We start from the raw sequence: 52,394 nt of genomic DNA, 5'->3' as shown, positions 1-52,394 counted from the left end.
TAAATACAATTAGGGAAGTTTAAACATTGTCTAATTGAATTTGATTTGTGGAAAATAAATGTTTCTCACCTTCTATTATTATTTAACCATGTATAGGAAGGCAGCCAATACATTCTGGGCTGAAAAGTCTCTTTTTAAAAAGGGAAAATGTATTCTCTCAAAAAGGGTACCAAATTACAAGTTTGCACTGCACGTTGCTGAACACATTGTCTTTTTTCAAGCTTAAACTTTCTAAAATGTTAGCAGTGTTCCCTCTGAAACACAGAGCTGCTCACATTACAGCCCTGCTCCAAAACATTTGATGGCTCATAACAGCCTACACAGCTGAGCCCCCCATCCATTTTCCTAAGGCCAGTATCTCTCATCATGCCAACTCTACACAACACTCCCAAACTATATTCTCTTGTCACACTCTACTTCTTGTCCTACCCTGTCCTCAAATAAGCCTTATATTTTAATACTTCAAGTCCTGTACTTAAACTACTTTTTTGCCTAAATTTACATTTCTTCTTTCCCACACTCTTCCTCTACACATGGAAAACATGTACATTTGAGGGTATCACCTTTTCTTTGCACTGCAACTTTTCACTTGCCAGTTCTCCACTTGTTCTTGCTGGTTGTGAGTCACTGGTGAATTTTAGAACTAGAACCATATTATATCAATCTTTATAGTTCCGCAGCCTGGTACCAGGTGTGGGCATCAAAAAATGGTTCCCAATCCAAGCTTGCTGAAAGTGATATTCAACAGATGACAAAAGAAAGGAGCCAGAATGCTGGTCTGCTAATCCACATTGCTTTCCACTATTGCTTTGCTGAAACTCTCCCAATGTCATGAGAAATATAACAATGATAATAATAATACTAGCAGTAAATACAGAAGACAAGTCAGTTAAAATTGAGCTGGTAGCATGCATGACTTCATTTCTCTATTTATTCCTAGTTTCAAAATAGTCCTTATCCACAGATAGGAAGAAACAGGAAACAGACCCTCAAGTGCTTATCACAATGCAAGATTTGCCAATTTCATAACTTGTTCAGGCACCCTCATAAAAGAATCTAGGCACACTGGTGACCCCATCTCAAACACACTCAAAACACAGAAGGTCTTCCTCTCACTGTCCTCCAGTACATGTGGCTCCTCCTGCTTAAAAAGCAAAACAACAAAGAAATAATACCTCCCAGAGGCTATCACAGTTGAGCTTGGACAAATCTTTAGATTAGATTAGTAGTCAAGCCAATTCAATTGTTGCCTTTACTTGGCTCATATCACGTTATGAACTTTTTAGGATCACCCCAATGCAAATTCTGAGGCAAAACCTTGAGTTTCTATAATATGTAAAGTAACAATAACCTATTATAACAAACCAATAGACCTGTTCTCAAGGCGTTGGGCCTGCCCAAAGCAAAACTAAATTTCCCAAACACTTACGAGTGTACAGTTTGAAATCTCTTCAAAAGGAGGTTTCATATGGGTCCTTGAACAGGGCTCAGCACTTCCAGTGAGGTTAAAAGTGGGTGTCCACAAAAAAGGTTTCAAAAGATAAGAGAGTCCCCCATGATCCACCACACAGAGGACCAGCAGAATCGCAGAGTCCATGCCCACCATTTTTCACTTCTGGAATATTTCCCACCATGTGAAAGACCACCTCTTTTTCACACATTATCCTTTGCAATGAGAACATGGTAAAAATTTGATCCTTGACAGGCTTTGTTCAGGGTTTCACTCTTCTTTCCCACTGGGTCTCAGCCTGCTAGTATTCTGCTTTAGTGTCTTGTTGAACCTCCCCTCTTTAAGGGCACACACATCCAAGTCAGTCAGTTCATGTAGTAACACGACCTATGCAAGCCCCTCAGTCCACAGAATACCAATCTCCATTCCTGATCATCACAGAAGGGAAGGTCCCACTTATGTCGTCAAATATTAGCTAAAATGAGGTGTTGACTAGGTAAGCTGTGATTTATTTCTGGAAATCAGGACCCTGTCCTGGCACACTTATACTTTTTCCTTGGGGTGCCCATCTTTTCGCTTGATGTGCCTAACAGGGAGAACTCTGCACACAGGAGATTTTCAGTTAGTATTTGTTTGGTGAACGAATCGTGTCTCTATGGTAGGTAGTCTGGCAGGGGTCAGAAGCACAGCCCTGGAGACAAACTTAACAGTTTGAGTTCTAATAGCTGGCTGCCTCCCTGGGTCTCTGTTTTCTCACGTGAATCCTGAGGATAATAATTACATCTACATCCCTCTGTCATGTAATGAATGAAAAAGATGATGTGTTAAAAAAAAAATTAGGATGCTGGTAGCTAGTGGTCAGTAATTGTTAGATCTTATGACTTCTGCTCTTACTGCCATCATGGTGAGTGTGTTTCTATGTAAAAAAGCTAACAACCAACAAAGGGTGAAAATTAAAGTTCAACTTTTGATTATTGACTTACAGACTGGATTCCTATCGATTAATAATAGGTCTAGCACAGGTAGAAGAGAAACAGAAAGATTTAACTTCTGGTTTATATGATTTAATGCAAATACAAACAAACCTGGCTAAGAAATGGTTTTCACCAAAGTTTGTCTGCAACTTGAATATTGTAGGTTAAACTTACTTAAAAGTACTCTAGACAGATTTGTTTATAATAGAAGCATGTCATAGTTTCTGGTGTTTAGGACTGGATTTCTGTTTATTTAATTTTCTGAAGAGACACCAGAGACAGCCCTAGCTACTATCAGACTTCTTAGAGACAAGCTGGGCAAATGAGCCCTTACAAAATTCCATTTACTGTAAAGATAATAATGAAATAAATAATAATCTCTAAACATAAGAATTTGACCAGTGTTAACCACTCCACTTCTCCAATACACTGATACTTCTCCCTTTCTCTTAGCATAACACAAAACAAACACATAACCACACACTATCCACTCTCCAGTGCAGAACAGAGTAACAAAGGCGCACAGCAAGCTTCAGAACACACAGACCACCATGTTCACCACATCTACATCTAGAGCTGCTTAAAAAAAGCCAAATCTATGAGAAACTGAGAAGATGAGTGACCACCCTGTTTTCAGCACTTACTGTCACAAGAAGACCAAACATGCACACACACTCATTCTGAGGCACAGCATCCACTTTCCTGAAGAAAGAGTAATTTTACAGCATATATCCTGATCTCACATTTTTAGCAACATGACACTGGCTTTGGGCATGCAAAGAATAGGCATATTACGGACAACCCTAAGACACATCACATGGCCTGTATTACCAGATATAATTTTTAATTTCTCTGAAGTAAACTCAAATTACTTCTCTGAAGTAAACTCAAATTTCAAACTTGTATTTCTTTATTAACTTATTTAATTAATTTCCTCAGGGACTTCACAGAAAATATATTCAACTTTCATTCACTTAGTCTTACCACAATAGAAGGTCTAACATATACAGAAGACAGCCATATGTAAGACATGCCAATACCCCAAAGCATAGAAAATGTAACACACCAGGGCCTTGAGGAAGCAGCACTATAACAGTGCAAATACACAAATATTTAGGAAAACTTACATCACCCAACAGACAGCATGTATGGTCACCATTATCCAGCACTCTCCAAAATAAGTAGCTATGAGTGGCTTATCCAAAAGTTGCCTTATATATACTTGTCACCACAAATTGTTTCTGAACATACTATTGATTCCAATTTTGGGTGTTCACAACATGGTAATTATCTGGTAAGATATATTTATGACTAACTTGTGATTAGACTTCTAAATGCATACATACGCTTGGGTCACAGTGAGGCAAAAAACTCTGAGTTATTTGTAGAGTACCTTAAGATTTAACTTCTCAAAAACCATATTTAAGCTTAGCTTTAGAAGTATTCTTCCCAGCATCCCTTCACCAAGCTATTTCAATTTTTTAAAGTGAGTAGGGAGGGCTTTTTAAAGTATTATTCCTTTATATTCAGTTTCTCTTATCCCATATAGAAATGGAATAAAGCATGGTGTCCATCCTAATGATATTTATAGGTGTGGTGATGCAGAAATATCCATGGGCTCAAGCAAGAGGTGAAAAATCATATTCTCCCCAAAATGGGAAAATCAGTGCTACCAGGGGCCCAAAGGGATGTTCAGGTTACATCTGTCAGGATTAATACCATAACAGAGGACCATCTTTGGAGCACAGTGGGGCTCACCTCCGATTCTGGTGAGTCATGTGGATGACATCAGAGACAAGCATTACCCAAAATGAGCATCCCAATAAGACTTTCATGTGAGATGGTATTAGAAGACTTTTTTTTTTTTTTTCTTTTGAGACGAAGTCTGGCTCTGCTGCCAAGGCTGGAGTGCAGTGGCACAATCTCGGCTCACTGCAACCTCCACCTCCCAGGTTCCAGTGATTCTCCCGCCTCGGCCTCCCGAGTAGCTGGGATTACAGGCGCCCGCCCCAACACCCGGCTGATTTTTATATATTTAGTAGAGGCGAGTTTTCACCATGTTGACAAAGCTGGTCTCGAACTCCTGACATCAGGTGATCCGCCTCAGCCTCCAGAAGTGCTGGGATTACAGGCATGAGCCACCATGCCTGGCCGCGAGTCCCAGTAAAACTTTTATGTGAGATGGTCTTAGAAGATGGTGGCCCAATTCACACAGAAGAGGATGGCTGTGCAGCCAAGTGAGACAGATATTTTTTCTCAGGAGCAGAAATCTTAAGGTAGAAGATGGTCACTCGCTGAGTAGTTGAGGCATGCCTTGATGGAACTCTCTGGGGGTCAGATTGCACGCTGTCTCCCTGAGTTGCATAAAGCACAGGACAGCCTGCCTGCACTCCAGCTTCTAGCATGTACCAACTCAGCAGACAACATCACTATTTTGTTTGCCATTAAAAAATATAGTACAATCTCAAGGACTGCTTAGGGGTAGGTAGAAAGTCTGTCATCACCAGAAGTATTTAAATGCTGGCTAGACAAACACTCTGTGGAAATAAGTTTCACTCTTTGTGAAAGGGGTAAAATGAATCATTTTCTTTGGCACTGACAGAGCTAGTGAAGATCTTAGCATCCAGTAGATAAACAGCAACTTCCGTTTACTACATAAACTTTATTTTCACAGATTACTGCTGAAGCAAAATATTGATATATCTCTAAGACATTAAGCATATCACAAGACCACTTATGTTCTTTATGGGCTTTCAATTAAGAAATGACTTGAAAAATCAGGCCTTGAAAGGAGTTCTGATGCTCCTAATTAGCATCAGAACTGCTCTGATGGGCTTAAGCCATCCTGAGAGTCCTAGCTTGCTTCCTACCCGAAGTCTCTTCTCATGAATCCTATACTTCCAAGTCAAACAGATAAGGCATCACTAAATCAAATACAAACTTCAACACTCTTAACATTTAGGTGTACATCTCATCTGAAAATCATTCAAAAGCTCAGGTCATCTACAAGAAATCTTTTCTTTGCATTTTAGTATCAAAAAATTGAAAGAAGGAAAAGAATAGGAGAAAGCCATTTATTTTCATAGGTAAGAATGTAACATTGGTTTATCAGTTACATAAGTATATTTAATGCGTCATCCATGCCAGGTACATAATTTTTAACCAAATAAAACACATTACAAGTGGAGAAATAGCTAAAAACATGGAAAACATATACATAACTCTTTAAAGGGTAGGGAACATGCCCTGTTCATATACATTGCTTAATCCAGCATTCCAGTCTCAGTGAGGCACCACCATCCACCCAGCTATAAAATCCAAGATCAGGAAGTTATCTATCCCTTCCCCACACCATCCAATCAGCAAGCCTCTCTTACCTCTTAAACCTTTATCAAATCCATTTGAGCTCCCATCTTTACTGTCACGATGCTGCAAGCCATCACTGCTTTTCAAAGTTTTCATAAACTAGCCTTCTAACTGATCTTCCAAACAGAAGGCCAATCATTATTTCCTTCTACCAGGTCTATTTACTACTTGGGTAAAAATAGTCCTTAGCATGCAAATTTCCTCATACTACTTTTTGATGAAATCATACTACTTTGAAAACTATAGTTTTCAAAGCTTTCCAGAGTTCTTACAATCTGCTCTAGCCCCTATCTACTTCATCATTCCTGTCATTCACCTCATTCAGTGTCTTTTCTTCTTCCAGACACTGTACTTCCCCCATTTCCCTGACACATCCACCTTTTCAACCTGAGGGCTTTTGTACCAGCTGTTCTCTGAAGCATTCTTTTTCCTTCTATCACACATCCTTCAGATATTAGCTCAAATGTTACTTCCACAGGATGCCTTCCTTGACCTGCATCCTGGCATCCTCCATTGCTCTCCCATACACAAAGGCCAAACTTTACTTCATAGCTTCTTGTCATACTTAACTTTGAGCAGTTAACACTGATAGAAGTGACCTGTTCATGGCTAGATGAGTCTCTCTCAATGTGATCTATCTTTAATGAGATTAGCAACTGTATGTCTTTGCCATACCAGTAGGCTTGGTGGTAAAGACAGAACCTTCACAAGCAGATATTTGGATATTTATGGACTAAATACAGATCTGTAAAAGTAAAAAAAAAAAATGGGAATGGTAAATTTGGTAGTAAAAAACTGTCTTCTAAAAGGAGGCTAAGTCTGATAGAAAAAAATTGTACTTAGGAAAATTAAGTTGTGAAACCTTAATAAGCTTTTGAACACAAAAATCGTTCTTTGAAAACTTAATTTCATAATTTAAATACAAATCAAATTCAGAGAAACACAAGTTAAGACTCCTTTAAGTTACTCTTGGTTTAAAACTTTGAAGTAGAATATTTTAACCAAATACATATAGATTTAACCAACCAAATCACAGAAAACCTGTTCGGGTTGTTAATTAAACCATTATAAACCACTTAACAAACAATTAAAACTCTAAAGTAAAAGATAAAATGGCTTTAAAAATCTATTTTCTGTATCACAGAGGAAAATACACAAGCCTCCTCAGAAATGAAACTAAGTTAGAATATTATGTCTAAATGTATCTGCCAGGTATGAGTCTAAATACTAGTTAGCATGTAAGCACTTATTAAAAGACATTTAAAGTTAGTAACGTATCTTTAATCAATCAGGATTTCATCTTGTATAAAGATACTAAGGATATTTCACCCACAATGCAAACTTTTTCTTTGTTAAAAATATATTGTTTGACAAAAAAAACCCATTCAAATGTTTCACCTCGTGTTTCAGAACACCTACCTTATCTTCTGGGTATCCCTTTTATTTCTGAAGATACATGTACCTCTTTTAAAAGAAAGTTAAATTTTTGATTTTTAGTAGTTAGAACAATGCTTTGTTGTTTTTAACAATAAAGTATCAGGGTAAAGTATGTTCTCCTAAAACAGTATGCATGATTCTTTTTATAAATATGATATATAATCAATTATTATCAAGTATGTACATTGCACACACATCAAGCAAGATTTATACCCTGTAGGTTTCTGGTATTGCATTCAATTTTTAAAACCAAGAATTATGGAATAAAGAGAATGTATGTACAAAGCAACACTCCTATTAACTCATGCCACTAGTGAAACAAAACTCTAAATAAGTAGAGAAAACGGGTTCACACATTGGAGCTCTAAAATGATCTGGGTCCTTTATCTGTGCATTTATTTTTCCTATTGAATTTGAAGTTCAAACCAAAATCCATTAAAAATGTTTAGAATTATTAAAGGCCACAGTGTGACAGCTTTTAGTGCAAGCAGGCATTAGCAAGCATTTTCTTTTCTCTTTAAGCTGAGCCAACTTTTGTTTTAGAATTTCTGTAATTCAACAGTATTTCCCACCAAAGCACCAAAATCTTTTCCACCTTGCGGCAAACTACGGCATGACAGATGTGCCAAAGTTGTTAGTTTATACCCACTTCCTTTGCTGAATGTGTAGTAATAGTTAGGCCTTAGCTTCCAATTTACATGATGGTATTCTCCAAAATCTTCAAAAATTTCATTTTTATATCAGAAATCAGCATGCAAGTCCAGGCATGGTGTCTTATGCCTGTAATCCCAGCATTTTGCCAGGCCGAGGCAGGCGGCTCACCTGAGGTCAGGAGTTCAAAACCAGCCTGACCAATGTGGTGAAACCTGTCTCTACTGAAAATACAAAAATTAGCTGGACGTGGTGGTGGGTGCCTGTAATCGGAGCTACTTGGGAGGCTGAGGCAGGAGAATTGCTTGAAACCGGGAGGCAGAGCCTGCAGTGAGCCAAGATTGTATCACTGCACACCAGCCTGGATAACAGAGCAAGACTCCACCTCTCAAACAAGTAAAATAAATAAATCAACATGTAGTAGTCAGTGAGCACCAACCATGCAATTGTGCTAGGTACAGAAGATGGAAAAAATATTCTTGAGGTGGGAGAAACATGTTAACAGATAAATTACAGCAGACAGACTTGATAGACGAGGGTAAAAGTTATTAGGAACAGAAGGCCTAATTCTCCCTAGAAAAGGTACTATTTGAGATGGGTCTCAACAGAAGAGTAAAGAGTAAATACTCTTTGCTGGGGGAAGGGGATGGAGACACAACAAAAAGAACAACCCATGCAACAGCAGGGGCAGTAAAGAATTATTCAGTGTGTCAGTGATGTGGAAGACAGAGACAAGAGCCAAGACTAGCAATTTGGTTTGGAAGCAGATGAGGGTCTTTGTAAAACAAGTGAAGGAGTTTGGATTTTTCTTTTTGTAGACAACAGGGAGGGAAGAGATGTTATTAGGCAGGCAAACAATGAGAGCAGCTTTCATTTTTGAGGATGATGACTCTGGCAGCAGGGTGGAAGATAAACAGCAGTAGAGAGAAACTGGAGGCCGAAAATTAACTCAAGAGGTACTTATGACTCAATGAGGACCTTAGGTCAGAAGTGATTAAACAGCCAAAGTCAGTGACTGGAGCATGGTTTTGGGGAGAGCCTGGTGACTGATTGGACATGGGGGTGAGAGAGACATGCATCAGGACAGCCAGCAGTAATGTTCCTGGCCTAGTAGGTTGTGTACATGGCAATCACCTTCCAGAAGGAATGGACATTACTTTCATTTTTACAAGTACTTGCAGGGTGAGCGACTTGTAGTGTGATCAAGATGACAAAAGATCACTGCTTCAGAAAAATTGTAAGTGAAAATATAGAGTTAGAGTTGTCAGTTTATAGGTTAGAGGAGAGGGCACAAAAGCACCAGAATGCACAGGGCACTCTGCAGGAACAGAACTCACTCCCAGGTATGGGACCACAAAGGTTGCTGCAGAGAACAGGCATTGGGCACCTGGCAACTGACACCAATGGGATGCTTACAGTCTGTCCACTGATTTAAGAATTGTAAAACAACTATTCACAAGTGTTGCACATGTCTCTAAGGTAAGTGGGAGCCCAGACCACTTTGGGGGCAACTGTCTGCTTACTGCACGCAGCCCTTTTCTGGAATTTAGTCTCCTCATCATCCTGCCTTCTCCCTTGCATATCTCCTGCTTGTGTAATAAAGTGGAAAGTGGAAGGGCAGAACAAGGCTCAGATCAGTGGCACTTGTTTGCTAAAAGTATACTAGACAGTTCTGGTGTGAGGCCTGGGGTCCCAGATCATATAAATTATCACTGTCTCCTTTATTGCATCCCTGTATTATCCCCATCCCTCTCAGCCAGGGTAGCTGGCTGACATCCACTCTCTCAAGAGGCCATGTATGGACGGAAGACCTGGCTCAAGAAACAGCGCTCTATGAAAAGGGCAGATAGTTACGTAAGAATTTTGCAAAAACTTGAGAAATTAAAATAAGGGAGACTATGAATGCAAAAACATTAGAGAGCTTGCGCCCAGAAGTTTCAGACCAGACTAGGCAACGTGTTGAGACCCCGTCACTAAAAAAGAATTTAGTCAGGTGTGATGGGCCACGCCTGTAGTCCCAGCTACTCGGGAGGGTGAGGTGAGAGGATCTCTTGAGGCTACAGTGAGTCATAATCTTGTGCCACTGCACTGCAGCCTAGGTGACAGAGCAAGATTATTTCTCATAGAATATATCTATAAATTATAAATATATATGTGTATATATATATACATACGTATATACATACATATGTATATACGTATATATATATACTTGGCCGCCTGAGTTAGGCCGGATTAGTACTATCCTCCAAAAGCTAATATAAATGCACGTCAGTTCTTTCTAGCGCAGCGCTGAAGAGGGTGCCACTACTTGTGCTGGGTGTTGTTTGGCATGGCCAGTGGCACAGTAAGAGAAGGAGTAGGAGTGGAGGAGTGAAGAAAGAGGAGGAGGAGAAGAGAAGGAGGAGGAAAGAGAAGAACTAGAAGAGAAAATGAGAAGAAGATAGTAAGAAGAGAGGAAGTGGAGAAAAAAAGGAGAGGGGGACAACAGGACCAGGAGAGGAGAGGAGAAAAGGGAAGCTAGGAGGAAGTAGGGAGAAAAAAAGAGAAGGAGGAGGAGAAGAAGAAAAGAATGAGGAAAAGAGAAGAGGACGAGAGGAGGAGGAGAGGATGAGAAAAAGAGGAAAGGAGGAAAGGAAGAGAAGGAGGAGGAGGAGAAGGAGGAGTAGAGGAGATGGAGAAGGAGGAGGAGGGGACAAGAAGGAAGAGGAGAAGACGAAGAGAAAGGAGAGGAGGAGAATCGGGAGCAGAAGAAGGAGAAGGAGATGAGGTGAAGGAGAGGAGGAGGAAAGGAGAAGAGAAGGAGGAGGAGAAAAAGGAGTGGAGAAAGAGGAGAGGAGGAGAAAAAATAGGAATAGGAAACGAAGAGGAGAAGAATAGGAGGAGGAAAAGGATGGGAGAAAAGAAAAAGGAAAAGTAGGAGGAGTAGAAAAAGGAGGAGAAGGAGGAAGAAGACGAAAGAGAAGGAGGAGACGAAAAGAATGAGAAAAAGAGGAGAGGAGAATGAGGAGGAGGAGAAGGCGTAGAAGAAAAGAGAAGGAGGAGAGGATGAAGAAGTAGAGGAGGAGAGAAGAGGAAAGGAGGAGAGGAGAAGAGGAGGAGGAGAAAGGAGAAGAGAAAAGGAGGATGGGAGGAAGAGGAGAGGAAAAGGAAAAAGGAAGAGGAGAGAAAAAGGAAAAGGAGAAGAGTAGAGGAGAAGAAAAGGAGGATGATAGGAAGAAGACGGAGGAGAAGAGGACAGAGAAGTAGAGGAGAAAAAAGGAAAAGAATGGGGAGAAGGAGGAAAGTAGGAACAAAGAAAAGGAGGGGGAAGAGAGTAGGAGGAAGAGGAAGGGAAGAGGAGGAAAGGAGGGGGAGAGGAGGAGGAGGACAAGGAGAAGATGGAGAAAAGGAAGATGAGGAAGAGAAGGAGGGGAGGAGGAGAGAAGAAAGAAGAAAAGAGGAACAGGAGGAGAGGAGAAAGGAGGAGGAGAGGAGAAGAAGGAGAGAAAGGAAAAGTAAGAGGAAGAGGAGAATGTGGATAGGAGAAGGAGGAAGAGAAAGGTGGAGAGGAGGAGGGGAGGAGAAGAGGAGGAGAGGCGAAGGAAAAGGAGGAAGAAGTGAAAAGGAGGAGAGGAAAAGGAGACAAGGGGAGGGGAGGAGGAAAAGAGAAGGAAGAGGAGAGGAGGAGGAAGAAAAAAAACGAGAGGATGAGGAAAGGAGGAGGAAACAAAAAGGAGAAAGGACGAGGAGAAAAAGAAGAGGAAAAGGAGGAGGAGAGGAGATGGAAGAGGAGAGGTGGTGGAGGGGAGTAAAAAGGAGAGGAGGAGGAAGGGAAAAGAAAAGGGAGAATGAGAAGGAGCAAGAGGAGAGGAGGAGGAGAAGAAGAAAAGGAGGTGGAGGAAAATGAGTAGGAGAGGAGAAAAACGAGGCGGAGGAGGAGAGGAGAAGGAGGAAGAGGAAAAGAGGAGAAGGACAAGAGAGGAGGAAGAGGAGGACAGGAGAGGAGAAATGGAAGAGGAGGAGAGAAGAAGGAGGGGAAAATAAGAAAAAGGGGAGGAGGAGAGGAGAAGGTGCAGGAGGAAAAAAGGAGTAAAAGTGGAGGAGAGGAGCAGAAGGAGTAGGAGGAGAGCAGAGAAAGGTGAGGAGAAGAAAGAAGAGAGGAGGAGGAATGCAGAATTACTAAAGAGAAGAAAAAGGAGTGGAGAAGGAGGAGAGTAGAATAAGGAGTAGAAGGAAGAGGAGAAGAGAAGGAGGAAGAGTGAGAAGGAAGAGGAGAAGGAGGAAAAGAGAAGAGGGAGGAAGAGGAGTAGAAAGGAATAAAGAGGAGTGGAGAAGGAGAGAAGGAGCAGAGGAGGAAGAAGAGAGAAAAAAGGAGAGAACAAGGAGGAGGAGAGGAAAATAGCAGTGAAGGAGGAGAAGAGAAGACAGGAGGAATGAAGGAGGAAGAGGCGAGGAGGAGAGGAGAAAGAGGAGGAGGAAGGAGAAGCTGGAGAAGAGGGGAAGGAGGAGGAGTAGGGAAGGAGGAGGAGAAGAGGGAAAGAAGAAAGAGGAGAAGGAAGAGGAGAGAAGAAAAGAGGAGAAGAAAGAAGGAGAGAAGATGGAGATGAGTAGGAGTAAAAGATCAGTAGGAGTAGAAGAAGTGGTGGAGGACAAGGAGAGGAGAATGAGAAGAGAAGGAAGAAAGGAGAAGTAGAGGGGAAGGAGGAGGAGAAGAGAAAAAGGAGAGGAGGAGGAGAGGAGAAGGAGCAGGACAGGAGGAGGAGAAAGGAAGGATAAAAGGAGGAGAGTAGAAGCAAGAGGAGAAAAGGAGAGAAGAAGGAGGAGGAGTGGATGAGGAAGAGGAAACGAGAGTAGAAAAAGAACAAAAGGAGGAGGAGGATAGGCGGAGGAGAGGAAAAAGGGAAGGAGAGGAGGAGGAGAGAAGTGAAGAGGAGACAAGAAGGAAGAGGATAAAAGGAGGAGGAGGAAAAAAGGAGAGGAGGAGGAGTAAAAGATGAATAGGAGGAGGAGAAGATGTTTAGGAGGAAAAGCAGGAGAGCAGAATGAGGAGAAGAGGAAAAAAGGAAAGGAGAAGAAGCAGATGAGGAGGACAAAAGGAGAGGAGAAAATGGAGGAGAGGAGGAGGAGGAGGAAAATTATAAAGAGGAAAAGGAGGAGAGGGGGAAGAGTAAAAGATTAGTAGTAGGAGAGGTGGAGGAGGAGGAGGGGGGAAGAGTAAAAGTAGTAGGAGAGGTGGAGGAGGAGGAGAGGAGAATGAGGCAGAGAAGGAGAAGAGAGGAGAAGGAGGAGCAGAGGAGGAGAGGAAAAGAAGAGGAAAAGAAGGAGGAGAAGGAGATGAGAGGAGAAAAAGAAGAGTAGGAGGAGAGAAGGAGGAAATTGAGAGGCTGAGTGGAGGAGGAGAAGAGAAATAGAAGAAGGAGGAGGAGAGGAGGAGAAGGATAGGAGGAGGGGGAGAAAAAAGGAGAAGGGGAGGAGAAAGGGAGAAGGAAAAGGAGGACTAGGAAGAGAAGTGGAGGAGGAGGAGAGGAAAAGGAGGAGAAGAGGAAAAATGTAGGAGTGGAGGAGGAGAAGAGAGGAGGAAGAGGTGAGGAGAAGAGATGGAGGAGGAGGAAGAGGAAAAGGAGAGGAGAAGAGAGGAGAAAAGGAGTGGAGGAGGAAGAAGAGATGAGAGGAAGAGGAGAGGAAGAGAAGAGAGGGTGAGGACGAGGGGAGGAGGAGAAGACAAGGAGGAAAGAGAAGGAGGAAGGAAGAAGGAGAAGAGGAGAGGATTAGGAGGAGGAAGAGAGGAGAAGGTGGAGGAGGAGAGGGAGAGGAGAAAAAAGCAGAAAGAAGAGAGGAGAAGGAGGAACAGGAGAAAGAAAAAGGAGGAGAGGAGAAGAAGAGGAAGAGGAGTAAAAGGAGAAGAAGTGGAGGAGAGGAGAAGGCAGAGGAGGAGAGGAGAAGGAAAGGAGGAAAAAATGAGAAAGGACAGAAGAAAGGAGAGGAGAAGAAGAGAAAGAGAAAAAGATGAGAAGGAAGAAGAGAAGAGGCGAAGGAAGGGGAGAGAATAAAGAGAGGAGAAGGAGGAGATTAAAAGAACAAGAAGGAAAGGAGAAAAGGGGAGAGCGGAAGGAGGAGGAGGAGAGAAGGAGGAGGAGTTGAGGAGAAGGAGGAGAGGAAGAGGAGGAAAAAGGAGGAGGAAGAGACGAGAAGGAGGAGAGTAGAAGACGGAGTAGAAGGAGGAATAATGAAAAAAGCAGGAGTGGAGGAGCAAGAGGAGAGGAGGAGGAAGGAGGAGAGGAGGAGGAGGAGGAAGGAGAAGAGGAGGAAGAAGAAGGAGGAGGAGAAAAGAATGAGGAGAGGAGAAGTAAAAAGAGAAAGGGGAGAGAAGGAAGAGGACAGGAGAAGAAGGAAAATAGGAGGAGGAGAGAAGAAGGAGAGAATGAGTAAAAGATGAGTAGTAGGAGGAGTGGAGACGGAGGAGGAGAGGTTTCGGGAAGGAGGAGGAGAGGAGGAATAGGACAGGAGAAGGAGTAATAGGAGGAAAGGAGAAGGAGAGGAGGAGGAGGAGAGGAAAAGGAGGAGAAAAGGAGAAGAGGAGTAGGAGGAGGAGAGGAGAAGGAGGAGGAGAAAAGTAGAGCAGGGGAGAGGAGAAAAAGGAGAGGAAGAGGAGGAAAAGGAGAGGAAGAGAGGAGGAGGAGAGGAGAAATAGGAGAAAAAGGAGTGGAGGAGGAGGAGAATGAGAGGAGGAGGAGGAGAAAAATAAGAGGAAAGGAGAAGAGAAGGCAGAGGAGGAGGAGAGGGAAAGGAAGAGAAAATGGAGAGGAAGAGAAAAGGAGAGGAGGAAGAGGGTAGAGGAGGAGAAGAGGAGAGAAGGAGGAGAGGGAGGAAAGGAGAAGGAGGAGAGAAGGAGAGCAGAAAGGAGGAGGAGGGGAGAAAGATGAGAGGAAGAAAAGGAGAGGAGGAGGAAGAAAGGGGAGAAGTGGAGGAGGAGGTGGGGGAGAAGTGGAGAAGGAGGTGGGGGAGAAGTGGAGGAGGAGGTGGGGGAGAAGTGGAGGAGGAGGTGGGGGAGAAGTGGAGGAGGAGGTGGGGGAGAAGTGGAGGAGGAGGTGGGGGAGAAGTGGAGGAGGAGGTGGGGGAGAAGTGGAGAAGGAGGTGGGGGAGAAGTGGAGGAGGAGGTGGGGGAGAAGTGGAGGAGGAGGTGGGGGAGAAGTGGAGGAGGAGGTGGGGGAGAAGTGGAGGAGGAGGTGGGGGAGAAGTGGAGGAGGAGGTGGGGGAGAAGTGGAGGAGGAGGTGAGGAAGAAGAGGAGGGGAGAAAGGAGAAAAAGAGCAGGAGAATGTGAATGGGGAGGAAGAAGAGATGAGGAGGAGAGGAGGAGAAAAGTGAGGAGGAGAAGACGAAAAGGAATGGAGGAGATGGAAAGGAGGAAAAAGGAGGAGGAGGAGAAAAAAGTTATCACTTTGTGACAGTAATTATGACTCTTTTCATGGCTTTTGGATTAAAGTTCAAACTCAACAGGAGAGACACACAGATAAAAAATCCAGATTATTTCAGAGCTCAATTTTAGAGCTAAAGGAAAAGGTATGTGGTAATACACCTGTGGACGTTGCCAATGCAAAACAGTTGCATTATTTTGGTTTTGGATCCAGACATATGTCACCATAGGCAATGTATGCAGTGCCTAGGAGAAAGTAGAGAGCCACAACAGTTAGGTGCTGGGCCTAGTGATACATCACAGTCCCTTTTTGGTCAGAGCCCAAACAGTAGAGGAGAGCCATATCACCTAGGTTCTAGGTCCAGCAATACATCACAATACTTTCTGAGAGGAAGACGAAAGCAGGAGCGCCACATCACCTAGGTGAGAGCCCCAGAGATATGGCACAATGCCTTCTGTGGGTAGGGCTCAGGAAGAAGAGGAAAGTTACGTAACCTAGGGGCTACAGCCAGCTATATGTCACAATCACCCCCAAGGGGCAGGGACGATGCATGAGAGGAGAGTCACATCAAGTAGGTGGTGAGCAAAGCAATATGTAACAATCAGAGGAGAGTGTCATCTCCTACATGCTGGGCCATATGTTACAACATCCCCTATGGGCAAAGCCCAGGTAAGAGAAGAGATACACATCAAATAGTTGATGGGCTAAGAGATACTTCTCAATGCCCCCTGTAGAAAGAGATTAGGAGAAATAAATCAGATTGCCTGTGTTCTGGGCCCAGGGATAAGTCACTATTTCATCTATGGACGTGGCCCAGGCAGGTGAGGAGAGTTACATCACTTAGATGCTGGGAACAGAGAGATGTAACAATCTCTTCTATAAGCAAGACCCTGGTAAGAAAAGAAAGATACATCAAATATTTATGGACCCACAGATGCCCCCTTTTTGACAGAGTCAAGGCAAGAAAGTCACATCACCTTGGTCCTGGGCCCAGCAATAGGTCACAATACCTTCTGAAGACAGGGCCAAGGCAAATGAGTAACATCTTGGAGCTGGGCCCAGGATATATGTAACAATCTCCCCTGTGGGCAGAACCTAGGAAGAAGAGAAGTGTCACATTAGCTAGGTGCTGAGCCCAGGGATATGTCACCATCCCTCCAAGCAAGAGATGAGAGTACATTACCTGGGTGAGGAGTGCAGGGAGATATCACAATCCCCTTTTTAGGCTGGGCCCAGGCCGAAGAGTCACATCGCCTAAGTGTTAGAATGAGCGATGTGTCACAATGTCCCTTCTGTGCAGCACCAAGGTAGGAGAGAAAACTTACGTCACCTGAGTGCAAGTCCCAGCGATATGCCACAATGCCTCCTGTAAGAGGCACCAAGGCTTGAGAATAGAGTCATCTCGCCTAGGTTCTGGGTCCAGCAATATATCACCATTCTATTTGTGAACCAAGCCAAGGCAGGAGAGTCAAATCAGGTGTTTGGCAGAGGCGTATGTCACAATCACACCTTCAAAAAATCCACGGATGAGATTATCAATCCCTCACATGTTCTGGTTCTAGGTATGAGAGTCAACATGTCTTGTATGTTGTGTGAAGTACATGAGTCACAATCTCAACTGTGAACTGGATCTGTGCAGCAGCTTCTCAATGTTTTCTGGGCATTGTGTCCCCTTAGATAAGTCACAGCCTGACACGTGTGCTAAATTATGGTTTGAAGGTCAACAAATCCATGCATAACAAAAATCCATGTATGAGAGTCAACATTGCAACTTTTGACTGCCTCTAGATATAAGATTCAAAACCTCAACAGTGGGCCATGCTCATGTGAGAGGACAACAATCTTTACCCTTGACTGTGTCTGCTTACTAGTATTACAATCTCACCTTTGAGCTGGGCTCTGTTAGTACACTCTCTGTACCGCCCAAAGAATTTATGAGATACATGGTTTGGCTCTATGTCCTCACCCAAATCTCATCTACAATTGTAATCTCCATGTGTCAAGGCAGGAAGGTCATTGGATCATGGGACAGTTTCCCCCATACTGTTTTTGTGATAGTGAGTGAGTTCTCAGAGATCTGATGGTTTTATAAGTGTTGGAAGTTCCTTCTTTATTCACTTTCTCCCTCCTGCCACCTTGTGAAGAAGGTTCCTGATTCTCCTTCTGCCATGATTATAAATTTCCTGAGGTCTCCCCAGCTATGTGGAACTGTGAGTCAATTAAATCCCTTTTCTACCTAAATTACCTGGTCTTGGGCAGTTCTTTATAGCAGTGTGAAAATGAACTAATACAATATGATATGCATGAGAATTGCAATCTGCATTAAGACCTTCATGCTGATATGAGCCCATGATTGTACGTGTCACTCTAAGCTCAGATATGAGAGTCAACACCTCCCCATTTGGCGGTGTGTAAATAGAAGAGTACTCATTTGCCTATGAGCTGGGTTTAGAAATGGGTCACTATCACATAAGTGTCCAGATGTTCACATATGACTGACACAATTCCATCTGTAGACTGTGTCTATGTGTGAGATTCAGGATCTCACCAGTGGGTTGTGTCCATGTGTGAGGATGACTATTTTAAGGATTGGCAGGGTGTGCATACCAGAAATACAGTATTTCTTGTGTCCTTGGACCTGTGATGACACTCTCTGTACCACTTGAGGGCTTTATACAACATGCAAGAGAGTGGTAAACCTCTGTGACCTTTGTACAAAGAGGACACCCAGGATCTTACCTTTTTCCCTGAGCCTTGCTATGAGAGACAGTATCTCTCTCATTGGCTAGTTCAAGGTATGAGAGTCATCATCACCTGTGAGCTGGGCCAAGATATATGTCACAATCACTCATGGATTGGGAGTAAGCAGGAGAGTAACATTACATTGGTTTAGGGCCAGATGTATGTCACAATCTTCTGTGAGGGCTCAGCAATATGTCACAATGATCTACGTATTCAAGACTCAGTCAAAAGAGCCTCACCACCTTGTCGCGGGGTCCAGTGATGTGTCATAATCTTTTCTGTTAGGAGGGTGCAGGCAGAAAAGAAGAGTCACATGTCCTAGGTAGTGTATGCAGATATATGTCACAAGGCCCACTGGGCAGGGCCCAGGCAGGAGCCTCTTATTTTCTAGGTGTTGGACCCAGTGTTATTTCACAATACACCAAATATTTGGGGCCTGGGAGAAAGGACAGTCACATCACATAGGTGCTGGGCCAAAAGATATGTTATAATAACCCTCTTTAGCAGAGCCCAGGCAGAAAAATAAATGTGTCACATCACCCAGGTGATAAACAAAAAGGTATGGCATAATACCCCTATGGGCAGGGCTCATGCAGAAGAGTTGCACCACATAGTTGTTAAGATAGGCCATATGTCACAATACACAATTTATGCTGAGCTCAGGCAGGAGAAAAGAGTAACATTACCTATGTGCTGGGCTCGGCGATACATCACAATACCTCCTTGGTCAGAGCCCAAGAAGTAGAAGAGAGTTACCTCACCTAGGTGCTGAGTCCATCAATATGTCACAGTACTCACTGAGTGAAGGGCCCAAGAATGAGGATTGCATCATTTAGGTGAGGGGCCCAGAGCTATGTACCCATGCTCCCTGTAGGTAGGGCTTAGGAAGAAAGAAGAGAGTCACATAACCTGTCACATAACCTAGACAGATGAGCCCAGCCCTATGTCAAAATTACAACAGTGATCAGAGTCCAGACATGAGAGGAGAATCACATCACATAAATGTTGGGTGAAGGAATATGTCACCATCCCTACTGGGGACAGAAGCAGAAAAATAAGGAGAATTACACCATCTAGGTAATGGGCCCAGAGATACATTGCAGTGACCCCTGTGGGCAATGACCAGGCAGTAGAATCACATCACCTGTGTGTTGGGCTTAGGGATAATTCACTCTACCTTCTGTGGGCATAGCACAGGCAAACAAGGAGAGTCACAACACCTAGGTACTGGAATCAGAGACATGTGATAATCTCTTCTAATGGCAAAGACCAAGTAAGCAAGAAGAGTCACATCAAATAGTTCATGAACTTAGAGATATGTCACAATGCCCCCTGTGGGCAGGGTCCAGGCAAGAGACTCACATCATCTTGGTGCTGAGCCCAGCAATATGTCAGAAAGCTTTCTGAGGTCAGAACCAAGGCAAAAGTGTAACATCACCTTACCGTTGGGTCCAGAGACACATCACAACCTTTCCTGCAGGCAGAACCTAAAAAGAATAGAAGAGTCACATCAACTCAATGCTGGGCCCAGTGATGAGTCACAATATCCCCTGTGAGCAGAGATCAGGCAGAAGTGAGTCACATCACCTAGGTAATGGATGCAGAGATGTCACAATGCCTCCTGTAGGCAGGGACCAGGCAGGAGAGTTATATCATCTGAGTTTTGGACCCAGTAATATATCACAATGGGCCATGTGGGCAGGGTACAGACAGGAGAATCACATAACTTGGGTGTCACAATGCCTTCTGTGCACAGTGACAAAACAGAAGGGTAGACTCATATTAACTGAATATAAGGCCTAGTGACAGTGATATGTCACAGTACTGTCTGTGGGCGGTGCCAAGGCAGTGGACTAGAGTCCCATCATGAAGGTACTGGGTTTAGCAAGATGTCAAAATTCCATCTGTGGGATGGGCTCAGGCAGAAGGGTCAAATCACTTAGTTGCTGGACAGAGGTGTATGTCACACAATCTCACGTGCAGAAAGATACAGGGATAAAATTAAAATTCTTGCACATGACCCAATTCTAAGTATGGGAGTCAACATCTCCTCTATGTTGGGTCTAAATACATGAGTCACAATCTTAATGGTGGACTAGGTCTGTGCGTGGGAACCTCGCTTTCTTCTATGCACTATGCCTCCTTAGTAGAGTCACAGCCTCACAGGTGTGCTGAATCTTGGATGGAGAGTCACCAGCCTACCTGTGGACTGGATCCACATATAAGAGTCACTTTTTCAAGTTTCGACTGCCTCCAAATGTGACGTTCAGAACCTCAAAATTTGGCCGTGTTCACGTGGCAGTATGACAATCTTTATTGTCAACTGGATGTGCATACAAGAGTCAAAATCTCACCTGTGCTGTGCCTTGTCAGGAAACTCATTGTAGCACCAGAGGGCTTTATGCATGAGAGTCTCAATATGCTCTGAGATCTCCCTGCTGGTGTGGACCCATGGTTATAATTTTTACCCTAAGCTCTTGTCTGGGTCAACTTCTCTCCAATTGGCTAGGTCCAAATAGGAGCATCCTCACCTACCTATGAACTAGGTTTAGAAATGAGTCACCTGGCCGGGCGCGGTGGCTCACACCTGTAATCTCAGCACTTTGGGAGGCCGAGGCGGGCAGATCATGAGGTCAGGAGATCGAGACCATCCTAGCTAACACGGTGAAACCCCGTCTCTACTAAAAATACAAAAATAGTTAGCCAGCCATGGTGGCGGGTGCCTGTAGTCCCAGCTACATGGGAGGCTGAGGCAGGAGAATGGCATGAACCCGGGAGGCGGAGCTTGCAGTGAGCCAAGATCGCGCCACTGCACTCCAGCCTGGGCGACAGAGCGAGACTCCGCCTCAAAAAAAAAGAAAAGAAAAGAAATGAGTCACCATCCCAACTGTAGCATATGACGGAAACAATTCCAGCTGTGGTCTGTGTCGACCTGTGAGATTCAGGACCTCACCTGTGGGCTCTGTCCACGTGTAAGGGTGAAAATCCCAATGGATGGTAGTGTAAGAATATGAGAAACCCAATCTCATTTGGATGCTGGGCTCTGTGATGGCATTCTGTTCCACACTAGGGATTTACACCATGTATGAGAAAGTGGTAATTTTCTATAACCTTCATACAAAGAGGAGACATGGGATCTTACCCTTTTCTCTAATCCCAGCTAAAACTGACAGTATCCTTTCTATTGGCTGATGTGTGGCATGAGAGTCGTTATTGCAACTGTTAGTTGGACCAAGATATATGTCACAGTCTTACCTGTGGGTAGGGAGCAAACAGGAGAGTCACAACCTCTGTATTCTGGGCCAGGAATATGTCACAATCTTCCCTGACACAAGGGACCAGGCAGAAGAGTCACATCACCTGGGTACTCAGCCAGGAATACGTTACAACCCCTGCAGGGTGCAGGCTGCAGAGTCACCTCACCTCAGTAATAAGCCCAGCAATATGTCAAAATGCTTTCTGTGGGCAAGGCCCAATTACGAGAGACACATCGTCTGTTTGCTGATGCCAGCAATATGTCACAATCTTCCCTGTAAGCAGGGTTCAGGGAGAAGAAGACAGCCACATCTCTTAGGTGATTAATGCAGAGATATGTCACCAGATCCACTGTGGACAGGCCCCAGGCGGAGCCTTCCATTTTCTAGGTATTGGGCCCAGCAATATGTCACAAAACCCAAAACTTGTGGGGACCAGGCAAAAAAAAAAAAAAAAAAAATCACCTCACCTAGATGCTGGGTCAAGTGATATGTCACAATCTTCTTATTTGGCAGGTCCCAGGCAACAAAAATGTGTCACATCTCCTAGGTGATGAATAAATTGTATCATATAATACCCCTGTCTTCAGGGCTCATGCAGAAGAGTCGCATCACCTACTTGTTGAGTCCAGCCATTTATTACAATACACAATGTATGTTGGGCAAAGGCAGGAGAGGAGAGTAACATCCCCTAGGTGCTGCATCCAGGGATACACACAATGCCTCCTTGAGCAGAGCCCAAGAAGTAGAGAAGAGTCACATTACTTAGGTTCTGGGTACAAAAATTTCCTACAATACTTCCTGAGAGAAAGGCCTAGCCAGAAGTGTCACATGACCTTGGTGAGGGGACAAGAAATATGTAGCAATGTCTCTGGTAGGTAGGGCTAGAAAAAAAGAGAGGCCTCATATAACATAGAGTCAGTGCTCACTTATCTGCCACAATCACACCCATGAGCAGGGCTCAGACAAAAGTGGAGAGTAATATTATGTAGGTGCTGCACCAGGCAATATGTCACAATTTCCACTGTGGACAGGTCCAAGAAAGAAAACGAGAATCACATCACCTAGGTCAGGTCTTGGGCCCAGAGATATGTTGCAGTGGCCCTTGTGGACAATAACCAGGCAGAGAAATGACATTGCTTGTGTGCTGGGCCTAGTGGTAATTCATTATCCCTTCTGTGGGCCTGACACAAGCAAAAGAGAAGAGTCACAACACCTAGCTGCTTGGCCCAGAGATATGTCACTATCTCTTCTATGGGCAAAGTCCAGGTAAAACAGCAGAGTCACATCAAATAATTGGTGTGCCCAGAGATATGTCATAATGCCTTCTGTTGGCAGGGCCCATGCAAGAGAGTCACATCACCTAGGTGTTGGACCCAGCCATATGTCACAATACCTCAGGCAAGAGATGATAGTCACACCATTTAGGTCTTGAATCCATTGAAACATTACAATTTTTCCTTGAACAAAGGCTAAGCAGTCAAGGAGAGTTACACCACCTGCTTTAGGTCCAGCAATACCTGACCCCTGAGAGGAGGGCCCATGTAAAACGGTAACATCATCTAGGTGAGAGGCCTAGAAATATGTCACAATTTTCTGTGTGGGTAAAGATCAGAATGAAGAGGGAAGTTGCATAACCTAATAGGTGGGCTGACCTATATGTCGCAATCACTCCAGTGAAAAGAGTTCAAACATGAGAGAAGAGTCACACCACATAGGTGCTGCATATTTTGCAATACAGAATATATGCAGAGCCCAGAAAGGAGAGAACAGTCACATCACCTAGGTGCTGTACCCAGCAATAAATTGCAATCTCTTTTAGGGCAAAGCCCAAGCAGTAGAGGTAATCCTTGCTGCTGGACCCAAAAATATGGCACAATACACCCTGAAAAAAGAGCCCAGGAAGAAGAGTTACATCATCTGGGGAGGGTTCCAAAAATATGTAAACATGCCTTCTGTGGGTAAGCCTCAGGATGAAGAGAAGAGAAAAATAACCTAGGGGCTGGGGCCAGCTGCAGTTACAACCTCAGTGAGCAGGGCCCAGGCATGAGAGGAGAGTCACATAACACAGATGCTGTGCCAAGTGATATGTCACAACTCGCACTGTGGACAGGTCTCTGGAAATAAAGGAGAGTCACATAATCTAGTTTATGGTCGCAGAGCTACATCACAATGTGTGTATCTCTTGTCTTTATGGACAGGAACCAGCAAGAACAATCACATCTCCTGTGGGCTGCATCCAGGGACAAGTTACCCTCCCTTCTGTGATCAGAGCCCAGGACGAAAAGAAGAGTCACATTACCTAGGTGGGCCCAGAGATATGTCACAATGTCACCTGTTGGCAAATACCAAGTAAGAGAGGAGAATAACATCAAATAGATAATGGGTCCAGAAATATGTCACAATTCCCCCTGTTGGCAGAATCTAGGCAGGAGACTCACATCACCTGGGTTTTAGACCTAGGAATATGTCACAAGATGCAATGTGGGCAATGCCAAGACAAAAGAATAAAAAACATACACCCTAGGTGCTAGGGGCAGGAATATATGTCACAATTCCATGTGACATTCATGGACCTACACCTAGGGTATTTGCCTGTATTGTGACATTCTCACTCAGGTACTTGGCAGAAGTGTATGTGATAATCAGAGCTGCAGGTAGGTTCAAGGATAAGATTAAAGATCCTACACGTGTCCCTGTTCTGGCTATGAGAGCAAACACCTCTTGTATGTTGGGTCTAAGTACAAAATTCACAATATTAACAGTGGACTGAATTTGTGCATGAGAACTTCAATCCCTTCTGTGGACTGTGTCTTATTCATGGAATCATAGTCTGAGATTCACCAACCCACCTGTGAATTACATCCATGTATGAGAGTCAATTATCCAACTTTTAACTTCCTCCTAATGTGAGATTCAGAACCTAAGCAGTAAACTGAATTCATGGGCAAGAATGAAAATCTTTACTATGAGTTTTGTGTGCATAAGAGTGTCACAATCTCACCTGGGCCAGAGATATGTTACAATCCCCTCCTGAAAGCAGGACACGGGCAGCAAAGTCACCTCACCTGGATGCCAAGCCCAGCAGTAAATTACAATGTTCTCTGTTAGCAAGGAACATGAAGGAGAGACACATCACCTGGCTTCCGGGCCCACTGATACATCACAGTCTCCCCTGAGGGAAGAACATAAAAAGAAGAGGAGTCACATCAGCTAGGTGCTGGGTTAGTCACAGGTCACAATCCCCCCTGTGAGCAGGAACCAGGCAGGAGAAGTGAGTTCCAACAATGTGCCCTGTGGGCAGCACCAAGGCAGGATAATAGAGTCACATCACCTAGGTGCTGGGTCCAAAAATAAGTCACAATCCTGTATGTGGGCTGGTCCCAGACTGTAGGTCAAATCACTCAGGTGCTGGCCAGAGGCATATATCACATTTACACCTGTAGGAAGGTCATAAAATGATATTTACAATCCAGCACATGTCCTGTTTCTAAGTATGTGAGTTAACACCTCATATATGTTGGGTCTAAGTACATGAGTTCATCTCAGCAATAAACTGGATCTGTGCATGAGAGGCACAATCTTTCCTGTGTGCTGTTTTATCTGGGTGAAGTTACAGCCTCACAGGTGTGCTGAATATTGGTCTTAGAATCACCTACCTACCTGTGAACCAGATTCACATATAAGAGTCAATTTTCCAACATTCGACTGCTTTTGGTTGTGAAATCCAGAGCCTTAACAATGGGCTGTGTTCATGTGGGAAGATGACAATCTTTTCTGTCGACTTGGTAAGTGTCACAATCTCACCTATGTATCACCCTAGGGCTTTATACCTGATGCATGAGATTCTCAATCTGCTCTGAGACATTTGTGCTGGTATGAATCATGATTGTACCTGTGGCCTTAAGCCCAAGTATGAGAGTCAACATCTCTCCAATTAGCTGAGTCCAGAATGAAGAATATTCACCTTCCTATGAGCTGACCTTAAAATGAGTCATCATCCCAACTGTGCTTACATGTTTATGTATGACAGTCACGATCTCAACTCTAGACTGTGTCCACCTATAAGATTCAGGACCTCAATAATGGGCTTTGTTCAAGTGAGAAAATGATGAGAAACAAAACCTCACCTGTGTCTTGGACTCTGTGTTGACACTCTCTGTATCACCCAAGGACTTTCTATGAAATGCGAGACAGTGGTTAATTCTCTATGACCTTCATACAAAAATGAGACCTAGATTTGACCCATTTTCCTAAGCCCAGCTAAGAGAGATAGTATCTTTCATATTGGCTGGCTCAAGTTATGAGAGTCATTGTGACACCCGTAAACTGAACTAAGATATATATGACAGTCCCACAATTGGGTACGGAGGGAGTGAGCAGGAGAATCACACCATCTGGGTGCTGTGCCAGAGATATTTGCAACCGTCTCTGAGGGCAGTGACCAGGCAGGAGAGTCATATCACGTTGTTGCTGGGCTAGGGTTATGTCATAATTTTTCCTGAGAGTAGGGACCAGCAAGAGAGTCACAGTACCTGTGTTTTCAGCCAGGGATATGGTATAATCCCCTCCTGAAAGCAGGACTAAGGCAGCAGAGTGTCTTCACCTGGTTGCTGGGCCTAACGATATGTCACAATGTCTTCTGTGGCTAGACCCAATCAGCAAAGGCACATTACCTACTGCTGGCTCCAGTGATGTGTCACAGTACTTTTTTTTTTTTTTTTTTGGCATGGCCTAGGCAGAAGACAAAATTTGAAATACCTAGTGATGAACAAAAGACACACCATAATAACCTTGTGGGCAGGACCCATGCAGGAGAGTCACGTCACCTAGGTGTTGGACCCAGCCGTATTTCACAATACACAATATACGTGGGGGCCAGGCAGGAAAAGAGAGTTACATCACCTGCTGAGCAGGCTCAGTGATGTGTCACCATCTCCCCTGTGCACAGGGTTCAGGCCAAAGAGGAGAGTCACATTTCCTAAGTGATAGATGTAGAGATATGTCACAGGCCTCCTGTGGGCAAGGCCCAGGCAGGAGCCTTTTATTTTCTAGATGTTTAGTGCAAAAATACGTCACAATACCCTAAATATCCAGGGCCCAGACAAAAGAGGAGTGTCATGTTACCTAGAATCTGTGTCCAGTAATATGTCACAATCCCTACTTTTGGCAAGACCGGCAGAAGAGGAGAGACACATCACGTAGGAAATAGACATAAAAAATATATCGTAATGCCTCTGTGAGCAGGACTTATGCGAGAAAGTAGCATCACCTAGGTGTGATAACATGCAACATGTCACAACACACAATATGTGCAGGGCCCAGGCAGGAGAGGAGAGTCACATCACCTGGATGCAGCACACATCAACACATACAAATTCCTTATTGGTCAGAGTCCAAGATGTTGAGAAAGTCACATCACCTAAATGCTTGGTCCAGCAATATGTCAGAATACCCTCTGAGTGAAGGCCCCAGGCAAGAGAGTGAGTCACATCACCTAGGTAAGAGACCCACAGATAAGTCACAATATTTTCTATGACCCAGGTCCTGGCAAAAGAAACACATCATCTGGTTTCTGGATCCAGTGATATGTCAAAATTCTTTCTGTGGTCAGGGTGTAGGCAGAGGTGAAGAGTCACATTTTCCAGGTGATATGTCACAATGCCTACTGTGGGGACGGTCCAAGCAAGAAACTCAACTCACCTTGGTAATAGTCCAAGTAATTTGTAATAGTGCCTTTTGAAGGCAGAGCTAAGGCAAAAAAGTGACATCACCTTGGTGTTGAGTCCAGCGATATGTCACAATGCTCCCTGTAGACATCACCAAGGCAGAACATGAGACTCACATCACCTGGGGGGCAAGGCCTACCAGTATGTCACAATGCCCCTGTGGACATTGTCAAGGAAAGAGTAGAGTCACATCACCTAGCTACTGGGTTCAGTGATATGTCATAATCCCTTCTGCGGGCTGGGCCCACATAAGGAGAGTCAAATCACTTGGGTGCTGGGAAGAGGCACATGTCACACCTGCAAGAAGGTCCAAGGATGAGATTAAAAATTCCGCAAAGGTCCAAATTCTAGGTATGAGAGTCAATGCTTCCTGTATGTTGCTTCTATATACATGAGCCACAATCTCTACAATGGACTGAATCCACTCATGAGAGCCTCAATTTTTTCTGTGTACTGTGTTCCCTTATTAGAATCACAGTCTCACAGGTGTGCTAGATTTTGATCTGAGAGACAGCAGTCAACTTGTGGTCCAGATCCACTCATGAGAGTCAATTTTCCAACTTTTGACTGTCTCCAGGTATGAGATTCAGAAGCTCAACGGTGGGCTGTGAAAGGATGATCATCTTTACTGTTTGCTGTGTGTGTGTAAGAGTGTCGCAATCTTACCTTTGTTCAGGGCCATGTTAAGACATGTTCTGTATCACCCAAGGGCTTTATATGGTATGCATGGGAGTCACAACTTCCTCTAAATCCTTTGTGCTGTTATGGACTCATGATAGTGTCTGTAGCTTTAAGCCCAGGTATGACAGTCGACATCTTTCTGATTGGCTGGGTCCAGATAGGAGAGTCCTCACCTGCCAGAGCTGGGTTTAGAAATGAGTCACCATCACAACTCTGGACAGAAATTCACAAATGAATGTCACAATTTTAACTGTGGACTGCATCCATGTGTGAGATTAAGTACCTCACCAGTGGGCTTCATCCATGTGTGAGGGTGACAATCCTAATGGTTGTCAGGATGAGCACACAAGAAACACAATCTCATCTGCACGCTGGGCCTTGTGATGACACTCTCTCTACCACCCAAGGGCTTTATACAATATGCAAGAGAGTGGTAACCTTTTATAACCTCCATACAGAAAGGAAACCCAGGATCTTACCCATTTTTCTACACCTAGCTATGACAGACAGTATTTGTCCTCTTAGCCAGTTCAAAATATTAGAGTCATTATTGCACCTGTGCACTGAGCCAATATATATGTCAAAATCCTACCTGTGTGTAGGGAGCAAACAGAAGAGTCACATCACCTAAGTTCTGGGCCAGAGATATGTGACAAACTTTTCTGAAAGAAGGGACCAGAAAAAAGAGACACATCACCTGGGTTCTCAGCCAGGGATATGTTACAATTCCACACTAAAAGCAGGGCACAGACAACAGCAGCACATCACCTGGATTCAGGGCTCAATGATATGTCACACTGTTACCTTTGGGTAATACCCAGGCATGAAAGACACATCACCTGGTTCCTGGGTTCCACAATATGTAGCAATCTATCCTATAAGCAGCATGAACGCAGAGGAGGAGAGTCACATCTATTAGGTGATGGGTGCAAAGATATGTCACAAGGCCTCTGGTGGTCATCGCCCAGGCAGGAGTCTCTCATACAGTATAAGTTGGGACCAGCATTAGGTCATGATATTCAACATATGCAGGGCCCAGGGAAATGAGAAGAGTTACATTACCTAGGTGCTCAATCCATTGATATGTTACAATAACCTTTTTTTTTTTTTTTTTTTTTTTTGGCAGGGCCCAGACAGAAGAGAAGAGTCACATCATCTAGATGATGAATGAAAAGATACGTCATTATTCTCCTTTGGGCAGTGCTTCTGCAGAAAAGTTGCACCTTCTAGGTGTTGGACTCAGCAATATATCACAATGTCTGCAGTATTTTGGAAGGAGAGGAGAGTCACCATTACTTAGGTGCTAGGCCCAGCAATACATCTCAATCACTTCTTGGGCAAAGCCCAAGCAGTAAAAAAGAGTCACATTACCTAGGTTCTGGGTATAGCAATATGTCACAAATGCCCCTAAGAAGAGGGCCCAGGAAAAGAGAGTCACCTTGGTGAGAATGTCAGAGATATTCCATTTTTGGGTATTCACAAAAAAGAATAAAGTCCCATAACCTAGAAGGTGGGCTCTGCTCCATGACACAAATCACCCTAGTGGGCAGGTCCATTAAAGAGAAGGCTGTCAAAGCACATAGATGCTGGGCAAAGTGATATGTCATAATCCCCATGATGATAGGCCCAGAGACATGTCACAATGACCTCTTTAGGCAGAGACCAGGCAGAAGAATCACATCACTTGTGTGCTGGCCCTAGTGATAAGTCACTCTCATTTCTGTGGACATGGCCCAGGCAGAAGAGCAGAGTCACATTACCTAAGCGCTGGGTCAAGAGATATGTCACAATCTTTTACATGGGCAAAACCCAGGTAAAAAAGAGGAGTAATATCAGATAGTAGGTGTTGCCAGAGATATGTCAAAATGCCCCCTGTATGAAAGACTCAGGCAGTCAAAACACATTAGTTGGTTTCTTAACCTAGTGATATGTTATAATCTTTCCTGTGGGCATGATGCAGGCAGAAGACGAGAGTCATGTGATGGATGCAGAGACATGTCACAAGGTCTTCTGTGGGCAGGGTCCAGACTGAAGCCTTCCACCTGCTAGGGGTTGAGCCCAATGATATGTCACAATACCCAAATTATGCAGGGCCCAGGCAAAAAAAACGAGAGGCACATCACCTGGGTTCTGGATCCAACGATATATCACAATTTTCTATTTTGGCAAGACCCAGGCAGAAAGAAAAGTTACATCACCTAGGTGATGAATGAAAATACATATTATAATAGTTTTGTGGGCAGGACCCATGCGGGAGAGTCACATCACTTAGGTGTTGGACCCAGAAATATGTCACAATATACAGTGTATACAGAGCTGAGGCATGAGACAATAGTAACTTCACTCATTTGTTGAGCCCAGCTATACAATCCTTTTTTGGGCACAGCCGAAGTAGTAGAGGAGAGTTACATCACCTTGGTGCTGGGTCCAGCAATGTGTCACCATACCTGCTGAGGGGAGGGTACAGGCAAGAGAGCCACATCACTTAGGTGAGGGACCCAGAGATATCTCACAGTACCCCCTGTGGGTAGAACTCAGGAAAAAGGAGAGAGTCACATAATCTAGAAGCTGGGCTCAGCTGTATGTTACAATCACCCAGTGGACAGGTCCCAGGCATGAGAGTAGAGTCACATCACATAGGTGCTGGACCAAGCAATTTGTCACAACCTTCACTGTGGACAGGTCCCCAGAAAAAGAGAATCACATCATTTAGGTAACAAAACCTGAGTTAGTCACTGTTACTTGTTTGGGCAGAGGTCAGGAAGAAGTGTCACACAACATGTATGCTGGACTAAGCAATACATCACTCTCTCTGTTTTAGGCATGGCCCAGGCAGGAGAGAAGGGTCATATCACCTAAGCTCTGGATTCGCAGATAGGCCCCAATCTCTTTTTTGGGCAATGCTCGGGTAAGAGAGCAGAGTCACATCAAGTGGTTGATGGGCCCAGAGATATATCACATTGCCCCTTGTGGACAGGGACCAGGCAGGGGACTCACATCACGATAGAGGTAGGACAAGGAATACATCACAATACATTTTGAGAGCAGAACCAAAAAAGAGTAACATAATCTTTGTGTTGAGTGCAGCAATATGTTACACTTTTCTTTGTGGGCAGAATGTGTAAAGAAGGAAAAAGTTGGCCGGACACGGTGGCCTGTAATCCCAACACTTTGGGAGGTCAAGGTGGGCAGATCACCTGAGGTCAGGAGTTCAAGACCAGCCTGGCCAACATGGCAAAACGCTGTCTCTACTAAAAATACAAAAATGGGCTGGGTGTGGTGGCAGGCACCTGTAATTCTAGCTACTCAGGAGGCTGAGGCAGGAGAGTCACCTGAACCTTTGAGGCAGAGGCTGCAGTAAGCAAAGATCACGCCACTGCACTCCAGTGTGGGTGACACAGCAAGACTCCGTCTCAAAAGAAAAAAAAATAAAGAAAGGAAAAGTCACATAAGCTAGGCACTGGGCCCAGTGATATGTCATAGTCACCCATTTGAGAAGGGAACAGCGAAGAGAAGAGAGTCACATCACCTCTCTGGTGGACACAGAGATATCTCACAATGCTCTCTGTAGGCAGGGCCAGGGCACAAGAGTAATATAACTTGGGTGTTAGACCAAGCAACATGTCACAATGGCTGATATGGGCCAGACACAGACAAGGGAGTCACATATTTGGGTGTAGGGCTCAGTTATATGTTGAAATGCCCCCTGTGGGCAGCGACAAAGCAGGAGAGAAGATTCACATCACCTGGATATAAGGCCCAGTGATACGTTACAATTCCCCTGTGAGCAGCGCTAAAGCAGAAGAATAGGGTAATATCACCTAGGGGCTGAGTCCAGTGATATGTCACAATTCCATCTGGGCTGGGCCCAGGCAGATGTGTCAAATCATGAAGGTTCTGTGAAGGTGCATATATCACAATCACACCTGCAGGAAGGTCCAATAATGAGATTAACAATCTCACACAGGTCCGGGTTCTAGGTATGAGAGTCAACACCTGTGTGTTGGATCCAAATAGATGAGTCGTAGTCTCAACAATTGACTTGATCCATGTGTGAGATCCTAGTTTCTATTTGCATTACTATTGGTACCAGTACCTATTAATTCTTCCACCTTCTACATCTTTGTTCTGTATGAATGTATATACAAAGATTGATACATATACAAGATTATATGAGTATTTCTATGTAAATATGTACACAAAAATTGTTCCTCCAAAGACATTTTTCAGTCTCTTAGCATATTCTAAGGGTGCAGATGTAGAATTATTTCTCTTCTCTGGCTCAGTAGCATGTCAGAATGGAACATAGGTATAGAATGTTTTTTGTATAGACAAAGCTTCACTTTCAGGGGCAAGGTTTGGGAAATAAGCTGATAGTAAAGTCATGTAACACTTTCTGTGCAGGTTAGCATTTCTGGACCTTGCTTTCCTTCTCAGTGTATGCATGAGCTATTCTCATGCACCACTGGGGGCCAGTCTTGATTAATCTACAGTTGAAATTTAGAGAACTGGCTGATTGAATCCACCTGGGCTGAGCTAACTGACATTGAAATCAGCTGGGCTGAGCTTATTGGCCAGTTAAAATCATCTGGGCTCAAATATCGGCTGACTGGAGTCACCTGGGCTAAACTAATTGGCTGATTTTAATCTCCTGGGATTGGTTAATTGACTGTAATGACCTGATTTGAGTTAATTGACTGATTGAAATCAAAAGTGCTGACCTAATTGGCTGATTGAAATCACCTAGAATGAGGTAACTGACTGATTGGATTTACCTGATCTGAGCTAATTGGCTGATCAGAATTACCTAGACCAAATTAATTGGCTAATTGGAATACACTGGGCTGAGCTAATTGGCTGATTGAAATAATCAGGGCTGAGTAAGTGGGCTGCTTGTATTCACCTCCCCTGAGAAGAATAAGTAGGGAAATGATCTCTGACTTACCTTTTTTTTTTTACAAGACATACTCATAAATGGACATTACATAGATATATTTATATATTTGTATGTGTTTGTATGTGTTTATCTACATATATTATATCTGTTAACCTTCAAGTTAAAGTGTGCAAAGGAATCTGAAATTTGCTTTCAATATTGCAGTCTATCTTCAATTTACAGACCTTGGCTTTTCTACCCCAATTCAAGAAGTCACTTCTTCAGTCAACCAAACCAATTACAAAATTGTGTTCCAATGTCACATGTTCAAAAATAAACAGTTCCTGAAAAGATGTAAGCTTTAAATGGAATTAATCAGCATTTTCAATTTTGGTTAGTGCCTTTAAAGCTAGTTTATCTCTGTTTCTATATTAATCGGAATGAAAAGAAACATTTTTGACTTGGCATTGAATGACAGTTGTGATTTTAGTAAATTTCTTGCTCACACATAGGAGCAACAAAAAAATACTTTTTTTTTTGAGACAGAGTCTCACTCTGTTGCCCAGGCTGGACTGCAATGGCACAATCTCAGCTCACCACAACCTCCATCCACCAGGTTCAACTGATTCTCTTGCCTTAGCCTCCCAAGTAGCTAGGATTACAGGCATGTATCACCAAGCCCGGCTAACTTTGTATTTTTAGTAGAGACAGAGTTTCTCCATTGTTGGTCAGGCTGGTCTCGAACTCTCAACCTCAAGTAATCCACCCACCTTGGCCTCCCAAAGTGCTGGGATTACAGGCATGAGCCTCCGCACCCCGCCAGTTTCACAATACTTTTGAGCATGGGCATCAAAGTATCCTCAAGGTTAAAAATGTTGGGGTCCAAGCATTCTACCTCTTTGATTTGTATGGTTTGAATTATGACTCAGCATTTTAGGAACATGTTGGCTCCATAATCTTTCACCCACACCCCACTTGAAAAAGAAGATAATTTTTCAGATACACTTGCAGATACAACTGCATATTATCCACATCATTTTTCTTGGAACTGAAAACTGGTTTTATACTCAAACATCCTATTGGGCAACTGTCAAATAAATTAATTCTGACATTTGTTTAAAATTGGAAAGAAAGACTTTAATACTATTGCAGTAGATGTTATGGCCATTTTAATAGGATTCAAAAATTGATCACAACTCTGAACACAGACAACTCAGGATTTATAGTCAATAGAAAGAATAGATCAGTGGATAAAAAATTACTGAGAGAAATTTGATAAAATACCAAAAGAAGAGAGATTTTTTTCCAACAGGATTCTGGCTACAGGCAGGCTAACGACTTAAATATCAAGGAAGGGGAATTAAGTTTTCAGAAGTTGTAAAGAATATGTGGATTCTTACTAAGCAATTTTAGCAGGATTTCTGAAAATGAGCTTCTCAAACCAGGAGTAGGGTAGTAAGTCAAGGTTGGCTTAGTCAAAAAGAAGGTTCAGTTAAGCTTGACTAACCTTTGGTCATAAAGGGAGTGCTTGTCAGAATGAAGACTTTTTCCCATCTAATCTGAAAATAAATAAACAGTAAAAGAGGCTTTGTTTGGAAAATAAGTGCCCACTTCACCTGAGAATAACTCCATCTTCTTCTCTTTATCTTTGAATTTAGTGTAGCAAAAGAGCACTGGTCATTGCCACAGTTTTTATTTTTCTTTCATTTTTAAAAAGAGAGATTCTGTTTCATTCAAACAGCAAGTTACCAGACACAAAAACTATAGTTCCTGACCCCTATTGAAGCTGACAATGACTAGAGGACGTTCAGGACATTTGGGTGTAAGCAGAAGTATTGATGGAACTTTGGGGAGACTCCTTAGTTGAAGCTAACACAGCTGTGTGAGTCACTTTGACTTTGCACCTTTTCTCCTCCTTTGCTCTTTGAAATGCACATGGTGGTTGGTGCAGGCTGGTGCTCCTACAGCCATCTTGGGCCATGAGACAGCCTACAGCATAAAAACCATCTACCAAAATTTTGTAGCAGAGAAGGATGCTGTGCTACGATGTGTGGCTCTCATGGAAAGGAACAAGAGGAGAGTAAATGCAGCATCTTCAACTGAAACACCCAAGTATTTGCCTTGGGACTCATGAAGGAAACAGCTCAACCCATGGAGAATGGAGGGAAGCAGGACAGGGCCACTGACCACTCATGAATGACACAGAGCCAAGGGAAACTACCCTGCCCAGGGAAGTGATGAGTGAATGTGTGATCCTGGAAAACCACACTTCTCCCATGGATCTTTGCCATCCTTGGGTCAGGAGATTTTCTCTTGAACCCATTCCACCAGCGCTTTTGGTCTGACACACAGAGCTGCTTGGTCTTGGCAGAGCAACTACTCAGGCACAAACAGAATCTCAGGAGCCTTAGATACTCTGGCTCCGGGATCTCTGGCAAAGGTGAAAGCTACTCAGAAAATGCAAGAATTTGGACCTCTGTAAACACCCCTAGGAAGAAAGCTGAATCCATGGGGCTGAGCAGCATCAGTCTGTGGACCCCACTTTCATAGAGCTTCACAGGATAAGACCCACTGGCTTTGAATTCCAGCCACTCCCCAGCAATGGCATTGCATCTACCTGGGATGGGACAGAGTTCCTGGAGACAGGGGCAGGCTGCCATATTTGCTGTTTGGATGACTCAGCCATTCCAGCCTGTGGGTTTAGGAAAGTCCAAACAAAACTGACAGCCTATGGAAAGAAACCTCCAGCAAAGCACAGTGGCTCTACCAAAATGTGGCCAGACTGCTTCTTTAAGTGGAACCCTGACACATTTTTTGTCTCAGGGTGGGGCCTCCTATCAGGGACTCCAGCCGGCCCCTCCCATATTCTCTGGCAGACGGATTTGATTTCTCTCTGGGATGCAGTGCCTAGTGGAAGGAGTGGGACGCCGTATTTCGTGTTTGGACAACTCAGCCATTCTAGCCTGTGGGCTTAGGAGAGACCAAATCATCAAGGGACAGAAGGAATCTCCCAGCATAGCACAGTGGCTCTACCATAATGTGACCAGACTGCTTCTTTAAGTGGGACTATGATATGCTCCTCATCTCTGAGAGATAATTCCCAACCAGAGCCTCCAGCTACTCCCACTGATGTTCTCTGGGCAACAGAGGTTTGAAAACATTTTGGGGCATAGTTCCTAGAGAGAGGGGTGGGCCAACATCTTTGCTGTTTTGCAATGTAGCTGTTTCAGCCTCCAGGCTTGGGAGAGCCCACCCTGATGAGGGGCAAAAATGGTACCCCAGCACAGCATGGCTGCTCTATTAAAGTGGGGCTAAACTGCTTCTTTAAGTGGGTCCCCAATTCTGTTCCTCCTAGCTGGGTGAGACCTTCTAACTGGGATCTCCAGTCACCTCCTCCAGATGTGTTTGGGCCAGCAACATGTCTGCACCTCCCCTGGGGATGGAGCTCCCAAGGGAAAGAGTGGGCTGCTATATTTGCTGTTTCACAGCCTTCAGTGGTGATACCTCCAGATACTGAAAAATCCAAGAACTAGGAACTGGGGCAGATGCCCAACTAACTGCAGCAGCTCTACAAAGAATGGCCAAATAGTTAAAAACAAACAAACAAACACTCCCATTCATAGGTCAGCAACCTCAAAGATTAAAGGTAGATAGGCACACAAAGGTAAGAAAGAATCAGCACAAGAATACTAAAAACTCAAGAAGCCAGAGTGCCCTCCCTTCTCCAAATGACCATATTACTTCTTCAGCAAGGGTTCAGAATGGGGCTGAGGCTGACATGGCTGAAATAACAGAAGTAGATCCCAGAATGTGGATATAAATGAACTTCACTGAGCTAAAGGAGGATGTTCTAACTCAATGCAAGAAAGCTAAAAATTATAATAAAACATTGCAGGAGCTGACAAAGTAGCTAGGATAGAGAAGTACCTAATCAACCTGGTAGAGCTGAAAAACACAATACAATAATTTCATAATGCAATCACAAGTATTAATAGCAGAATAGACCAAGCAGAGGTCTGAGAAAAATGGGATTATGTAAAGAGACCAAATCTATAACTGATTGGTGTACCTGAAAGAGCTGGGGAGACTGGAACTAATTTGGAAAACATATTTCAGAATATCATCCATGAGAATGTCCCCAATCTTGCTTTCCAGGCCAACATTCAAATTCAGAAAATGCAGAGAACCCCAGTAAGATACTCCATAGAAAGATCATACCCAAGACATATAAAAATCAGATTCTCCAAAGTTGAAATTGAAATGAAAAGAAAAAATGTTAAGGGCAGCCAGAGAGAAAGGTCAGGTCACCTACAAAAGGAAGCCCATCAGACTAATAGCAGACCTCTCAGTTAAAACCCTGCAAGCCAAAAGATGTTGTGGGTCAATATTTAACACTCTTAAAGAAAAGAAATTTTAACTCAGAATTGTATGTCTTGCCAAACTAAGCCTAAGCTGGGGTGAAATAACATTCCCTTTAGACAAGCAAATGCTGAGGTAATTCATTACCACCAGATCTGCCTTTCAATAGCTCCTGAAGGAAGCACTAATTTGGAAAGAAAGAATTATTACCAGCCACCACAAAAACACACTGAAGTACACAGACCAGTGACTCTATAAATCAACCACATAAACAAGTCTGCAAAATAACCAGCTAGCATCAAGATGACAGGATTGAATCTACATATTACAATACTAACCTTAAATGTAAGTGGACTAAATGCCCCAGTTAAAAGACACAGAGTGGCAAGTGGATAAAGAACCAAGACCCATTGGTATGCTGTCTTCAAGACACCCATCTCACATGCAATAACACACATAGCCTCAAAATAAAGAAATGGAGGAAATTTTACCAAGCAAATGGAAAACAGAAAAAAGCAGGGGTTGCAATCCTAGTTTCCAACAAAACAGACTTTAAACCAACAAAGATCAAAAAAGACAAATAGAGGCATTACATAATGGCAAAGGGTTCAATTAAACAAGAAGAACTAACTATCCTAAATATATATGCACTGAACACAGGACCAACCAGATTTCTATAACAAGTTTCTAGAGGTCTTCAAAGAGACCTATACCCCCACACAATAATAGTGGGAGACTTTAACACCCCACTGATAATATTAGACAGATTATTGAGACAGAAAATTAACAAAGATATTCAGGACCTGAACTGAGCTCTGGATCAAATGGATGTGAAAGATATTTACAGAACTTTCCACCCCAAAACAACAGAATATATATTCTTCTCTTCACCACATGGCACTTTGTCTAAAATTGGTCACATAGTCACAAGTAAAACACTCCTCAGCAAATGCAAAAGAACTGAAATCATAATAAACAATGTCTCAGACCACAGTACAATCAAATTAGAACTCAAGACTAAGAAACTTACTAAAAACCATACAATTCCATGGAAATTGAATAACCTGCTCCTGAATGACTTTTGGGTAAATAATGAAATTAAGGCAGATATCAAGAAGTTCTTTGAAACTAATGAGAACAAAGACAAAATATACCAGAATCTCTGGGACACAGCTAAGGCAATGTTAAGAAGAAAATTTATAGCACTAAATGCCCATATCAAAAATCTAGAAAGATCTTGGGTTGACAACCTAACATCACAACTAAAATAACTAGAGAAACAAGAGCAAAGAAACCCTAGAGCTAGGAGAAGACAAGAAATAACCAAAATCACTGGGCATGGTGGCTCACGCCTGTAATCCCAGCACTTTGGGAGGCTGAGGTGGGCAGATCACGAGGTCAGGAGATCAAGACCATCTTGGCTAACATGGTGACACCCTGTCTCTACTAAAAATACAAAAAATTAGCTGGGCGTAGTGGCAGGTGCCTGTAGTCCCAGCTACTCGGGAGGCTGAGGCAGGCGAATGGTGTGAACCCGGGAGGCGGAGCTTGCAGCAAGCTGAGATCGTGCCACTGCACTCCAGCCTGGGCAACAGAGTGAGACTCCATCTCAAAAAAAAAAAAAAAAAAAAAGAACCAAAATCAGAGCTGAACTAAAGGAGATAGAGACATGAGAAACCATTCAAAAGATCAACAAATTCAGGAGCTGTTTGTTTGTTTGTTTTAAAAAATCTAATAATATAGATATACCACTAGATAGACTAATAAGGAAGAAAAGATCAAAAATTCAAATAAACACAATCAGAAATAATAAGGGGGATATTATCACTGACTCCACAGAAATAAAAATAACCATCAGAGAATATTATAAACACCTCTATGCACATAAGATAGAAAATCTAGTTGAAATGGATAAATTCCTGGACACATATGCCCTCCTGAGACTAAACTAGGAAGAAATTGAATCCCTGAAAAGACAAATAACAGGCTCTGAAACTGAGGCAATAATAAAGAGCCGGCCAACCAAAAACACCCCAGGACCAAAAAGATTAACAGCTGAATGCTACGAAATTTACAAAGAAGAGCTGGTAAAATTCCCACTGAAACTGTTTCAAAGAATTGAAACAGAGGGTCTCCTTCCTAACTCTTTCTATGAGGCCAGCATCATCATGGTACCAAAACCTGGCAGAGACATACACACAAAAAGAAAACTTCAGGCCAATATTCTTGGTGAACATTGATGCAAAAATTCTCAACAAAATACTGGCAAACTAAATCCAGCAGTACGTAAAAAAGCTTATCCACCACAATTAAGTAGGCTAATATGTGATTGATCACATAAACAGAATTAAAGACAAAAACCACATGATTATCTCGATAAATGCAGAAAAAGCTTTCAATAAAATTCAACATCCATTCATGTTAAAAACTCTCAATACACTAGGTATTGAAAAAACATACCTCAAAATAATAAAAGCCATATATAACAAACCCACAGACAACATCATACTGAAAGGGCAAAAGCTGAAAGCATTCCCCATTAAAACCGGCACAAGACAAGGATGCCCTCTCTCACCACTCCTATTTAAGATAGTATTGAAAGTCCTGGCCAGAGCAATCAGGCAAGAGAAAGAAATAAAACGCATTCAAATAGAAAGAGAGGGAGTTAAACTATGCCTGATGGCAGACAACATGATCCTACATGTAGAAAACCCCATCGTCTCAGCCCCAAAGCTTCTTAAGCTGATAAACATCTTTAGCAAAGTCTCAAGATGAAAAATTAAGGTGCAAAAATTACTAGCATTCTTTTTTTTTTTTTTTTTTTTTTTTTTTAGAGACGGAGTCTCGCTCTGTTTCCCAGGCTGGAGTGCAGTTGCGCGATCTTTGCTCACTGCAAGCTCCGCCTCCCGGGTTCACGTCATTCTCCTGCCTCAGCCTCCTGGGTAGCTGGGACTACAGGTGCCCGCCACCATGCCCGGCTAATTTTTTGTATTTTTAGTAGAGATGGGGTTTCACTCCCTTAGCCAGGGTGCTCGCGATCTCCTGACCTCATGATCCGCCCACCTCGGCCTCCCAAAGTGCTGGGATTACAGGTGTGAGCCACTGCACCCGGCCTACTAGCATTCTTATACACCAACAACAATCAAGCCAAGAGCAAAATCCTGAATAAACTCCCATTCACAATCACCATGAATAGAATAAAACACCTAGGAATGCATCTAACAAAGGAAGTGAAAGGCCTCTACAAGGAGAACTATAAAACACTACTCAAAGAAATCAGAGCAGGGCATGGTGGCTCATGCCTGTAATCCCAGCACTTTGGGAGGCTGAGGTGGGCAGATCACAAGGTCAGGAGTTCGAGACCAGCGTGAGCAACATGGTGAAACCACATCTGTACTAAAAATACAAAAATGAGCCAAGCACGGTGGTGCACACCTGTAATCTCAGCTACTCAGGAGGCTGAGGCAGGAGAATCGCTTGAACCTGGGAGGCAAAGGTTGCAGTGAGCCAAGATCACACCACTGCACTTCAGCCTAGGTGACAGAGCAAGACTCCAACACACACACACACAAAAAAAGATGATATAAGACTTAATATTGTTAAAATGGCCACACTGCCCAAGTAAATGTGTAGAGTTAATAGAATTCCCATTAAACTACCACTGACATTTTTCACAAAACAAGAAAAAATGTATTTTAAAATTGATATGGAACCAAACGAGAACCTGAATAGTCAACACAATCCTAAGCAAAAAGAACAAAGCAGAAGACATCACACTACCCAACTTCAAACTATGCTAAGGTGCTACAGTAACCAAAAAAGCATGGTACTAGTACAAGAACAGACATAGACCAATGAAACACAATACAGAACCCAGAAATAAGACCGCATATCTACAACTATCTCATTTTTGATAAACCTGACAAAGACAAGCAATGGGAAAAGGACTTCCTATTCAATAAATGGTGCTGGGATAACTGGCTAGCCATATGCAGAAAATTGAAACTGACCCCCTTCCTCCATCATCCTCAGCAAACTAACACAGGAACAGAAAACCAAACACCACATGTTCTCACTCATAAGTGGAAGTTGAACAATGATAACACATGGACATAGGGAGGGGAACAACGTACATCAGGGCTAGTCAGGGGATGGGGGGCGCGAGAAGAGGGAGAGCATAAGGACAAATAGCTAATGCATGCAGGGCTTAAAACCTAGATGATGTGTTGATTGGTGCGGTAAGCCACATGGCACATGTATACCTATGTAACAAACCTGCACGTTCTGCACTTGCATCCTGGAACTTAAAGTAAAATTTAAAAAAAGAACTGAACTCCTTCCTTACACTATATACAATAATTAAGTCAAGATGGTTTAAAACTTAAATGTAAAACCCAAAACTATAAAAACTTTGGAAGACAACCTAGGCAATACGATTCAGGACATAGGCATGGGCTAATATTTTATGATGAAGATGCCAAAACAATTGGAACAAAGGAAATATTGACAAATGGGATCTAATTAAACTGAAGAGCTTGTGCACAGCAAAAAAAAAAAAAAAAAAAAAAAAAAAAAGAAATGCCTACAGAGTAAGCAGACAACATACAGAATGGGAGAAAATTTTTGTGAACTATGCATCTGACAAAGATTTAATTTCCAGCATCTACAAGGAACTTAAATTTACAAGAAAAAAGCAAACAACCCCATTAAAAAGTGGGCAAAGGACAGGAAGAGACACTTCTCAAAAGACATACACACAGCTAATAAAGCATGTGAAAAAATCACCTCAACATCACCAATAATTAGAGAAATGCAAATCCAAACCACAATGAGATACTGTTTTATACCAGTCAAAATGGCTATTATTAAAAACTCAGAAAATAACAGATGTTGGCAAAGTTGTGGAGAAAAAGGAACATTTTTACCCTGTTGGTGGGAGTGTAAATGAGTTCAACCATTGTGGAAGACAGTGTGATGATTCCTCAAAGACCTAAAGACAGAAATATTATTCACCCCAGCAATCTCATCACTGAGTATATACCCAAAGGAATATAAGTCTTTCTATTATAAAGACACATGCATGCACACGTTCATTGCAAATCTAGTCACAATAGCAAATACCTTAAATCAACCCATGTGTTCATCAATGATAGACTGGATAAAGAAAATATAGTACATATACACCATGGAATACTGTGCAGCCATAAAAAAAGAAGAAGATCATGTATTTTGTAGAGACATGGATGAAGCTGGAGGTCATTGTCTTTAGCAAAGTAACAAAGGTACAGAAAACCAAATACTACAAGTCCTCACTTATAAATGGGAGCTAGATGATGAGAACACACAGACACATACGGGGGAACAACATGCACTAAGGCATATTGTGAGGTGAAGAGTGGGAGGAGGGAGAGAAGCAGAAAAAATAACTAATGGATAGTAGGCTTAATACCTGGGTGATAAAACAATCTGTACAACCAATCTTTATGACTCATCTTTACCTATGTAACAAACCTGCACATCCGGCACATGTACCCCTGAACTTAAAAGTTAGAAAAAGAAAAAAAAAAGTAGCAAAAAGATAATTTTTGACTGCCTTGGTGCACAGTCCAGAGTCATGGACTGTCCAGCTCTAAGATTCTTATTTATGAGAAAGAAAGCATTCTGTATCTTGTCTGCACTACTGTTATATTGGGCATCCTTCTACTTATAGGCAAATGTAATCCTAACCAAAGTGCTAGCTTTGACATGGAATCCCTGGTAATCTTCGGTAAGACATATCACTTTCCAAGGACCATTTTTTTATCTGCATAGTGGTGGAGGCAGGAGTGGGGAAGATTTAATTCTGAAGTTCTAGTGCCTTCATATGGCCCACCTCCATAGTTCCTTGTACAGTTAATAGCATCTCAGATTCTCTTTGTGGGACTACTCCACCACAAAGGGTCCATCAGTCCATGTGTTAAGTGAGGATGTCACCACTTTCTAGATGCAGAGGACAGGGGACATATTGGGTATGCTCCAGTGGGAGTTGCTGGGGGATAAAGGTGGGTCTCACATGCGCACATTGTCTGTGGGCCTTGAAGGATCCTGTGTGCATGACCTTTTTTGGGCAGAAGGTCCAGCTACCCAGTGCAGAACCCGTCTATTTCTGTCCAACTGAGGAAGATCTGGGTACACCCTGATCACAGCCCTGCTACACCCATCCTAGTTGGTAGGGAGCTTGCACCGTGTGCATGCTGAGCTGTGGCTTAAGCACTTTGACATCTAACATCTCACTGGATAACTGGGAAACTGAGGTCTGGAGAGAAGCAGAGACTGGCCCAGAGAACATAAAGTTGGCAGAGTCCAGAGGATAAAAGAGCATTCTGACCTCATAGGCCAGGGCTCATCCCTATCACGGGGTTTGCTTTGAGAATGAGAGTCCCTGAGATCTTGAGAATTTCTGCCAATTTTCTCGTATGGAGCACACTCATATCTGCACCATTAAACTTGCACAGGTTTCCATGCATGAGCGAGCACACACACACACACACAGACTTCTCAGGTTAAAGGTCAGAAGAGCAGTTAACACTGATGGAGTGACAAGAAGACAGAGGATGAGGGCAGCTCTGCCACGGGGTAGGGGCACCCAGTCTCCTGGGTAACATGCCCAGGACCTATAACATGGGGAGGAGAAAAGATAACAGGCTGATGACTTGGGAACCTCAAGGTTCCCATGGATCTGCCTGTTCTGTGGCCATCCCCAGGAAAGCTTTTAGAGGACAAAAACTTAGTTTCTGCATTCATTGCTCTGTGTAATTAAAATTGGGTGTAATCCCCCTACACACAGTATGAAGGGGAATACAGTAGTGAAAAACCTCAAATTTTTCTCTGTAAATTGAAGTAATTGACCTGGGTGGCCTCTAAATTTCAAACGCTCAAAAAGGTGAGTTGACCTTGCTGTCTATCAATTACCCACTGTACTCTCAGATCCTTGGAAATTTCTCCATATCCTCTGGAGGTCTTTCAGAGCAGAAATTTGCTTGGGGGTTTGTGGGACTGAGCACTCAGGCTAGTGTAGAATGTGGCAGAGCATCAGATCACTGCTCTGAAGACCATCCCTGTCATAGCTCTGGGGTTCTTTTTTGGAAGTGGAACCAGAGTCATTTTCCAGGCTGGGATGATGAACTTGTGAGTTAACTGGGTACCTCAGAACAGTGGAGGCAAACAAGGAAGCACAGGAGGCTTCTGAGGTCTCTTACATTGCCCTGGAGCCTGTAGGCCTCACTCATTTGCCCTCTTGTATCATAGTTTATTTGTTTGTTAAATTATTTTACGTTTGGATTTAAAATTTTTTTTAGTTTGTTGAAGCTTTGTCAATTTTTAACTTTTCAAAAAAGCCAATTTTTTCATTGATCTTTTGTATTTTTTGTTCAATTTTTTTTCTGCTCTAATCTTTATGATTTTTTTCTTCTAATAACTGTAGGTTTGGTTTGCTCTTGCTTTTCTAGTTCTCTAAGATACAGTATTAGGTTGTGTATTTGAGAATTTTTTTTGGGGGGGGGGATGTAGGCACTTATACCTATAAACTTTCCTGTTAGTACTGCTTTTGTGTATCCCATAGATATTGATACGTAGTGTTTTTATTATCATTTGTTTCAAGAAAAGTTTTAATTTTCTTCTTAATTTCTTCATTGACCCACTGATCATTCAGGAGCATATTGTTGATTTTTCATGTATTTGTATAGTTTTTATAATTCCTCTTTTTATTAATTTCTAATTTTATTCCACTGTGGACAAATAAGATATTTGATATTATTTCAAGTTTTTGAATGTTTTAGGACTTGTTTTGTGGCCTAACATATAGTCTCTCCTTGAAAATAATCCATGTGCTAAAGAAAAGAATGTATATTCTGCAACCATTACATGAAATGTTCTCTAAATCCCTATTAGATACATTTGATCTATAGCACAGATTAAGTCCAACATTTCTTTGTTGATATTCTGTCTGGAATACCAATTCAATGCTGAAAGTGGAGTGTTGGAGTCTCCAGCTATTATTGTATTGGAGTCTATCTGTCTCTTTGGCTCTAATAATATTTGCTTTACATATTTCAGTGCTCAAGAGTTGGGTGTATTTATATGTAAAATTGTTATAGTCTCTTGTTAACTTTACCCCTTTATCATTATATAGTAACCTCTTTGTCTTTTCTTATAATTTTTGTCTTAAAATCTATTTTTCTGATGTTTAAGTATAGCTACTACCGCATTTTTTTTGTTTCCATTGACATTGAATATCTTTTTCCACTTCTAAAACTTTCAGTCTATGTGTGTCTTCATAGATGAGGTGAATTTCTTACAGGCAAAGGATCAATATGTCTTGTTTTTATATACATTCATCCCCTCTGTCTTGACTGGAGAGTTTAGTCTATTTACATTCAATGTTATTATTGATAAGCAAGAACTTACTTCTGCCATTTTATTTGATTTATGGTTGCTTTGTGGACTTCTCTTTTATCTTTCTTTGCTTTTTGTCTTCCTTTTAGTGAAGGTAGTTTTCTCTGGTGATATGATTTAGTTTTGTGCTTTTTATTTTTTGTGTATTCCTTGTATGTTTTTTGGTTTGAGCTTACCATGAGGCTTGCAAATGCTATCTTATAACCTATTATTTTAATCTAATAACAACTTAACACTGTTTGAATAAACAAAGAAGCAAAAAGAATAATAAAAACTCTATGCTTTAATTCTTTTCCCTTACTTTTTGTTGTTTCTATGTATATGTAATTTTACTGTCTATGTCTTGAAAAGTTGTCGTAGTTGTTATTTTTGATTGGTTTATTGTTTAGTCTTTCTACCTTGCATAAGAGTAGTTCATACATCACAGTTACAGTGTTATAATATTATTTGATTTTCTGTGTACTTACTATTACCAGCAACTGTATTTAACTATGTGGTTTAAATAATTCCTCCATCAGCAGGTATAAGCTGAGTTTCGTTTGGTTTTTCTTTCTGTTATAACATGAAAGCACTGAATTCAATGCCTCACAATTGCTGAACTCTCCCTTTCTGCACCATGCCACCATTGTTGGGGGATGTGGGAGAAATAGTGTAAGAGATTCAAGACTGTTTTTCCTACCCGTTCAGTGCCTCTTTCAGCAATATGAAGTTAAAACCAGGTACCATGAGTGCTCACCTGATTTTTGTTTCTTATGAAGGTGCTTTTTAAATGTAGGTTGTTGTTAAATTGGTGTCCTTGCAGGGGGGAAGGTTGGTGAAGCCTTCTATTCTACCATCTTGATGTACCTATGAACCGGTTATGGCTTTTTTTTTTTTTTTGAGACAGAGCCTTGCTCTGTCACCCAGGCTGGAGTGCAGTGGCACTATCTTGGCTCACTGCAACCTCCACCTCCTGGGATCAAACAATTCTTCTGCCTCAGCCTCCAGAGTAGCTGGGATTACAAGCACACACCACTACACCTAATTTTTATATTTTTAGTAGAGACAGGGTTTCGCCATGTTGGCCAGGCTGGTCTCAAACTCCTGACCCCAGGTGATCCGCCTGCCTCAGACTCCCAAAGTGTTGAGATTACAGGCATGAGCCACAGCTCCCAGCGGACGTTTTAAATTAATTAGTTTAAAGCTACATACCCATATAAGTTTTCCATTGTCTCCAAATTACTAGAGGCCCCATTTTAAAATGAAATTTTGGCCTCTAAATTTCTTTATTATAACATTTAGTAAATAGAAAATTATCAAAGAACTATTCAAAACATTTAGTCTGTAACTGTCGTTGCTACCATATAATAAATTCTATGAGGGCAGGGACTCAGTCGGTGACTCATGGGTTCTCTGATATGTGACTGCTCTTTGTGGTAATTAAACCTCTGCATAAAATAATGAATGAATGTCTGCACATTAAAAAAATAATTCCACATAAAATGTAGATCTATGTGATCATCTTAGGAAACTGTATATTCCTTCCATAGCAGGAAGAGGTTATCCTGGATATTGTGGGGTCATGGCTTATGAGAACAATGGACCTGACTATAGAAAAAACAAGCAGTGATCAGTTTAGAGTTTTTCATAAGCCAACAACTTGGATTATAAAAAAGAACCCTCCCCTTCCCCCTCCCCCTCCCCTCCCCCTCCCCCTCTCCCTCTCCCGTCTCCCACTTTCCACGGTCTCCCTCTGATGCCGAGCGGAGGCTGGACTGTACTGCCACCATCTCGGCTCACTGCAACCTCCCTGCCTCATTCTCCTGCCTCAGCCTGCCGAGTGCCTGGGATTGCAGGCGCGCACCGCCACGCTTGACTGGTTTTTGTATTTTTTGGTGGAGACGGGGTTTCGCCGTGTTGGCCGGGCTGGTCTCCAGCTCCTGACCGCGAGTGATCTGCCCGCCTGGGCCTCCCGAGGTGCCGGGATTGCAGACGGAGTCTCCCTCACTCAGTGCTCATTATTGACCAGGCTGGAGTGCAGTGGCATGATCTCCGCTCGCTACAACCTCCACCTCCCAGCCGCCTGCCTTGGCCTCCCAAAGTGCTGAGATTGCAGCCTCTGCCCGGTCACCACCCCGTCTGGGAAGTGAGGAGCGTCTCTGCCTGGCTGCCCATTGTCTGGAATGTGAGGAGCCCCTCTGCCCGGCTGCCCAGTCTGGGAAGTGAGGAGCGCCTCTTCCCGGCCGCCATCCCATCTAGGAAGTGAGGAGCATCTCTGCCCAGCCACCCTGTCTGGGATGTGAGGAGCGCCTCTGCCCGGCCGCGACCCCGTCTGGGATCTGAGGAGTGTCTCTGCCCGACCGCCACCCCGTCTGGGAGGTGAGGAGCGTCTCTGCCCGGCCGCCCCGTCTGAGAAGTGAGGAGCCCCTCCACCCGGCAGCCGCCCCGTCTGGGAAGTGAGGAGCGTCTCCGCCCAGCAGCCGCCCAGTCCGGGAGGTGGGGGGCAGCCCCCGCCCAGCCAGCTGCCCAGTCCCAGAGGGAGGTGGGGGGCAGCCCCCACCCGGCCAGCCGCCCCATCTGGGAGGGAGGTTGGGGGCAGCCCCTGCCCGGCCAACCGCCCCGTCCGGGAGGGAGGTGGGGGGCAGCCCCCGCCCAGCCACCGCCCTGTCCCGGAGATGGGGGGCGCCTCTGCCCGGCCGCCCTGTCTGGGAGGTGAGGAGCCCCTCTGCCCGGCCACCACCCCGTCTGGGAGGTGTACCCAACAGCTCATTGAGAACGGGCCATGATGACGATGGCGGTTTTGTTGAATAGAAAAGGGGGAAAGGTGGGGAAAAGATAAAGAAATCAGATTGTTACTGTGTCTGTGTAGAAAGAAGTAGACATAGGAGACTCCATTTTGTTCTGTACTAAGAAAAATTCTTCTGCCTTGGGATGCTGTTAATCTGTAACCTTACCCCCAACCCCGTGCTCTTTGAAACATGTGCTATGTCCACTCAGGGTTAAATGGATTAAAGGCGGTGCAAGATGTGCTTTGTGAAACAGATGCTTGAAGGCAGCATGCTCGTTAAGAGTCATCACCACTCCCTAATCTCAAGTACCCAGGGACACAAACACTGCAGAAGGCAGCAGGGCCCTCTGCCTAGGAAAACCAGAGACCCTTGTTCACATGTTTATCTGCTGACTTTCCCTCCACTATTGTCCTATGACCCTGCCAAATCCCCCTCTCCGAGAAACACCCAAGAATGATCAATAATTACTAAAAAATAAAAAAATAAAAAAATAACATATATGCTGAAAAGATGTAGAAGAGAGTGTAAAATAATACAAAGGTGCTCCTTAGGACAAAGATGTTTTGGGTGACTGTGGACTCAGGTGAGAATTTAGGAGTGATGTTGGACCTATGAATGTGTTGGACCCCACTACTTGTGTTGAACAGGATAAAAGTCATGGAGCTGCTGGCCCAGGTTAAAAGTTCCAAACACAAAACATTAAAAAATAATAAAAGCACAACATGTGATAAATGTGGAATTCTGTTATTAACTACTCCAGAACAGTGTTTTAAATAATTTTTGTGTTGTTTATTGTGTTCCATTTGCCAGTAACATACATAGGAAAAATGACATTTATAAGCATATTCAGAATTCAGCACATAATTTGGATATTAGAGATTCAAATATATTTGGAATCATGTAGTTTAAGCTATGCCCACCTGAGGTTTTTGGGGCTGATGGTGATGGCCTGGGAGATACTCAAGAGGCAGATGATGTCAATGCACATGCTCTGGCCACTCTCTGAACATAGAAAACACTTTCTATTTAATATTACTGAGAAAATATTTCAACTCCAAATCAGTCATCATCTAAAGGACTTTTTTTAGAGAGTACCAAGGAGTTGGCCATAGTCAGGTGCTTGAGAATCAAATCTGTGGATCATAATGTGCATCTGGTAAATAAAGAAAACTGATGCCAAGAAACAAAAAATCCCAGCTATTTAACTATGGTCTGAGATAAGATCATTCCTACTGCTATATTACTGGAGACAATCTGTTATTTTCAAGTGACTTATAATTTCATTCCAAGTGAGGAGATCTTTCATGGACAGATGAGGTCTGCTTTATGGAGGAAACCAAAACATTCTGCCGTATACTTGCCATTGTTTCCAACTCAGAAATATTTTATTGAACCTCTTTTTTTGTAACAGTTTTGTTCTAAAAAGAAAAACATATATTCCCACTATATTGTAGCACTACTCTAGAATACTATAACAAGTTTTACATGTATTTTTATCATAAATCTACAACGTGCTTTATTGTTCCCTTTTTACAGGTGAGGAGATATTAAACAAAAGAAGGCTGAATGACATTTCTAAAGTCACCTCATTATAAAAAGAAAGTTTCAGGAGTAGACAATGTGCTTATCCACTATGTTTCTCAATCTTACAGACACAGATACACTTTAATATGTCACAAATTTATTTTTAATTTTTGCATATTTTGTACGTTTTATAACTATAAAATACAGTTGTACTTTTAAAAAGTTTTGATTGTGGCAATTTCTCATTTAAATCTAATTAAATTAAATCTAACCATTAATTATACAGAAAATTAGTATTTTTGATGAATAAAAACATTAAATAAAGTTATTTCAATATTATAATTATTAAATATATTTAAACATAAATCCGTTTTGGAGAGGGAAACTGGAGGCAGGACCAGAAGGTTCTTGCCCTGACATGTCTGAGGTCAACCAGATGGCTCCTCCATTGCCATGTCTAACATTCACCACATGGCTCTTGCCAAGTGGCAGTACCATTCAGGTCCAGCAGAAGAATGTGATCATGATTCTCTGCAGCCTCAGTCTTCCTGGTCCCACCTGCGTGGTCTTCCCATCTCAGCCTCCTGAGTACCTGGGACTACTCGGAACTTCTTTCTCTTTTTTTCTAAAGCCACTTTCAGTTTGTTTCCACAGTATTTCTAGTGACTTGCTGTTGTTTTTCTTCTTTGTTCTTTCTCTATCTATTTTCCTACACTCCTTCCTATAAGCTGAAGTTAACTATTTTTTTTTTGTCACACTCCAGCGTGGGTGTGACAAATGGAGAAAGAGAGAAAAAAAGAGAGGGGATAATATTGATTGTGATATTTATTATTCTCTTTACCTTTTTCACTCATTTATTTTCCTTAATATTGTTTGTTATTATTTCTTTGTTATTGTTAAATATTTACTGTTGGGTTTTTTGTTTATTTATTTTGAGACAGCTGTCGGCTGTGAGCATTGGGCTTAGCCACCAGATTGCCATGTCTATGGCCAACCAGATGGCTCTTGCCTTGCCATGTCTAAGGTCCTCCAGATGCCTCATGTTTCACCATGTCTAAGGTCAACCAGATGGCTCTTGCAAGCGGCAGTCCCACTTAGATCCAGCAGATGGATGCCATCCTGATTCACTGCAGCCTTGATCTTTCCAGTCTCACCCAGGTGGTTTTCCCATCTCAGCCTCCTGAGTACCTTGGACTACTCAGACCTTCTTCCTTTTTTTTTTTCCTAACCCCACTTTCAGTTTGTTCCACAGTACTTAGAGTGACTTGCTGTTGTTTTTCTTGTTTGTTCTTTTCTCTATTTTCCTATAGTCCTTTGCGCACATTGCAGTTGAATTTTTAGGTTATTTTTTATTTGTCACACTCCAGCCTGGGTGTGACAAAAGGAGAGAGAGAGAGAGAGAGAGAGGAAATCTTAACTGTGATATTAATTACCTTTTTTTTTTTCACTCCCACTTATTTATTTATTGGTCCTTAATATCGTTATTTCTTTGTTATTGTTAAATGTTTACTGTTGGTATTTTTGTTTATTAATTTTGAGACAGATGCCAGCCATGACCCTTGGTCTTAGCCACCAGCTTGCCATGTCTAAGGTTGACCAGATGATTCTCACCTGTGGCAGTACCCTTCAGGTCCAGCAGAGGGATGTGATTGAGATCTCCCCAGTCTTGCCTGGGTGGTCTTCCCATCTCGGCCTCATGAGTACCTGGGACTACTCAGACCTTCTTCCTTTTTTTTTTTTCTAACCCCACTTTCAGTTTGTTTCCAGAGTACTTAGAATGACTTGTTGTTATTTTACTTGTTTTCTTTCTCTCTCTATTCTACATACCTTTCTACATGCTTAAGTTTACCTTTTAGATTTTTTTGTCACACTCCAGCTGGGTGTGACAAATGAAGAGAGAGAGAGAGAGAAAGAGAGTGAAGAAGATCTTACTTGTAATATTAATTACTTTTTATCTTTGTTGACTCCTGCTTATTGATTTACTGGTGTTTAGTATTGTTTGTTATTATTTCTTTGATATTGTTAAATATTTACTGTTGGTTTTTTTGCTTATATATTTTCTGATGGATATCAGCCATGAGCATTGGGCTTAGCTGCCAGCTTGCCATGTCTGAGGTTGACCAGATGGTTCTCGCTGGTGGCCATACTGTTTCAGGTCCAGCAGAGGGATGTGATTATGACTCTCTGTAGCCTCAATCTTGTTCTCACATGGGTGATCTTTCCATCGCAGCCTCTAGAGTCCCTGCAACTACTAGGACCTACTTCCTCTGTTTTTGTTCTAACCCCACTTTCAGTTTGTTCCACAGTAGTTAGAGTGACTTGCTGTTGTTTTAAATCTTTGTTCTTTTCTCTATTTTTCTATGTTCCTTTCTGCATGCTGAAGTTGACCTCTTAGATTTTTTTTATTTTTGTCACACTCCAGCTTGAGTGTGATAATCAGAGAGAGAGAAGAATATCTTAATTGTGATATTAATTATTTTTTACCCTTGTTCACTCTCATTTATTTATTGGTCTTTTACCGAGACCAGCTCAGTCGTGGAGACCCTAACCCAGCGGCACTAGAGGAATTAAAGACACAGACACAGATACAGAGTGCAGAGTGGGAATCAGGGGGCTGATAGCCTTCAGAGCTGACCGCCACAAACAGAGTGCTACCCACATATTTATTGACAGCAAGCCAGTGATAAGCATTGTTTCTATAGATTATAGATTAACTAAAAGCATTCCTTACGGGAAACAAAGGGATGGGCTC

General features: G+C 42.7%; 1 long non-coding RNA gene and 1 pseudogene across 2 annotated transcripts; one reads left to right on the top strand and one right to left on the bottom strand.

Annotated features, from left to right (window-relative positions):
* The first annotated feature begins 23,630 nt into the window (after window positions 1-23,630).
* On the top strand, window positions 23,631-32,924 carry LOC134809096 (uncharacterized). 2 transcript variants are annotated; one of them, XR_010153786.1, is made up of 3 exons: window positions 23,645-27,352; window positions 27,472-27,578; window positions 28,809-32,924. It is a non-coding gene; the product is annotated as an uncharacterized LOC134809096 (long non-coding RNA). The 2 variants fall into 2 exon arrangements; XR_010153785.1 differs by lacking the exon at window positions 27,472-27,578 and having other exon boundaries at window positions 23,631-27,352.
* On the bottom strand, window positions 48,606-49,345 carry PANTROV1R-PS271 (vomeronasal 1 receptor panTroV1R-ps271 pseudogene; annotated as a pseudogene).

Source organism: Pan troglodytes, chromosome 20 (assembly GCF_028858775.2).
Source record: "Pan troglodytes isolate AG18354 chromosome 20, NHGRI_mPanTro3-v2.0_pri, whole genome shotgun sequence".
Taxonomy (NCBI): Eukaryota; Metazoa; Chordata; class Mammalia; order Primates; family Hominidae; genus Pan; species Pan troglodytes.
Note: the sequence above shows the minus strand (reverse complement) of the source record. Positions and strands in the feature narration are given on the sequence as shown.